At 42.8% G+C, this 72,089-nt stretch overlaps 4 protein-coding genes across 4 annotated transcripts in view; 3 read left to right on the top strand and 1 right to left on the bottom strand.

Annotated features, from left to right (window-relative positions):
• serc1 (Serine incorporator 1) overlaps window positions 1–5,807 on the bottom strand; it is a 6,359-nt gene extending 552 nt beyond the window's left edge. Inside the window, 10 exon segments of the mRNA NM_001141629.1 lie at window positions 1–401; window positions 884–1,108; window positions 1,247–1,391; window positions 1,494–1,584; window positions 1,736–1,905; window positions 2,057–2,194; window positions 3,734–3,813; window positions 3,970–4,163; window positions 4,278–4,439; window positions 5,677–5,807. The exon segment at window positions 1–401 is cut by the window's left edge and continues 552 nt beyond it. Of these exon segments, the coding sequence (NP_001135101.1) occupies window positions 260–401; window positions 884–1,108; window positions 1,247–1,391; window positions 1,494–1,584; window positions 1,736–1,905; window positions 2,057–2,194; window positions 3,734–3,813; window positions 3,970–4,163; window positions 4,278–4,439; window positions 5,677–5,715 (1,386 nt within the window). The 5' untranslated portion in view covers window positions 5,716–5,807 and the 3' untranslated portion in view covers window positions 1–259.
• Window positions 5,808–18,252: 12,445 nt separating this feature from the next.
• LOC106571534 (cAMP-dependent protein kinase inhibitor beta) lies at window positions 18,253–43,825 on the top strand. The gene is made up of 3 exons (XM_014144695.3): window positions 18,253–18,428; window positions 41,234–41,393; window positions 42,988–43,825. Exons 2-3 carry the CDS (start codon window positions 41,261–41,263, stop codon window positions 43,074–43,076), a joined length of 222 nt encoding a protein of 73 aa, XP_014000170.1. The 5' UTR covers window positions 18,253–18,428; window positions 41,234–41,260; the 3' UTR covers window positions 43,077–43,825.
• A 1,289-nt stretch (window positions 43,826–45,114) lies between these two features.
• On the top strand, window positions 45,115–47,086 carry fabp7 (fatty acid-binding protein, brain). Its single transcript, NM_001141899.2, is given in 4 exon segments — window positions 45,115–45,278; window positions 45,428–45,600; window positions 46,239–46,340; window positions 46,813–47,086. Coding segments are annotated over 4 exon segments (399 nt in total). The 5' UTR covers window positions 45,115–45,205; the 3' UTR covers window positions 46,864–47,086.
• An 11,449-nt stretch (window positions 47,087–58,535) lies between these two features.
• Window positions 58,536–65,489, top strand: LOC106571371 (cyclic GMP-AMP phosphodiesterase SMPDL3A). Its single transcript, XM_014144386.3, has 8 exons — window positions 58,536–58,783; window positions 59,112–59,325; window positions 60,559–60,703; window positions 60,988–61,084; window positions 61,292–61,455; window positions 61,678–61,858; window positions 63,291–63,415; window positions 64,249–65,489. The coding sequence occupies exons 1-8, from the start codon at window positions 58,681–58,683 to the stop codon at window positions 64,549–64,551; spliced, it is 1,332 nt and encodes a 443-aa protein (XP_013999861.3). The 5' UTR covers window positions 58,536–58,680; the 3' UTR covers window positions 64,552–65,489.
• Window positions 65,490–72,089: the final 6,600 nt, after the last annotated feature.

The following is a 72,089-nucleotide window of genomic DNA, read 5'->3' as shown; positions in this document are numbered from 1 at the left end:
GAGTCCTTTCACTGACCATCTCTCCAAGCCCCAGCTACCTTTACAACCCCAACTCAGCAAAAAACATTCTTTAATTTTGCAATAGGATAAAACATGTTACATAACACACCCATGTATTCAATACTATAGCATGCATGCAGTGTATTAACAAAAAGGGTGGGTGGGGAATGCACATACAGTATTTACAGAGCTTGTTCACCTTACGAGTTGAATATTCAAAATGATCATGAGCAAATGATTGCCCCCCTCATTCTTTAGATCATCCGTCAAAGTCTCGGTTGACTAGGACCAGTGGGGCTGCCAGGGTCCACACATAGAGGGCAATGCAGATCCAGCTGGAGGAGATCTTCACCCAGACAGAGGGCCACTTGCTGGTCATTGTCTCATAGTTGGAGTCAGGGCTGAGAAAATCAAAGACAAGTCAAACTCAGGAGGGATAGATGCGGTAAAAGAGGTCAATCAAACTCAACCAAAACAATTGCCATGGAAATGTGTGGGGGAAAAGGGCCGTGAGGGAAAGATCTCATTTAGGCTACTGTTTGTGTGTATTTCACACTATGTTGAGGTAAAAATCGGAGTATAATGCCTGTATGGATGTCAACTCAAATACATGTTCCTGTAATACTTAATCAATCAATTGCATTAGAGTTAAAAACAACTGACTACCACCACCGATTTGTTTACTAGCTATGCTAACCATCTTAAATGAAAGGGAGTTAGCATTGAGCGGTCACTTCTTCTAAACCTGAAAAGGGACAACTTCTACATGTTATGACCTGTGTATATTTCACAATATTCAATACTAAGGCTACAGACTCATTACTGCAATTGCCTAGTTATCATCCTACCAGACCAAATAATCCAGGAGAGTGAGGATACACACCTGTACCAGTTGGTGAGGGTCATCATGATGTAGAGGGAGGCCAGGAAGAGCATGAAGTGGAAGAAGGAGTAGCTGTAGGTGACTCCGTCCTTCTCGTTGTCCACGGCCCGGTTCTCGCCATCTTCCACGTCAAAGTTCTCAGGGTGGTGGCCATCCTCAATCAGGGAAGACTCGTCACTGGTCAGAGACAGTTTGTTCACCTGGGTGTTGGAGGAGTTGCGGATGCTATAGGAATGAATGGATAACATGTTATTGTCAGGGTCAATAGCAACTGCTACAAAGCTGGTAAATGGTAAAATAGCATTAGCAGTTTCTTCAAAGAGAAAACTGCAGACGTTGTTTGGGTCTGACTTGTTTCCTTACCTTGAGTACAGAACACACATCAGGAACAGGACCAGCCCCACAATACCCTGGGCATCCCACCACTGAACAACAGGGTGGTCCTTACCAGCTGGGGTGGTGTTGTTGAGGCCAATGATACCCAGCAAGCTTGGGTTGCATTTCTTGTCTGTGGATGGCAAAGACAAACACATTTACTCAAGTGCTTGTCTTGATGAAGAGCTAGCCATTTATTGGTGTATTGGAGACATTTGATCATTAAAATTCTCACCTGGCTCATTGGTCATGGCAGACCAGGTGAGATACATGGTGTACAGAGTCACAATGGAAGACTGCAGCAACCCGGACCTTGGCTGGGACTCCTGTTGAGAAAAGGGGTGACACTAAGATGTAAATGTGTCAGAACATATTATAATTACATGTTTATTATACAAGATGAAGGTCCAGAGACTAAGGTTTTTGGGGTACAACATGGAGTGTGAGGTGACATGCTGGTCCAATGCACTTCCTTACCTGAATCTTGGGCAGGACGGACATGACTGAAGCTCCGACACACAGCAGCATGTTGACAGTGATGAAGGCCTTGTTCTCAGTGCAGCCGTCAGTGTGGGTGTAGTAGACGTAGAACATGATCAGAGACACCAGGGACAGGATGTAGTTGATGGTTGTAGCAGACAGCAGAGCTGCACGGGAGAAATTAGACTTACTGGTTATTTCTGGACAATGAGGACAATGGGAGTTAAGTGTAGACACAGAGGGTTGCTTTAACTCAACCTGTCACCAGTGCATTTTCACAAGGTATTCTTAAAGAGAAGCTCCTGTTGATTACCATACCTGCATACCAGCAGCGAGAGTTGCCCTCCTCCATCTTCTCCACCCAGGACTCATTCCAGGAGTGGGCAAAGTCTATCAGCAGGACCAGCTGGATCAGGATGAAGCAAAAAGCTCCAGCCATTCCTATGTAGAACCAAACTAAGGGAGAGAAAGAAGTGTGAACTAGCTGCGTGCTAAGTGAGTATTATTAGCTACACTTACAGTACCAGTCAAAAGTTTGGACACCTACTCATTAAAGGGTTTTTCTTTATTTGTACTTTTTTCTAGTTGATATTTGAGATTCTTTAAAGTAGCCACCCTTTGCCTTGATGGCAGCTTTGCACACTCTTGGCATTCTCTCAACCAGCTTCATGAGGTAGTCACCTGGAATGCATTTCAATTAACAGGCGTGCTTTGTTAAAAGTTAATTTGTGGAATTTCTTACCTTGTTAATACGTTTGAGCCAATTAGTGGTGTTGTGACAAGGAAGGTGTGGTATACAGAAGAAAGCCCTATTTGTTAAAAGACCAAGTCCATATTATGGCAAGGACAGTTCAAATAAGCAAAGAGAAACAACAGTCCATCATTACCTTAAGACATGAAGGTCAGTCAATGTGGAAAATGTCAAGAACTTTTAAAGTTTCTTCAAGTGCAATCGCAAAAACCATAAAGCGCTATGATGAAACTGGCTCTCATGAGGAACGCCACGGGAAAGGAAGACCCAGAGTTACCTCTGCTGCAGAGAATAAGTTCATTAGAGTTACCAGCCTCAGAAATTGCAGCCCAAATAAATGCTTCACAGAGTTCAAGTAACAGACACATCTTAACATCAACTGTTCAAAGGAGACTGCGTGAATCAGGCTACTACTAAAGGACACCAATAAGAAGAAGAGACTTGCTTGGGCCAGGAAACACGAGCAATGGACATTAGACCGGTGGAAATCTGATGAGCCCAAATGTACGATTTTTGGTTCCAACCTCCGTGTCTTTGTGAGACGCAGAGTAGGTGAACGGATGATCTCCGGATGTGTGGTTCCCACCGTGAAGCATGGAGGAGGTGTGAGGGTGCTTTGCTGGTGACACTGTCTGTGATTTATTTAGGATTCAAGGCACACTTAACCAGCATGGCTACCACAGCATTCTGCAGCGATACACCATCCCATCTGGTTTGCGCTTAGTGGGACTATGTTTTGTTTTTCAACAGGACAATGACCCAACACACCTCCAGGCTGTGTAAGGGCTATTTGACCAAGAAGGAGATTGATGAGTGCTGCATTAGATGACATGGCCTCCACAATCACCCAACCTCAACTCAATTGAGATGGTTTGGGATGAGTTAGACTGCAGAGTGAAGGAAAAGCAGCCAACAAGTGCTCAGCATATGTGGGAACTCCAAAACTGTTGGAAAAGCATTCCAGGTGAAGCTGGTTGAGAGAATGCCAAGAGTGTGCCAAGCTGTCATCAAGACAAACGGTGGCTACTTTGAAGAATCTAAAATATATTTTGATTTGTTTAACACTTTACAACATGATTGCATACGTGTTATTTCATAGTTTTGATGTCTTCACTATTATTCTACAATGTAGAAAATTATAAAAATAAAGAAAAATCCTTGAATGAGTAGGTGTGTCCAAACGTTTGACTGGTACTGTATATTTCTATGAGACAGAAAAACATTTGTATGAAAAAGGCCATTACCAGTTGTGAAGGGACCCTCTGGAATGAAGAATGCACCAATGGTAATGGCAGTCGCAGAAGCAAACTTGAAGAACCAAAACCTAAAAGAAAGCATAAGTATTTTAACTGATCGACCTGTTTGAACTTAAATATACTTACGGATACCCTTGTTCCTTATTTCTCTTCCTGCATTGCAGTATATAATGCTTACTGATATTGTCATTACCCATATATGAAGAAGACACAGTGCTATTTACCCATTGTGTATAGTAGCTCTGGGATCCTGGCTACTCTTGACTTTGACCATGAGGAGGGAGAAGAGCAGGAAGAACATTGCCATGCCGAAGCAGATACGGTACACAGCCTTGTAGCCAACCAAGACATCACAGTTGACATGACCCTCCACACCTGGAATTGATGTACCCATTCCCCCATCACAGAATCCTGGAATCTGCAAGAGCCAAGATGCACAAGTAATTAGTCAGGCCAAACAAAAATGTGTAGAATTAGTTGTCTTAATTGTAAATGTTGTATATCAAATATATATAAAATAATAGTTTGGTACCTTCTTGAGCTGCTCTTCCATCCCTGGCATGAGCATAATGCATGCGATGCCCACGCACAGCAGGAGGAAGAAGGCATAGATGAGTCGGGTGACAGTGGAGTTATTCCCACTGGGGCAGCATTTGCACAGCAGGCAGGGGGCAGTGCCACACAGACAGGGGATCTACAAGGCAAGACAAGGGAATGAGGTTAAATGTGATTAAAACCAATTAGCTAAGTCATACAAGTATAGAACTGATGCTGACAGAATAATATATCTGCCCACCGCTGAATGATTTTACAGTTAGAATATAGCCTAAGTACAAAGTCAATAGGGTTTTCATTCATTGATAAATGTTAATACATCTAAGTAGGGTTGACATAACACCAACACACTTGTTTTTCCCAAGTTGCTAACTGCTTTGGAAACCAAATCTCTGCTAAGAATAGAGATCTGGCCACGGCAGGTGTCAAACCTAATCAAGTTGATACCAATGTGGAAGAGAGACCAGGCAGTTAACGGTACACTTTTAGCTTGAAAATAGTTGAGGAATATAATTTAGTTAAACTAAATAGGAAACAATACCAGACATATGCCTAACTGAACTGAGGGCCGTTATGTTCAAGAGTATTTTAATGACCCACATTTCACAATGCACTGGTAGCCTAACTGGAGACGTCATAGTTAACGGTTATCTGACATTTGATTCTGTTTTGATGCCTAGCTACGGTGTTGCAATATTTCCAAGTACCGGGCGGTAGCTAGCTGGTTAAAATGATCATCATGTTATTGATAAACCATCGTCATATGCAGGTTGACAGTTCGACCCCGAACTGGTTTGCTTTGCTTGCTCTCTATACATTTCTACAGCAATGTAGGCCTACTTGAGACCTAGCTAGATAACCGCTAACGTTAACTATGACGTCTCCAGTTAGGCTACCAGTGCATTGTGAAATGTGGGTCATTAAAATACTCTTGAACATATAGGCACTATCAATAACAAAGTGGCTATCTAGCTAGGTCTCAAGTAGGCCTACATTGCTGTAGAAATGTATAGAGAGCAAGCAAAGCAAACCAGTTCGGGGATCGAAATGTCAAAACCTGCATATGACGATTGTTTATCAATAACATGATGATCATTTTAACCATCTAACGTTAGCTAGCTAAAATTGTGGTCATGTTTTAGAAAGATTACCCGGGGCCAATGTATTTGATTAAAAGGCAATGCACCAGGCCAGACTGAACAGGGAACCACCCTGGCTTTGTTGTTGTGCATTGACGCTAACACAGCTACTTTAGGATTACTGTAGCTAGTGAAACTGTCGTCTGAATAAATATTTGATTCGGTCCGTTTAAAAAAAAAAAGTGGATCTGAGTGATGTCGACTTTTATTTTAATTATCATAAAAACGAAGGCTTACCCAACTCGCCATGGAACACAGTCCGAGAACGGCCCCCATGATGTTTTGCCGAAATAAGACTTCTCTGTGCTGTAAAAGATGGATGCTTTTCGTCTGTTTACAATACAATCGCACTTCTTCTTTGGATTTGGTTGGTGGATCGCATCCAATTGAAAGTGCATATACCGCCATCTACTGTACTGGTGTGTGAGGCATTTCACTGCCTACTGTACCTAAATTAAATTATGGACCTACATTAAATTACACAAAATTTGAGAAAATTAAAATTGCCCTGCCAACTATTAACCCTTAAAAAAAACATTAAAAAAACACCCCATTCCACTATTTAACCCTATCTAATCCTATTCCAGCGGTCTGAGAAGATAGAACGCTACCACTCAACACCCATGCAACTGTTCTGAAAAAAATCCTTGCAATCCAAAGTACTTCTGTGCGGCAGCCACCACTACCTCTATTTTCTGTGACTTCCGATCCATTTATACAGTACAATTGACAACCATGGCTATGAATACTAAAAATCACACCTTACTGAAGCACATATTCTTCCCATCGTTCTCTCTTGGGTTCTGTCTATCCACAGGAATCCTCTCAATATCCCTCACCCAGTACCCATCTTCCACTACCACTCCCGACACTGCTCCTGCACACTTCTCACATCTAGGGATCTCCCTACTACACACTACTGCAACATGCCCATAAACTGGCATTTTCGGAAAACAAAAGTTCTCATGGGATAACTTACACTTCCTAACTTGACCTTGTTGACAAAGACTCTACATCAAAGCTCAGCAGGACAGACAATGTCTTCTCCGTTTCCCCATGCTCTCCATCACACCAACCGGTGGGCATCACAGAATCTTCCATTTCAACTGATCCTCCTCAACACTTAATGCCACCCCTGTTATCACTTCTTTCTTAACAATCTCACTGCCACTTCTGTTTCTTTTATGGGAATCCACCATCTATGACTCATTTCCGGTTAGCCTTGCGTATGTGATCAAAGATGTGATCATGCACCAGTGTGAATAAATGCAGCATACTCAGAAAATGGGCATATTTGTTGCTTTGAATCTGTTAGTTGGTTCTAAACACAATGCCTTCATTGTTGTTCAATGAACATTGTTACATATTGAAGGCAACTGAATCCAGGGTGGAATAAATCAAATGAATTGTCTCACATTCCCTTCAATTTCACTCCAGACAAACAGCGGTATCTACCATTCTGCTCTCTCTTTGCTGGCTATCAGTGGCAGGGCCAAGACTACATTTGTGCCTCTTTCTCTTGAGACTTTAACTTGAAACTTCGTGTTTTCCTCCTCTAAATGGTTACAATGCATGATGCTCTATGCCTTTTCATTCTATTCCGATAGATCAGTGATTGTAGTGCAACCCAAGGAAAGTCCCACAGGCCTCACAAGACTCATCCCTATGTCCCCTGGTACCAGTTGAAAAAATGTATGAAAGAATATATGGTGACCGTTTAGTGCCAGAAATAAGCGGTTAAGTACATGTAGCAAACAAAACCTCTTAGTGGTGAATAGACCCTGGGCTGTTGTCAAGTGGACAAGCAGGGAGAATTCTGGAATCATGTTAATTCCTTAATTCCTTAAAATAAAGGGGGTTAGATGGACTTGTTTAATCTCTCCCATGGATTCCATGACCATCACTTTAATATCGAATGCTCGACCCGGGCTAGCAAAACCCTGGATCATTGTTATTCTAACTTCCGCTACGCATATAAAGCCCTTCCCCACCCTCCTTTCGGAAAATCTGACCATGACTCCATTTTGTTGCTCCCAGCCTATAGACAGAAACTAAAACAGGAAGCGCCCGTGCTCAGGTCTGTTCAACGCTGGTCCGACCAATCGGATTCCACGCTTCAAGATAGCTTCGATCACGTGGACTGGGATATGTTCCACATAGCGTCGGACAATAACATTGATCAATACGCTGATTCGGTGAGCGACTTTATTAGCAAGTGCATCGGTGATGTACCCACAGCGTCTATTAAAACATTCCCCAACCAGAAACCGTGGATTGATGGCAGCATTCGCACAAAACTTAAAGAGAGAACCACTGCTTTTAATCATGGCAAGGTGACCGGAAACATGACCGAATACAAACAGTGTAGCTATTCCCTCCACAAGGCAATCAAACAAGCTAAGGGTCAGTATAGAGACGAAGTAGAGTCACAATTCAACGGCTCAGACACGAGAGGTATGTGGCAGGGTCTACAGTCAATCACGGACTACAAAAGGAAAACCAGCCCAGTCGCGGACCACGATGTCTTGCTCCCAGACAAACTGAACAACTTCTTTGCTCGCTTTGAGGTTCAACAGTGCCATTGACACAGCCCGGCCCGCTACCAAAACCTGCTGGCTCTCCTTCACTGCAGCCAACGTGAGTAAAACATTTAAACATGTTAACCCTCGCAAGGCTGCCGGCCCAGACGGCATCCCCAGCCGCCTCTTCAGAGCATGCGCAGACCAGCTGGCTGGTGTGTTTACGGACATATTCAATCAATCCTTATCCCAGTCTGCTGTTCCCACATGCTTCAAGATGTGGGAACAGCCACGCTCAAGGTACTAAATGATATCATGACCACCATTGATAAAAGACAGTACTGTGCAGCCGTCTTCATCGACCTGGCCAAGGCTTTCGACTCTGTCAATCACCGTATTCTAATCGGCAGACTCAATAGCCTTGGTTTTTCTAACGACTGCCTCGCCTGGTTCACCAACTACTTTGCAGACAGAGTTCAGTGTGTCAAATCGGAGGGCATGTTGTCCGGACCTCTGGCAATCTCTATGGGGGTGCCACAGGGTTCAATTCTCGGGCCGACTCTTTTCTCTGTATATATCAATGATGTCGCTCTTGCTGCGGGCGATTCCCAGATCCACCTCTACGCAGACGACACTATTCTGTATACTTCTGGCCCTTCCTTGGACACTAACCTCCAAACAAGCTTCAATGCCATACAACACTCCTTCCATGGCCTCCAACTGCTCTTAAACACTAGTAAAACCAAATGCATGCTTTTCAACCGTTCGCTGCCCGCACCCGCCCGCCCGACTAGCATCACCACCCTGGACAGTTCTGACCTAGAATATGTGGACCACTACAAATACCTAGGTGTCTGGCTAGACTGTAAACTCTCCTTCCAGACTCATATTAAACATCTCCAATCCAAAATCAAATCTAGAATCGGCTTTCTATTTCGCAACAAAGCCTCCTTCACTCACGCCGCCAAACTTACCCTAGTAAAACTGACTATCCTACCGGTCCTCGACTTCGGCGATGTCATCTACAAAATAGCTTCCAGTACTCTACTCAGCAAACTGGATGCAGTCTATCACAGTGCCATCCGTTTTGTTACCAAATCACCTTATACCACCCACCACTGCGACCTGTATGCTCTAGTCGGCTGGCCCTCGCTACATATTCATCACCAGACCCACTGGCTCCAGGTCATCTATAAGACTATGCTTGGTAAAGCTCCACCTTATCTCAGTTCACTGGTCACGATAACAACACTCACCGTAGCTCACGTTCCAGCAGGTATATCTCACTGATCATCCCCAAAGCCAAAACCTCCTTTGGCCGCCTTTCATTCCAGTTCTCTGCTGCCAGTGACTGGAACGAATTGCAAAAATCGCTGAAGTTGGAGAGTTTTATTTCCCTCACCAACTTTAAACATCAGCTATCTGAGCAGCTAACCAATCGCTGCAGCTGTACATAGCCCATCTGTACATTGCCCAGCCTATCTACCTACCTCATCCCCTTACTGTTTTTATTTTATTTACTTTTCTGCTCTTTTTGCACACCAGTATCTCTACATGCACATCTTCATATGCTAATTTATCACTCCAGTGTTAATCTGCTAAATTGTAATTATTTGCTCCTATGGCCTATTTATTGCCTACCTCCTCATGCCTTTTGCGCAAACTGTATATAGACTTTCTTTTTTCTACTGTATCATTGACTTGTTTATTGTGTTATTGGCTTGTTTGTTTACTCCATGTGTAACTCTGTGTTGTTGTCTGTATCACATTGCTTTGCTTTATCTTGGCCAGGTCGCAGTTGTAAATGAGAACTTGTTCTCAACTTGCCTACCTGGTTAAATAAAGGTGAAATAAAATTACAAATTAAAAAGAGGGCCACCATTGTTCCTGTTCCCAAGAAAGCGAAGGTAACTGAGCTAAATGACTATCGCCCCGTAGCACTCACTTCCGTCATTATGAAGTGCTTTGAGAGACTAGTCAAGGACCATATCACCTCCACCCTACCTGACACCCTAGACACACTCCAATTTGCTTACCGCCCCAATAGGTCCACAGACGACGCAATCGCAATCACACTGCACACTGCCCTAACCCATCTGGACAAGAGGAATGCCTATGTAAGAATGCGGTTCATCGACTACAGCTCAGCATTTAACACCATAGTACCCTCCAAACTCGTCATTAAGACCCTGGGTCTAGACCCGCCCTGTGCAACTAGGTCCTGCACTTCCTGACGGGCCGCCCCCAGGTGGTGAGGGTAGGTAACAACATATCAACCCCGCTGATCCTCAACACTGGGGTCCCACAAGGGTGCGTTCTCAGCCCTCTCCTGCACTCCCTGTTCACCCATGACTGCGTGGCCATGCACGCCTCCAATTCAGTTATCAAGTTTGCAGACGACACTACAGTCGTAGGCTTGATTACCAACAATGACGAGACGGCCTACATGGAGGAGGTGAGGGCCCTCGGAGTGTGGTGTCAGGAAAATAACCTCACACTCAATGTCAACAAAACAAAGGAGATGATCGTGGACTTCAGGAAACAGCAGAGGGAGCAGCCCCCTATCCACATCGACGGGACAGTAGTGGAGAAGGTGGAAAGTTTTAAGTTCCTCAGCACATCACGGACAAACTGAAATGGTCCACCCACACAGACAGCGTGGTGAAGAAGGCGCAGCAGTGCCTCTTCAACCTCAGGAGGCTGAAGAAATTCGGCTTGTCACCAAAAACACTCACAAACCTTTACAGATGCACAATCGAGAGCGTCCTGTCGGGCTGTATCACCGCCTGGTATGGCAACTGCTCTGCCCACAACCGTAAGGCTCTCCAGAGGGTAGTGAGGTCTGCACAACGCATCACCGGGGGCAAACTACCTGCCCTCCAGGACACCTACACCACCCGATGTCACAGAAAGGCCAAAAAGATCATCAAGGACAACAACCACCCGAGCCACTGCCTGTTCACCCCGCTATCATCCAGAAGGCGGGGTCAGTACAGGTGCATCAAAGCGGGGACCGAGAGACTGAAAAACAGCTTCTATCTCAAGGCCATCAGACTGTTAAACAGCTGTCACTAACATTGAGTGGCTGCTGCCAGCATACTGACTTATCTCTGGCCACTTTAATAATGGAAAAATGTATGTAATAAATGTATCACTAGCCACTTTAAACTATTGCCACTTTATATAATGTTTACATACCCTACATTACTCATCTCATATGTATATACTGTACTCTATACCATCTACTGCATCTTGCCTATGCCGTTCGGCCATCGCTCATTCATATATTTTTATGTACATATTCTTATTCATTCCTTTACATTTGTGTGTATAAGGTAGTTGTTGTGAAATTGTTAGGTTAGATTACTTGTTAGATATTACTGCATGGTCGGAACTTGAAGCTTAAGCATTTCGCTACACTTGCATTAACATCTGCTAATCATGTGTATGTGACAAATAAAATTTGATTTGATTTGAGAAAAAAATAACTTGTCCTAATTGCGTTTTCCTATCTCATTGAATTGACTTACTTCTTAGCTGTTTTCTAAATGTAATAATTGAGTCACATTGAACATGTAAATGCCCCCTGAGCACAAATGCTGCTGATAGAGAAAAAAGAGAATGTGTGGGAAATAAGTATGATTCATGCATGGCTTTTTCAGTGAGCGAAGGGCTTCTGTTAAAGTTCACAGTCGACAAATCAAACATGATGTTAGAGCAGATATTTGGTAGCTTTATCACCTTTAGGCTATTTTGGATATTAGGAAGTCATCCATGAGTACTTTGAGTTTCAGATGTATGTTAGGTGCCTCCTAAGAAGAGGTAGGTGCAGGAGTCAGGAGCAGGAGAGCAAGGAATTTCCAGTAGCACAATCGTTTATTGAACGTCCCAAAACACGACAACAACAGGTGGGGAAACACACCCAACGAAGTCGCCACACACAGAGAAATAAATGTAACACACGGAGGAGAAACCTCTACTCCTAAATACACTACAAACGGTACAACACGACCGTGAGGGGGGGGGGGGGGGGGGGGGGGGGGGGGGGGACCCTGTGGCGCAAACACGCACCCCCTAACGTAGCAACAACAGCAAATAATCCCCCACAAAGACTAGCAGGCAGCGGAGGTTAATAAACCCACCCAAATTAACTAATAGGACACAGGTGTAAACAAAACAGACAGACGCTAACGAAAAGGAAAAATGGATCGGTAGCAGCTAGTAGGCCGGCGACGACGACCGCCGAGCACCGCCCGAACAGGGAGAGGAGCCACCTTCGGTGGAAGTCGTGACAATTGTAAGTAGCCTCGCACGAGCCTTGGCTTGTGGGTTTCACATGGGCATCAGTTTTCCAGATACCTTGCTCAGGTGATAATTGAGCCTTTCCTTACTGAGCGTGAGGCTACCCTAATTTTGGCTGTGTATTGAGCACAGTCTGAGCTTGCTGTTATTTTAATTGCTTTTGTTCGATTAAGAAGATTAATTTCCTCTCTGATCTAATTCTATTCTTTACCCTGTTTGGTTTGGGTGAAAGCCTTACATAGGCTTACTCTGTACAATAAGAGGCAGTGACTCCTTGTTCAGACAGTACTCATAAAACTAATTGCATTAATGGGAATCGGAAAAGATCAGGGACACAGTAGCCTAATTCTATCAAGGGTCGTCATGTATTGAGGAAGTTCGTTTTACCTCTCCAAGCTACTATAGAAAAGAAACTCTGACTATAGCCTGTCACTGATGATTTAGTAGAATAGGAAAGTCTAGGGGAAATTCATGCATAACACTTTTCTCACCATCACAAGAAAACCTAACAATTTGAGACTCTTGAAATGGATTTGCATCATTACATGGTTCATAACACAAAATTGTGCTGCTATTCAAATGTAAATTTTATTTATCTCATACACATATTTTGCAGATGTTATTGCATCTGCAGTGAAATGCTAATGTTTCTAGCTCCAACATTGCAGTGGCTTTGTCCCAGTTTAGTTAGTCTGTGTTTTCTCCAGCTGAAAAGGGGTGCATATGTTCCCTGTCCTGCCATGCATACATGCATATTTAATATCACAATTATATATTGGAAAATTAATTTTCTCTTTGGCTGTCTGGTCTAGGATTCAGTGTTACATTTCATAATTGAGTACTTTTCCAGAAAATCTCATTGCTCATTTTATTTCTGGGAAGAGAGCAATTGTGGAGGTGACACATCGCCTAGTGTTCAGTGATGCATAGGCATATTCTACAAATAGATGAACCACTACACAAGAAATGAATGTAAGCATTCATTTGGTAGGATACATTTATCCATTAGAAATGTGCAAAGACTGAAATAGGCCTTTGTCTCTCATTGTATGACAGGTACATTCAAACTGAGGGAATGCAAATGCCAATACTAGATTATAATTGTCACAAGCGTCGTTGTAGGTAGTGGACCAAAACGCAGTGGGTATATGAATCATCTTCTTTTTATTTGAAGGAAAAACCAAAATACACTTACACAAAACAAACGACGAAAAACAGTCCCGTAAGGTGCTCAGACTATACAGGGAAACAACCACCCACAAACACAAGAGAAAATAAACCCACTTAAATATGGCCTCCAATTAGAAGCAACAACAACCAGCTGGCTCTAATTGGAGGTCGTTCCCAAAACGGACATAGATATAGAAAAACTAGAAAACCCACATAGAAATAGAAAACATAGAACATAAACCAAAACCCCCAAACACACTAAACAAACACCCCCTGCCACGCCCTCACCACACTACAATAACAAACAACCCCTTTTACTGGTCAGGATGTGACAGTACCCCCCCCCCCCCAAAGGTGCAGACCCCGGATGCACCGAAACACAAAGCCCCACAAAAATAACCCCAAACTAAAGGGAGGGAAGGGAGGGTGGCTACCGTCACCGACGGCTCCCGTGCTACACCCCCCCCCCCCCTCCCCAATCCTCCAACTACGGAGGTGGCTCAGGGTCCGGCTTTAGTCCCCATCCTAACCTGCCCACCCCCCTTGAAGGCTCATGGCTGTAGACCACTGCTAAAGGCTCTGGGCTAAGGTGTGTCGCTGGAGACCTCGGGCTGAGGCGCGTCGCTGGAGACCTCGGGCTGAGGCGCGTTGCTGGAGACCTCGGGCTGAGGCGCGTCCACTGCTAAAGGCTCTGGGCTAAGGTGCGTCGCTGGAGACCTCGGGCTGAGGCGCGTCGCTGGAGACCTCGGGCTGAGGCGCGTCGCTGGAGACCTCGGGCTGAGGCGCGTCGCTGGAGACCTCGGGCTGAGGCGCGTCGCTGGAGACCTCGGGCTGTGGGCCGTCTCTGGAGACCTCGGACTGTGGGCCGTCTCTGCAGGCTCTGGACTGTGGGCCGTCTCTGCAGGCTCCGGACTGTGGGCCGCCTCTGCAGGCTCCGGACTGTGGGCCGCCTCTGCAGGCTCCGGACTGTGGGCCGCCTCTGCAGGCTCCGGACTGTGGGCCGTCTCTGCAGGCTCCGGACTGTGGGCCGTCTCTGCAGGCTCCGGACTGTGGGCCGTCTCTGCAGGCTCCGGACTGTGGGCCGTCTCTGCCGGCTCCGGACTGTGGGCCGTCTCTGCCGGCTCCGGACTGTAGGACGTCGCCGGAAGCTCTGGACGGGGCACCTGTCCTGGCTGGATTGTTACTGTAGCCCGGCACGGGCAGAGTGCTGGCACAGGGCGAACTGGGCTGTGCTAAGGCATGATGGCTGCCGTGCGTAGAGCAGGCGCAGGGTACTTCTCCCTGGCTGGATGCCCACTCTAGCACGGCACTTGCGGGGGGGCTGGTATCGCTCATACCGGACTGTGCGTGCGGATGGGCGAGACCGTGCGCACTTCCGCATAGCACGGTGCTGTCTCCGCCAAACGCTCCCCATAATAAGCACGAGGAGTTGGTTCAGGCCTATTGCCTGAGTTACTCCAACTCCCCGTGTGCCCCCCCCCAAAAAAAAAATTGGGGGGGCTGCCTCCTCACCTCCTGAAATGGAGGATATAGTGCCTCGTACCTCCGACGCTCAGCCTTTGCTGCCTCCAGCTCCTTCTTCGGGGGCCGGTACTCCCCAACCTGGTGCCATGGTCCTGCCCCATCCAGGATCTCCTCCCAGGTCCATGACTCCCTATACTTTTGATGCTGCTCCTTCCTCCGCTGCTTGGTTCTTCGTTGGTGGGTGGTTCTGTCACAAGCGTCGTTGTAGGTAGTGGACCAAAACGTAGCGGGTATATGAATCATCTTTTTATTTGAAGGAAAAACCAAAATACACTTACACAAAACAAATGACGAAAAACAGTCCCGTAAGGTGCTCAGACTATACAGGGAAACAACCCCCCACAAACACAAGAGAAAATAAACCCACTTAAATATGGCCTCCAATTAGAAGCAACAACAACCAGCTTCCTCTAATTGGAGGTTGTTCCCAAAACTAACATAGATATAGAAAAACTAAAAAACCCACATAGAACATAAACCAAAACACCCAAACACACTAAACAAACACCCCCTGCCACACCCTGACCACACTACAATAACAAATAACCCCTTTTACTGGTCAGGACGTGACAATAATTTCCATATTAGGGTCTGTAGTGATGCCTCAAGCACTGCGATGCAGTGCCTTAGACTGCTGCGCCACTCGGGAGGCCAATAAATAAATAAAATACAAAGATACGTTAATGGTATTACTCAATAGTCTGCAAAATTTTAATTGGTCTCTGTGCTGGGCAACAGGCTTATTACATGTCACGTTGTACAGTATAATGATAGGAGACAGGCGCATGAATACGAAATAGAGGGTTTTATTTCTCTACCCAAAATAGCGTACGTCATGAACATGACGGGGACGAAGCCCAAACAAACACGTATACTGTTGAAGTCGGAGGTTTACATACACCTTAACCAAATACATTTAAACTCAGTTTGTCACAATTCCTGACATTTAATCCTAGTAAAAATTCCCTGTCTTAGGTCATTTAGGATCACCACTTTATTTTAAGAAGGAGAAATGTCAGAATAATAGTAGAGAGAATGATTCATTTTTTTCAGGTTTTATTTCTTTCATCACATTCTCAGTGGGTCAGAAGTTTACATACACTCAATTAGTATTTGGTAGCATTGCCTTTAAGTTGTTTAACTTGGGTCATATGTTTCGGGTAGCCTTCCATAAGCTTCCCACAATAAATTGGGTGAATTATGGCCCATTCCTCTTGACAGAGTCAGGTTTGTAGGCCTCCTTGCTCACACACGCTTTTTCAATTCTGCCCACACATTTTCTATGGGATTGAGGTCAGGGCTTTGTAAAGCCACTCCAATTCTTTGACTTTGTTGCAGTGGCGGTTCTAGACCATTTCAACTGAGGGGGCCAAGCTGGGGCCAGTTGTACTGTTAGAGGGGCCAGTTACATTAGACGTTATTGTCATATTGTTTTCTTCACTGCATTGCAGGCATTAGCAGGCAAAATACCATGTTCATAATCATCATCGTTGCCACTGTCTAATAATGGATGTAAAAAAAGAACGATAGGAGGAACTGGTGCACTTCACAAAATAGATGGCATCATGAGGTAGGAAAATTATGTGGATATATTGAACCAACATCAAGACATCAGTCAGGAAGTTAAAGCTTGGTCGCAAATGGGTCTTCCAAATGGACAATGACCCCAAGCATACTTACAAAGTTGTGGCAAAATGGCTTAAGGACAACAAAGGCAAGGTATTGGAGTGGCCATTACAAAGCCCTGACCTCAATCGTATAGAACATTTGTGGGCAGAACTGAAAAAGCGTGTGCGTGCAAGGAGGCCTACAAACCTGACTCAGTTACACCAGCTCTGTCAGGAGGAATGGGCCATAATTCACCCAACTTATTGTGGGAAGCTTATGGAAAGCTACCCGAAACGTTTGATCCAAGTTAAACAATTTAAAGGCAATGCTACCAAATACTAATTGAGTGTATGTAAACTCTTGACCCACTGAGAATGTGATGAAAGAAATATAAGCTTAAATAAATCACTCTGCTATTATTCTGACATTTCACATTCTTAAAATAAGGTGGTAATTCTAGAGAAATTCTAGAGAGTCTTAGAGAAAACCCGCTGCAGATCCTGTTAGTCCTCCGGTAAATCCACTTGAGGGGCGGAGGAATGTAGTGGTGGTGTGGGAGCTGGTGCCAGAACTGGTGCTGGAGACTGGAGGGACTGCACATTCCCCTCCAAACGCAGGATGGTTGCCAGTACGCTGTCCATGGCGCTGCCGAGTCTGGAGAGATAGTCCTTGTGATGCTGGACTGTCCCTATGATGGTCGCCAGCTCTGCCTTTCCCGCTGTCTCCATTAGATGGGTTGATTATTCTGTCACGTTGTATAATGAATGATAGCAGACAGGCGCAGGAATACGAAATACAGCTTTTTTTATTTCTCTACCCAAAATAGTGTACGTCATGAACATGATGGGGACAAAGCTCAAAACAAACATGTATATATATATATATATAAATAACACAGGGCTGTAACCCAAACAAAGAGCGAGATGTAAACCTCAAATAAATACATGGGACGAGACACGTAATAACACTAGTACACACTAACACGGTAACACGCAAGCCGATACAACAGAGCACAGGTACTCACAAGACCAACGGACATGGAACAATAATCAACAAGGACAATGTGGAACAGAGGGCACATATATACACATACTAATCAGGGGAATGGGAACCAGGTGTGCGTAATGAGACAAGACAGTCCGGGGTTGGTGGTAATGATCCAGTTCAGTGACGCCTAGAAGGCCGGTGATGTAGACCTCCGGAGCTGGTGAACAGAGTGAACAGCATTACTGGGGGAATCCGTGACAATACAGAGTACTGGTGACTCCTTACTCCCCCACTTCATTCACTGCAATGCAATACACGGTATATGGGATACTTTTTGGGTTGTAGAGAAAATTATTTTCTACTTTTCTCAGCTAAATTGGGGTGGGAAATACTCAGTAGGTCCTCTACTAACCAAATATGTGTAGTTTTGGAAGGGGACTGTGTCATACATATCCAGCAGCACTTCGTTCTCCACCAGCTCCATAGCCCAATGCAATACACTGTAATAGACTGTACATGGGATACAGCGATAGAACTTTTCTAGCTGTCTCAGCTAAAGTGGTGTGGGAAATACTCAGTAGAGTCTCTACTAACCAAATATGGCTTTTATTTGGAAGGTTTCTTCATTTCCGAAAGAACGTGACGTCATAATTTGTGCTGGCAGAATACTAGTTCTGTGTGATAAAAAAAAAAAAATCCTTCTGTGTGATGTCACCGCGGCGGAGATAGTTATCCTCGCAGTAGAATAAAGAGAGTAGAGGAAATCACGATGAGGACAGACTGTGCGCACCAAGTCCTTTCCATGGGTTGTCGATGGTGAAATATCGTTGGAGCGCTATTAAATAACATTCTCTTAACAACCATTGTTCTACACATTGGGTAAGTAGGTGTCACAATATTTCTTATTTTGGCAGGCTTCTCGTCGTCAGGTTGTTGCCAAATGCCGACAAGTAGCCTACAATCTGCTGTAGCCTAATTTATGGGCAAATTATAGGCTACAGTTTTTAATTCAGCTGGTTATTATTGTCATCGCTTGCTGTTGAAACCTGCAGCCAGAAAATGTTGGTCATGTAAATTCAACACATGACCATGCTGTATGCAATGTCATGCATAAAGGCTACAATGCACAGATGTGTGAGAGCAACCTTTTTGTCAATTGATGGATCCGTTGCACATGTATTCCATTGTTATGGAAAAAAACATGTTGTATGTGATGCAGAAGAATGTCAACGAATATCAGTCATACGTATTCCACTTGGGATTGATTGATTATCAGGATCATTAAAAGGCATATGCTATTAATTGATCATAAAAGCGTTTTATTTGAATGACACATCCTCCTCTCCTGTCATCCCCAATGACGTTTGCCTTTGATGGCTATTGAATACTTGAAAACCCTGCATACCTATCTCAAATACAATGATCTGTCCTCTGTCTACCTGTCCTTCTACCTGGCTGATTTTCTTTAATGCAATAAATAGCTTATTTCAATGACCTGACTACAGTGCAATCACAAGGAACAAACATGATCATATTAATCAATGTTTCCTTATACCTTTTGTTGATATTCTCCTGCTGATTAAATAAAGCATAGTCGTATAAACATGGGTCTTGTCTATTGAATGAGCTGTTTACGATGAACGTGAGTCAGACAGCAGCTTTCTTATCACAAAATTCAACCCTATGGTTTAAAATAGTGTTTGGCCTTCATGCATCATGCAGTAAGATGTTGTTGTTATGGTGACCTCCAAGCACTAGGTTTATTACTGGTTGCAGCATGCATTTCATGCCAGTGCTCTGACTCTATAGCTATAGCTCCTGCTGATTAGAGGGTTAGCACCATGTTATTCCCTCCACAACCACCATCAACACATCTACTGTACCAGTCAACACCTGCCCTGAGAGACCACATGCCTGGAAGAATAATAAGCCAGCCCGGGGAAATGTGTTGATTATGATATGGAGAAAGAAGAGATTGCAGACACATTCTAATCTTAAATCTGTCGACTGCCTTCACTAGTCTTTAGAATCCTGTGTAACGTAATTTCCAGACCCTCTCGAAAAATCTGTCTGACCTTCTCCACCATCAAATCAAATCAAATGTTATTGGTCACATGCAGATGTAATGCGAGTGTAGCGAAATGCTTGTGCTTCTAGTTCCGACTGTGCAGTAATCTCTAACAAGTAATCTAATAATTTCACAACAACTACTTTATGCACACAAGTGTAAAGGAATGAATAAGAATATGTATATATAAATATATGGATGAGCGATGGCCGAACGGCATAGGCAAGATGCAGTAGATGGTATAGAGTACAGTATATACATGTGAGATGAGTAATGTAGGCTATGTAAACATTATATAAAGTGGCATTGTTTAAAGTGACTAGTGATACATTTATTACATCCATTTTTTAGTTATTAAAGTGGCTAGAGATTTGAGTCACTATGTTGGCAGCAGCCACTCAATGTTAGTGATGGCTGTTTAACAGTCTGATGACCTTGAGATAAAAGCTGTTTTTCAGTCTCTCGGTCCCAGCTTTGAAGTGACTATGCATATATGATAAACAGAGAGTAGCAGCAGCGTAAAAGAGGGGTTGGGGGGGCACACAATGCGAATGGTAGCCATTTGATTACCTGTTCAGGAGTCTTAAGGCTTGGTGGTAAAAACTGTTGAGAAGCCTTTTTGTCCTAGACTTGGCACTCCGGTACCGCTTGCCATGTGGTACTAGAGAGAACAGTCTATGACTAGGGTGGCTGGGGTCTTTAGGGCCTTCCTCTGACACCACCTGGTGTAGAGGTCCTGGAGAGGTCCTGGATGGCAGGCAGCTTAGCCCCACTGAGCACACAATCCTGGGGAGCTCCAGGGTTTCAATCTGATTCAATCTGATTCAATCTTAGCCCTGTATTGATGCTTTGCCTGTTTGATGGTTCGTCGGAGGGCATAGCAGGATTTCTTGTAAGCTTCCGGGTTAGAGTCCCGCACCTTGAAAGCGGCAGCTCTACCGCTTTTAAGGTGCGGGATATGTCCGTAAACACACCAGCCAGCTGGTCTGCGCATGCTCTGAGGACGCAGCTAGGGATGCCGTCTGGGCCGGCAGCCTTCCGAGGGTTAACACGTTTAAATTTTTTACTCACGTTGGCTGCGGTGAAGGAGAGCCCGCAGGTTTTGGTAGCGGGCCGTGTCAGTGGCACTGTATTGTCCTCAAAGCGAGCAAAGAAGTTGTCTGGGAGCAAGATGTCGGTGTCTGCGACGGGTCTGGTTTTCTTTTTGTAATCCGTGATTGACTGTAGACCCTGCCACATACGACTCGTGTCTGAGCCGTTGAATTGCAACTCTACTTTGTCTCTATACTGATGCTTAGCTTGTTTGATTGCCTTGCAGAGGGAATAGCTACACTGTTTGTATTCGGTCATGTTTCCGGTCGCCTTGCCATGATTAAAAGCAGTGGTTTGTGCTTTCAGTTTTGCGCGAATGCTGCCATCAATCCACGGTTTCTGGTTGGGGAATGTTTTAATAGTCACCGTGGGTACAACATCACCGATACACTTGCTAATAAACTCGCTCACTGAATCAGCATATTACATCAATGTTGTTGTCTGAGGCTATCCAGAACATATCCCAGTCCACGTGATCGAAGCAATCTTGAAGCGAGGAATCCGATTGGTCGGACCAGCGTTGAACAGACCTGAGCACTGGCGTTTCCTGTTTTAGTTTCTGTCTATAGGCTGGGAGTAACAAAATGGAGTCGTGGTTAGATTTTCCGAAAGGGGGGCGAGGGAGGGCTTTGTATGCGTCGCGGAAGTTAGAGTAGCAATGATTCAGAATTTTGCGCATTCAATATGCTGATAAAATTTAGGGAGCCTTGTTTTCAGATTAGCCTTGTTAAAATCCCCAGCTACAATAAATGCAGCCTCAGGATATGTGGTTCTTTCAGGGCAGTCGAGGTGTCTGCTTGGGGGGGATATACACGGCTGTGATTATAATCGAAGAGAATTCTCTTGGTAGATATTGCGGTCGGCATTTGATTGTAAGGAATTCTAGGTCAGGTGAACAAAAGGACTTGAGTTCCTGTATGTTGTTATGATCACACCACGACTCATTAATCATAAGGCATACAACCCCGCCATTATTCTTACTCTAGTCTTTAGAATCCTGTGTAACATAATTTCCAGACCCTCTCGTACAATCTGTCTGACCTTCTCCACCATACTGTAGTGTAAGTGTCATTTAAACATTCAAACAGTGCCACTCAGCTTGGACCAGGCTGTTGTTGTCTACTGACTGCTGTATTTTCTAGAGGATACTAAAAGTAGAAATGAAATGTTGTTAACGCATATCCAGAGTGACAGATGAAGTTGCAGTGGACATAGCATTACAACCCCTCTGCTTCCTCTGGGCAGCAGTGATTCAAATAGACTCAGAAGGGTGCCCCTTCACGTCACAACACTATGTCGTTATCATTATTCTCTGGAAAGGTAAAGAGGAAGGTGAAGAACACTGTTACCCTTTTAACGTTAGAGGTGGGGTTTGTCTGTCCCTAGCTGGCTGCTGCCTATAGGCTTATATTCCTGCTAACTGGAGCTTGTTCGGTGTTAGATATACAGTTATTACTATTCATTATTCATGTGAACTAGTGTCATACATCATCTGCCAGCCTGTCACTCAGGATCTAAATGTCACAGTAAGGTAATTCCAATATGGTCAGTCGTGACTGTACTTTAAAAACATCTATTCAGTTAATGAGCTTAGGAGGATCCAGGTGCGTCCCATTTGTATTATCCTCTTAATTGGCTGTGTTGATGACAGAGAATTAGCAATGGTGTCTGCCTATTAGTATGTGTAATCGCACACATGGGAATGAAAAGTGCAGTTTGGTATCACTTATTTTCCTGTTATCACATTGTGCTGTGTCTACACATTAATTGTTTTTCTCAGGCACGTCTGTTAAAACAAATGCGAAGAGAAACTGTGCCTGTTATTGTATCAAACAAATAAAGTGTAAGGTGTAACTTAATCAGTTTCATCAAGAGTGTTTGATCAAAGACACCCCTACCTGAAAGCCCCAGAGACCAACATAGTCTTTTAAAGATGGTGTCTGAAGGGATTAGTCAGGTAAACACTGACAATAGGTGATATTTTAATTTGGACATCCTTAACTACCTGCGAGCTGCGACTCAGGAAATACTTTTTGTAACAGTTGTAGCTCACTCTGTTTGAAGTCTTCTTTTTTCATCAAGTGTCATCAAGGCGCCTGTGATTGTCTTTGACAGTTTCTGTGCTGGTATTTCACTGGCAATGCCCCAGGAGGGATCCTTTTTCCCATCATTCCTCTCTTCTGCCTGGCTCTCTCTCAGCTCAGTCAGCACCACAGTAATTGGCTCTTGTGAAACCTGCTCAGTTTTAGCACATAGCCAAGCATGCTCTCGCTCCTCTCACTGTTGAGTCAATAAAATTATCACAAATCGGTCCCTCTGTAGAAGACTAACAGGTCCTTGTGGGGGTGGGAGGGTATGTATCAAAATCTATCACATTGGCATTCTGGACCACTCTGCCAGAGACAGAACAGCTTGCAGAGACTGCTGCACACATGTTTCCTCTCTGTGACATATTGAAAATAAGACTAAACTATGTATTGGATGTATTGCTAATGCTTTATTCATACTATTGGGTCGCATTATGCCCTTTTTAGCCCCTTAAACCTCCGGCATTTTGGTAATGAAAGGAGCCATGGGTTAGGTGGTTAAACAGCAAAACAATAAAATCCCATATTGTTGTGTTTATTTTGTGTACTCTAGTGGAGTGTTAAGGTTATCCCCTGGATTAGGTTTTTGGAGTAATTTGATCTTTTTGGGATTAAAGCTCCATTACACTGTTGTTGCCACGCTGGATTAGGAACCAAATGTGCTGATTGGCCCATCGACCCACTGTGAACCGCAGTATTCCTCAGAGGTTCCTACCCTGTGGGTATGTCCATGTTCATCCGCCTGTATCTAAGTCCCTTTGGGTCACCAGCTGCCAGTTTGTCACTGACAAAAGAACAGTGGAGTACTATAATGTTGCAGTGCCAGTATTGCATGACACACATGCAGGAACCCCATGAGTGCACTTAGCTCTCACTGGTAGTGCCCACAATAATGCTACTCTAGTCTACACAGTACAGTGGTGCATCCCAAAATGAGTCATTTTAAGACCACAACACGGGTTGCGTTCCCTGTTCCTTGGACCACAGGTGGCAATCCATATCAGACATTGATTGTCTTTAAAACACAGATAAACTACATTGTAAATCTGATTATTACCATACATATTATTCACTTAGCACACACAATGCCAGGTGAAGAGCCCCACAGACGCACAGCTCTGTGGCCTAATCCTTATCTTTATCCAGCCTTGTGTAAAGTCTAAGTTTTGGGCCAATAAAATGACCAGGATCGTGTTATCTTAAATCACTGGATTTTAACTGAGTTATCACAGAGGCTAAAAATAAACCACTAGCAATCAAGGCTGCACTCGTCGCTCTGCTTTATATCCTGTGTTACACTCTGAAAAGGAATCTGCGGTTGAACAAGACACTGTATGAGGAATAACAAATATGAGACAGACCACCTAGCTGTCATTGTTTGGCCACAACCGACCGCACAACGGCCTGGTAAACTCTTCAACAAGGAGGTTGTTTTTTTCTAGACTGCCCTATGTGATTTGATGAAATGGCACTCTCATTTCCTGCTAAACAAACTGCCTGTCTGCTAATGTAGTCTGTGACACATATGGGCCGATATAAAGACAAGTGTTGCATTCACAAAGTGTTTGTTATCAACCTCTGGCAGGAATTCTGTCTGATGTGAAGAAACAAATTATTTATTAAAGCCCATGATCATTAAAAGGGATGATTGTTTCTCCTTCCATGTGTAATACACCTTGTTAATCTGGATTGTTTTAAACATCATTTCTGTGGAAATTGGAAAGAGAAGTATTGACTGACTGATTATGAATGAGGGTCTGTAGGCCTACTACAAATTTACTATTTCACATGAAGCCAAATAGATACACTACATGGCCAAAAGTATGAGGACATCTGCTCGTCGAACATCTAATTCCAAAATCATGGGCATTAATATGGAGTTGGTCCCCCCTTTGCTGCTATAACAGCCTCCACTCTTCTGGGAAAGCTTTCCACTAGATGTTGAAACAGTGCTGTGTGGACCATTCAGCCACAAGAGCATTAGTGAGGTCTGGGACTGATGTTGGATGATTAGGCCTGGCTTGCAGTCGACGTTCCAATTCATCCCAAAGAGGTGTTTAATGGGGTAGAGGTCATGGCTCTGTGCAGGCCAGTCAATGTCTTCCACTCCGATCTCGACAAATCATTTCTGTATGGACCTCGCTTTGTGCATGGGGGCATTGTCATGCTGAAACAGGAAAGGGCCTTCCCAAAACTGTTGCCACAAAGTTGGAAGCACAGAATCATCTAGAATTCCATTGTATGCTGTAGCATTAAGATTTCCCTTCACTGGAACTAAGAGGTATAGCACGAACCATGAAAATCAGCCCCAGACCATTTTTCCTTCTCCACCAAACTTTACAGTTGGCACTATGCATTGGGGCAGGTAGCGTTCTCCTGGCATCTGTCAAACTCAGATTTGTCCATCGTACTGTCAGATGGTGAAGCGAGATACATCACTCCAGAGAACGTGTTTCGACTGCTCCAAAGTCCAATGGCGGCGAGCTTTCCACCACTCCAGCCGACGTTTGGCATTGTGCATGGTGATCTTAGGCTTGTGTGCGCTGCTCGGCCATGAAAACCCATTCCATGATGCTCCCGACGAACAGTTATTGTGTTGACGTTGCTTCCAGTGGCAGTTTGGAACTCAGTGGTGAGTGGTGCAACAGGACAGACGATTTTTAAGCGCTACGCACTTCAGCACCCAACAGCCCTGTTTTGTGAGCTTGTGTGGCCTACCACTTCGTGGCTGAGCTGTTGTTGCTCCTAGACTTTTCCACTTCACAATAACAGCACTTACAGTTGACCGGGGCAGCTCTAGCAGGGAAGAAATTTGACGAACTGACTTGTTGGAAAGGTGGCATTCTATGACGGTGCCATTTTGAAAGTCACTAAGCTCCTCAGTAAGGCCATTCTACTGTCAATGTTTGTCTATGGAGATTGTATGGCTGTATGCTCAATTTTATACACCTGTCAGCAACAGGTGTGGCTGAAATAGGCAAATCCACTAACTTGAATGGGTGTCCACATACTTTTGGTCATGAAGTGTAGGTGAGTCACTATGACTCTTGAAAGTGAATGCCTGTGCATGTGTGTAAATATACACAGTACAATATGACGATTTCCTTAAAATATGCTTATATCATTAATTATTCCATTGTATTCACTCTTGCATGAGCAAAAAGAGCTATTTTCCATTCATAGGGTCACTGTCAGTCAGAGCACTTAATGGTGAGGCCAACATAGACCTGCCAGAGAGGGGAGTTACAGTGTTGGGGCGCGTGCATGCCTCTTCTGGCAGGTGTGTGTAATGAATTGGCTTTCAGGTGCATTTCCTCTCTCTGAGTCTTGCTCTCCCAAACATTAAGCTCCTCATAAATCTTCTCAAGGTGATTTTTCAACAAAGCGTGGAGGGAGACGGCCTTCTCAAAGTTACAGGCTGCTTCCTGAGGGAGAGGGACATAACTTTTAAGCTACCCTTGGCAACACGATGGGTCACAGCTTCAACCAGCATCTAAGATATGCATTAATTGTAATTATAAACTGGGTGGTTCGAGCCCTGAATGCTGATTGGCTGAAAGCCGTGGTATATCAGACCGTATACCATGGGTATGACAAAACATACATTTTTTTCAGCTCTAATTACGTTGATAACCAGTTTATAGTAGCAATACGGGGTTTGTGATATATGGCCAATATACCATGGCTAAGGGCTGTGTCCTACACTCCACGTTGCATCGTGCATAAGAACAGCCCTTAGCCGTGATATATTGGCCATATACCACACCCTCCAGGGCCTTATTGCTTAAATATAGCCCTGTTCAGTTTCAACCCAGCAAACCAAAATTGGTTCTGTGAACATTCCCAGAACATACATTATGTTGCCCCAAAAGTTTTAATAATACAAACAAATGATGGTTGTACTGATGATCATACAATGTTTGTATAAAACATTCGCCTGATGTTGCAAGAACGTTTCCAGAACACATTTTGTTATTACGTTGAAACCTAAACAACCTTAGGGGAATGTTCTGTGGTGGTTGTTACAGATGTTGTGCACAACATTTTAGTGAATGTTAGGAGAATATTCCAAGGATATTTCATTTAAAACATTTTCTGGGGAAAAAAAACATTTTGTTATCAAAACATTATTTGAATTAATGTTTTTGAGATGTCATAATCCTAATGTCAGATAACACCATAACTAAATATTAATGGGGATGTTAGCTAATGTCCTGGGGATGTTTCCGGTTTGCTGGGAACATACTGTTTGGTGTGAGAGGAATGTTAATTGCTGATTTTTGGTTTGGGTATTTATACATTTTGTGGGACTATTTTAGGCATCCAGGAGATTTTATAGATATAATGACTTAGGACTTGTGAAAAAATGCATTTTGTTCTGCAAATGCTCAACGTCAAAAAGATATCAGTGTGTTGTATGTTTTCTATAAATTGCCAACTTAGCCATGTGCAGCTGTTTTCAAAAGCTCTTTTGTTGTGGAGTCTTATTTCAAAAGCAAATACTGGCTTTCTTCACTTCAAAGCACATAAGAAGATATCCAATTGACTATCCAGTTCAAAGGATTTTAGTGAAGCCTGGAGGGATTTGCTTTGACCAGCGCTTTCAGTGTGGATAACCATTTTATGTGTGCTATCAGGAAGAGAACTGAATATGAAGGTGAATAAGACAATGTGTTGGTCTGCATGGAAAACATCCGTATCTGTTTATTGCATTATTACGTTGTATTTTCTCTTCTATGGATGTTTTATGTGATGTTCTGATTACATTATTTTAGTGGTTATGAATTATGATTTATATCATTATAGCTGATTGTATTTGCTAGCTGTCTGAATTACTGGTGATTATAATCAGTGCTGATTGAGATATACTGTACGTCTGGCTTGGTCTGCATTAGTGAGTCTCATGTCTTCAAAACTAAAGGAAAGCAAGATGCCATCTCCGATTTAGTCATCTACATTGTCTGAATAGGCGATAGCCTTCAACATGGTAATCGGTTTTAATAGCTTACATTATGTACTATGAATCATGGTGTGAGTCAACACAATAGACATGTGTTGTAGGCATGTTATGACTGAAAGGTTTTATATCATTACTGAAAAGATGTTGTGGTTCACTTAGATGGTGCATGACTTTTATTCCTTATCTGCTCTGTGAAATCCCTGGCAGAAATCCAGAGATGGGATTTGGGGAAGAGGGACAGTGTCTCCCAAAACACTGCTGGATTCCACAGATTCACTTTGGCATCTCCTGCCATTGAAACAACAACACTTCAACAGCACAGCCCATGCAGTCTTCTTGTGCACCATGATCATATGTGCATCCCAAATGGCACCCTGGAGCCCTCCAAATTAGACGTCGGCCGATTATGATTTTTGAACGCCGATGCCGATTATTGGAGGACCAAAAAAAAGCCGGCATCGATTAATCGGACGATTTTTATATATATTTGTAGTAATGAAAATACAACAATACTGAATGAACAATGAACCCTTTTCTTTTACTTAATATAATACATAAATAAAATCTATTTAGTCTCAAATAAATAATGAAACATGTTCAGTTTGGTTTAAATAATGCAAAAACAGTGTTGGAGAATAAAATAAAAGTGCAATATGTGCCATGTAAAAAAGCTAACGTTTAAGTTCCTTGCTCAGAACATGAGAACATATGAAAGCTGGTTGTTCAATATTCCCAGTTAAGAAGTTTTAGGTTGTAGTTATTATAGGAATTATGACGCGTCAACTATTTCTCTCTATACCATTTGTATTTCATATACCTTTGACTATTGGATGTTCTTATAGGCACTTTAGTATTGCCAGCCTAATCTCGGGAATTGATAGGCTTGAAGTCATAAACAGCGCTGTGCTTCAAGCATTGCTAAGAGCTGCTTGCAAATGTAGTAAAGTTCTGTTTGAATGAATGCTTACGAGCCTGCTGCTGCCTACCACCGCTCAGTCAGACTGCTCTATCAAATATCAAATCATAGACTTAATTATGATAAACACACAGAAATACGAGCCTTTGGTCATTAATATGGTCAAATCCGGAAACTATCATTTCGAAAACAAAATGTTTTTTCTTTCAGTGAAATACGGAACCATTCCATATTTTGTCGAACGGGTGGCAACCCTAAGTTTAAATATTGCTGTTACATTGCACAACCTTCAATGTTATGTTATAATTCTGTCAAATTCTGTCAAATTAATTACGATCTTTGTTAGGAAGAAACACAGTTCGCAACGAGCCAGGCGGCCCAAACTGTTGCATATACCCTGTCTCTGCTTGCACTAAACGCAAGAGAAGTGACACAATTTCCCTAGTTAATATTGCCTGCTAACATGCATTTATTTTAACTAGAAATGCAGGTTTAAAAAAATATACTTCTGTGTATTGATTTTAAGAAAGGCATTGATGTTTATGGTTAGGTACATTTGTGCAACGAATGTGCTTTTTTCGCGAATGCGCTTTTGTTACATCATCACCCGTTTGGCAAAGTTGAAGTAGGCTGGGATTCGATGATAAATTAACAGGCACCACATTGATTATATGCAACGCAGGACAAGCTAGTTAACTTTTTAGTGACGGGGCAGTATTTGGAAATTCAGATGAATGACGTGGCCAAATTAAACTGCCTGCTACTCGGGTCCAGAAGGTAGGATATGCATATGATTAGCAGATTTGGATAGAAACACTCTGAAGTTTCTAAAACTGTTTGAATGATGTCTGTGCGTATAACATAACTCATATGGCAGGCAAAAACCTGAGAAAAATCCAACCAGGAAGTGTGGAAATCTGAGGTTTGTAGTTTTTCAAGTGATTCCCTATCTAGTATACAGTGACTTAGGGTTCATTTTGCACTTCCTAAGGCTTCCACTAGATGTCAACAGTCTTTACAACATTGTTTCATGCTTCTACTGTGAATAGGGAGAGACTAAGAGCTCCTGGAAGTAGATGAGTGAGAAAATGACATGAGCTCAGTGGCACGCACTCCCGTGAGAGTTAGCTGTGTTCCTTTTCTTTTTTGAAGACAAAGTAATCGTCCGGTTGGAATATTATGGAAGATTTATGATAAAAACATCCTAAAGATTGATTCTATACATCGTTTGACATTCTATACATCGTCTGTAATATAACTTTTTTGACTTTTCGTCTGAACTTAACTGCGCGAGCACAGTGCATTTGGAGTACTCTACCGAATGCGCGAACAAAAAGGAGGTATTTGGACATATATATGGACTTTATCGAAACAAATTAACATTTATTGGGGAACTGGGATTCCTGGGAGTGCATTCCGACGAAGATCATCAAGGTAAGTGAATATTTATAATGTTATTTCTGAGTTTTGTTGACTCCACAAAATGGCGGGTTTGGTTTCTTCTCTGAGCGCTGTACTCAGATTATTGCAAAGTGTGCTTTCGCTGTAAAGTTTTTTTGAAATCTGACACAGTGGTAGCATTAAGAAGTGTATCTATAATTCTTTGAATAACAGTTTAATATTTTATCAACGTTTATGATGAGTATTTCTGTAAATTGATGTGCTCATTCACCGGAAGTTTTGGGAGGCAAAACATTTCTGAACATTACACGCCAATGTAAAATGGGGTTTTTGGATATAAATATGAACTTTATCGAGCAAAACATACATGTATTGTGTAACATGAACTCCTATGAGTGCCAACTGATGAAGATCATCAAAGGTTAGTGATTCATTTTAGCTGTATTTCTGGTTTTTGTGACGCCTCTCCTTGCTTGGAAAATGGCTGTGTGGTTTTTCTTGTCTCGGCGCTGTCCTAACATAATCTAATGCTATGCTTTCGCCGTAAAGCCTTTTTGAAATCGGATAATGTGGTTGGATTAACGAGAAGTTAATCTTTAAAATGATGTAAAATAGTTGTATGTTTGAGAAATTTTAATTATGAGATTGTTGTTGTTTTGAATCTGGCGCCCTGCTATTTCACTGGCTGTTGAATAGTGTGTCCCGCGGGTGGGACGCTAGCATCCCACATTTCCCAGAGAGGTTAACCTAGTAATATCATCAACCATGTGTAGTTAACTAGTGGTTATGTGAAGATTGATTGTTTTTTATAAGATAAGTTTAATGCTAGCTAGCAACTTACCTTGGCTCATTGCAGCCACAAGGTCCTTTTGATGCTGCACTCGCCTAACAGGTGGTCAGCCTGCCACGCAGTTTCCTCGTGGATTGCAATGTAATCGGCCATAATCGCCGTCCAAAAAGGCCGGCCATGCCGATTAATCGGTCGATCTCTACTCCAAATGGCACCCTAGAGCCCTCCAAATGGCACCCTAGAGCCCTCCAAATGGCACCCTAGAGCCCTCCAAATGGCACCATAGAACCCTCCTAATGGTACCCTAGAGCCCTCCAAATGGCACCAAAGAGCCCTCCAAATGGCACCCTAGAGCCCTCCAAATGGCACCCTAGAGCTCTTCAAATGGCACCATAGAGCCCTCCAAATGGCACCCTAGAGCTCTCCAAATGGCACCCTAGAGCTTTCCAAATGGCACCCTAGAGCCCTCCAAATAGCACCCTAGAGCCCTCCAAATGGCACCCTATAGCTCTCCAAATGGCACCCTAGAGCTCTCCAAATGGCACCATAGAGCCCTCCAAATTGCACCCTAGAGCCCTATGGCCCCCTATCCAGAGGATGTCTTATGTTTCTTTGATGAGGCAGGCTGCCAGCAGGACAGGCATCCTTTATGGATGGCCTTTCTCCCTCCTTCTCTAAAGGGAGAACGACCGTGGTTCTTCCTTTCCAGTGGTCAGAAGAAGATAAATCACCATGCAGCCCACTTGTGTGGTGTATGCTTTGTCCCATTACCTCTCTGCTCTGTCTCATTTCCATCTCTCCTCACTCCTCTTCGCTATAAATAGGGAAAGATTAAAACCTCTCATCCGGCTAACCTGCACAACATCTTCAACTCGCTTGCCAAGTATGTTTATGTTTTTCTCTTTCTTCACTGCATATAATATGTATTCTCTGAGCACTGGGGGTATTTATACAGACAGTTTATGAGTTCATATCAGTGGCTTTTAGAACTAATCTGTCTCAGCAGATGTGACACCATCTACACTAATGTAGGAGATTTATGAGAAATGGCGACAGGAATTTGCAGATGGTACTATGAACTGAAGAGATGATCAATCAGGCTTAGGAATCTCTCCATTGGAAGTACGCTGGAGGAGCCTTACTCAGTGACTTTTGAGTGCACTGAAGTCACTTGTTCGTTTGGTGCTCTGACATTTGAACAACCCTGGGAGGTGTATCCTCTAAAGCCCATTCAGCAGGAGGTCGCCTGTCCAAATATAGCCCTGTATTGAAGAGGAGACCTCTCTTCTCTTCCTGGCTGCTATGGGAGACATGTACTTAATTAGCCTCCCTATGTTTGAAAATATGGAGGTCACTTTGTAGGCTTTGTTTCAAATGACGTCTTTCCAAAGCAAAAGGACAAATAGCAGGAAAATGAGGTGGAAAAAACAAAGGAAATATTGTGGCCTCCCCCACTGGGATTTATTTCTGAATAGAAGAGGTCCAATGAGCAGTGTAACATGATCAGATGGGCATCTGCTGTCAGAAGCCTTTATAGTAACACATGTAACGCTGAAATAACATTGTCTCTGCAAATATTGTACTGCTGTGATTAATTTAATTGCATGTTTTTGCCATATAATGTGTTTTTTTATCAGTTACATAAACAAGCATTATGCTCCTGCAACATTCAAAGAGATTTTCTCCATAAATGGCTGTTTATTAGCGTGTTTGTTTGTGTTTTATTTATGTTCTGCAGTGCCATTGTCAGAGGTTATCACAGTATTTTTAGGTTATGTTTGGCAGGCGTCCTCGGTGCCTTGGTGGGGTCTCTCTGTGGTGGCCATTTTATCTGACCGCTCACTCGGTCACATGCTGCCCTTTTGGACAGAGGGGTGCTGGGAAAAGCCTTTGAGCCTGCTGAGAGGGACACACCGAGGACGTGCTAGCCTTCCATACTGTCACTCACAGCGGCGTCAACAGCTACCACTGGGTTGGATAAAGATCTCATAGGGACAAGATAAAATACTATTGGATGGCCATCTCTCAGATATAAATAAGGCACTGTCTCTTGGAAGGCCATTTCTCTTTTTTGTAGTAGAGTATCTGGGATCTGGAAAAATCATTGTTTTCAAGAATACCTCAGTGGATAATTAGATAATGGTGCCTGATCAATTATATAATTTTATGCTTTGCACTGCTATATGACAGGGTAACAGTGGGAGTAACAGTGTTGGTGGAGAGGCAGGCAGTTCCCTATGCTCTGTGAGCAGGACTCTTGTGTTTGTGTGTGGCTACAGTTATGAGAGGCCCTGACCCACCAGGCCTTCCTGAATAATGAACAGTCAACTGTTCATTCACAATGCTGCCATGTGACTTCATTCCTTGAAGTTTCCCACTGAACACGGCTCATTATCGGACATTGGGAGCTCTCTCTTCTCTCAGTGGAGTGAAAGGAAGAGGGGGACCCAGGGACAGGGTCCTGATTGGGCCGTGGTGGAGTCGTCTCAAGCCTCTTCCTCACTCCATGAAGCTCATCCACTTATCTCTGTCACTTTAAGCCTCCTGGGAATCGGACATACGTATACTGTCGATTAATAACTTCTTACAACAATGGCCTTCATGACAGCTGGTTGAATGTAATTTATGGTGGACTATGCGCTAACAAATTGTATTTGTCACCTAGAGAGAAAATACTACAGAAGGTTCTAGAAATAGTTGGTTGAAATAACACAGAAGTTTTCTACGTTCCTTTATGAGTACATGCACATGTTGACACTGCACCCCGTGTCTCATCTGAGCTGTTGTAAAAGCTCCACTTTCCCTCACTTTTCAATCCTATTACCACCATGGAGAGCTTATAAAAAGGTGCTATCTAGAACCTAAATGGGTAATTCAGCTGTCCCCACAGAAGAACCCTTTGAAGAACCCTTTTTTGGTTCCAGGTAGAACTCTTTTGGTTCCAGGTAGACCCCTTTCCACAGAGGGTTCTACATGGAACCCAAATAAGTTCTACCTGGAACTTAAAAGGTTTCTACTGGGGACAGCCGAAGAACCCTTTTTTAACCCTTTTTTCAAAGAGTGTGTGGATTAAAAGGTAGTGGGGCTATTGAAAGCTTGTTAAATTCTCCATAGAATAGGAGGCTATGAGGAGGATAAATTAACCTTGTGGCTGGCAGGGTGTGCAATGCTGGTGATGAGTGGTGGTGGATGTTTAAAGCTTCAAGGTCAGCCTAGCCCAGAGTAATCAGCGATTTCACATGGCATGGTTCTCTTTCAAGCCATTGTCACTGAGTAAATTGGCTGGTGCGGCTTTGCGTGTTGTTTGCTGTGCTGACACAGGAGGAGGAGCTTCCATGGCCGTTACCCTTATCACACTCGGCCAAGCTGCTCTAGGACATCACTCCACATTGGTCCCACCAGTACTGACTGTATACTGTTTCAGCCTTTAGTTCAAGTGACACTAAAATGTTAAAGCTTTGATGACAAAGGTTGTGAGAGCAGACTACATGACACAGGGGCACAACTTTGGTTTTATAAGTGTGTGTGTGTGGGGAGGGGGGCATAATCTATACAGTACCAGTCAAAAGTTTGGACATAACTACTCATTCCAGGGTTTTTCTTTATTTTTACTTTTTTCTACAATGTAGAATAATAGTGAAGACATCAAAACTATGAAATAACACGTATGGAATCATGTAGTAACCAAAAAAAGTGTTAAACAAATCAAAATATATTTTAGATTCTTCAAAGTAGCCACCCTTTGTCTTGATGACAGCTTGGCACACTCTTGGTATACTCTCAACCAGCTTCATGAGGTAGTCACCTGGAATGCATTTCAATTAACAGGTGTGCCTTGTTAAAAGTTAATATGTGTAATTAATTTCCTTAACCTCTATGGGCTAGGTGGGACGCTTGCGTCCCTCCTACTCAACAGCCAGTGTAATCCCGTGGCGCGATATTCAAAAACCTCAAAAATGCAAAAACTTCAATTTTTCAAACATATGACTATTTTACACCATTTTAAAGACAAGACTCTCGTTAATCTAACCACACTGTCCGATTTCAAAAAGGCTTTACAACGAAAGCAAAACATTAGATTATGTCAGCAGAGTACCCAGCCAGAAATAATCAGACACCCATTTTTCAAGCTAGCATATAATGTCACATTAACCCAAACCACAGCTAAATGCAGCACTAACCTTTGATGATCTTCATCAGATGACAACCCTAGGACATTATGTTATACAATACATGCATGTTTTGTTCAATCAAGTTCATATTTATATCAAAAACCAGCTTTTTACATTAGCATGTGACTAGCATGTGACTAGCATTCCCACCGAACACTGCCGGTGAATTTACTAAATTACTCACGATAAACGTTCACAAAAAGCATAACAATTATTTTAAGAATTATAGATACAGAACTCCTCTATGCACTCGATATGTCCGATTTTAAAATAGCTTTTCGGTGAAAGCACATTTTGCAATATTCTCAGTAGATAGCCCGGCATCACAGGGCTAGCTATTTAGACACCCAGCAAGTTTAGCACTCACCAAAGTCAGATTTACTATAAGAAAAATGTTATTACCTTTGGTGTTCTTCGTCAGCATGCACTCCCAGGACTTCTACTTCAATAACAAATGTTGGTTTGGTCCCAAATAATCCATAGTTATATCCAAACAGCAGCGTTTTGTTCGTGCGTTCAAGACACTATCCGAAAGGGTAAATAAGGGTGACGAGCATGGCGCATTTCGTGACAAAAAAATTCTAAATATTCCATTACCGTACTTCGAACCATGTCAATTGCTGTTTAAAATCAATTTTTATGCCATTTTTCTAGTAAAAAAGCGATAATATTCCGACCGGGAATCTGCGTTTAGGTAAACAGACGAAAGAAAATAAAGCATGGGGTCGACTCGGGCACGCGCCTAAGCCCATAGTACTCTGATCGGCCACTTGCCAAACGCGATAATGTGTTTCAGCCAGAGGCTTCCTCGATATCATTCAGCTTTTTCCCGGGCTCTGAGAGCCTATGGGAGCCGTAGGAAGTGTCACGTTATAGCAAAGATCCTCAGTCTTCAATAAAAAGAGCCAAGATGAACAACAACTTGTCAGACAGGCCACTTCCTGCATGGAATCTTCTCAGGTTTTGGCCTGCCATATGAGTTCTGTTATACTCACAGACACCATTCAAACAGTTTTAGAAACTTTAGGGTGTTTTCTATCCAAAGCCAATAATTATATGCATATTCAAGTTACTGGGCAGGAGTAGTAACCAGATAAAATGGGGTACGTTTTTTATCCAGCCGTGTCAATACTGCCCCCTAGCCCTAACAGGTTAATGCGTTTGAGCAAATCAGTTGTGTTGTGACAAGGTAGGAAAGGAATACCCAGAGTTACCTCTGCTGCAGAGGATAAGTTAATTAGAGTTAATTGCACCTCAGATTGCAGCTCGAATAAATGTTTCTCAGAGTTGAAGTAACAGACACATCTCAACATCAACTGTTCAGAGGAGAATCAGGCCTTCATGGTTGAATTTATGCAAGGAAACCAATACTAAAGGACACCAATAAGAAGAAGAGACTTGCTTGGGCCAAGAAACATGTGCAATGGACATTAGACTGGTGGAAGTCTGTCCTTTGGTCTGATGAGTTCAGATTTGAGATTTTTGGTTCCAACCGCCGTGTCTTTGTGAGACGCAGAGTAGGTGAACGGATGATCTCCGCATGTGTGGTTCCCACCGTGAAGTATGGAGGATGAGGTGTGATGGTGTGGTGGTGCTTTGCTGGTGACACTGTCTGTGATTTATTTTGAATTCAAGGCACACTTAACCAGCAGGGCTACCACAACATTCTGCAGCGTTACGCTATCCCATCTGGGGACCAAGAAGGAGAGTGATGGAGTGCTGCATCAGATGACCTAGCCTCCACAATCATCCGACCCCAACCCAATTGAGATGGTTTGGGATGAGTTGGACCGCAGAGTGAAGGAAAAGCAGCCAACAAGTGCTCAGCATATGTGGGAACTCCTTCAAGGCTGTTGGAAAAGCATTCCTCATGAAGCTGGTCGAGAGAATGCCAAGAGTGTGCAGTGCTGTCATCAGGGTAGAGGGTGGCTACTTTGAAGAATCTAAAATCTAAAATATATTTTGATTTGTTTTAACACTTTTTGGTTACTACATGATTTCATATGTGTTATTTCATAGTTTTGATGTCTTCACTATTATTCAACATTGTAGAAAATAGTCCAAATAAAGAAAAACCCTTGAATGAGTAGGTGTGTCCAAACCTTTGACTGGTACTGTATATTTAGCCTTGATGTCCCTGAAATGGAAGACAGCTCTCTCTCTGTTTTTGACTAAAATAGAGATATTTTAGAGATATTCCACATATATGTTTGCAGTTTGTAGCCTAACTGTTACCTTTTTTTAAGGTTTTTGTCAAGATTGTCCATCTTTATCAAAATGTAGTTCTGGACACCTTCGATGGAGAGATGTGAGTCATCTGGGCTGGGCTCAGTCAGTATATTTGTCCCTTCAATCCCACCCCCCACTAATCGCAGAAGAGATCATTGAGCATTCCTAGAAATAGACATGAACATTTCTCTCCATTAACAACTTCTTGAGGTCCTAGGTGGAAAGTTGTTCAGTATTAGGAGGTAAAATGATGTGCTGCTCCAATGTTATTTAGGGTTAGGACAGATCAAGACTGGATTAGCAGTCTTTGTTTTAGAGGGGTTGTTATTACCGTAGGTAATGTCTGTGTTGAGGTGTTGACTTCAAGATATTTGACTTCCTTCTTTGCATACTTTCGAGGGGAATATGTTTGCTGATTAACTAGGATATTTTAGTCTTTAGTGGTCTAAACTGTGATCCTTTCTGATTGTGATAACATAAGCCTTTACACACCTACACCTTTCAACCCACATATGCACATGATGCTTTACAACGCCCTCCTTGCTGCACTGTGTGAGCAAGCTCAACCATACGGAGATAAGCTTGTGTTTCTAACAGCAATGTGCGGGCGATGTTCTCAGTCAAACACACACAAGCTGATGCCTCCCTCTTGCCTTCTGGCACTGGACTCTCTCTCATAGGCTGCTTGGCACAGGGGCCTGCTGGCCTGCTGGCAATGCACAGAGCTCCTTTTATTCCAGTGGACATCGATGAGTGGAAGACTGCAAGGAGGAGAATGCCAACACCAGTTCCTGCTGCTTCCACTCTGCGAGGGCACTGTGGGTTCCACTGCTACCCAGAGCCTTTTGTTGTATGGACCCGAGTCCAAATACAGCAGTCTATCTGTAGTCACACACAGTTGTGGATGCATGTGTTTAGCAGTGGGCCTTTAAACGCACTTCTCAGAGCATTCTCAGCACACACAAGGCCTTGAGGGCCACACTGCTTAACCAGCACAACACGTCTTCTAAAGCTGGCCACAGATAAAGGAGAGGGAGCCATGAGGATTAGAGGGCCCATTTAAGAAGTGTTGTTCACCTAGTGAATGTTTACATAACACTAAGTCAAGACAATTGCATTTTTGGTCTAAATGGCCCTGCTTGGCTCTGGCCCCTATTCTGACTAATGTCTCCCCCTGATTCCATCTTTCACCGGTGCCCCAGGTGTTATGCTGGAGCCCTGTTAAAAATAGCGACAAAGCTAATGCAAGAATTGCCTGTCTTGACTAAGGGGGTTTTGATTCAATTCTAAATGTTGTGACAACCAGCGAGTGCTTATCATCTACGGGACTGATACTCCCATTGGAGGTGATGCACCGTCTGTTGAATGATGACTAGATCGTTTTTTTAGGCACTGTCTCTTTCTCTCTCTGTGTGTGTGTGTGTGTGTGTGTGCAAATGTGTGTGTGCAAATGTGTGTGTGTGTGTGTGTGTGTGTGTGTGTGTGTGTGTGTGTGTGTGTGTGTGTGTGTGTGTGTGTGTGTGTGTGTGTGTGTGTGTGTGTGTGTGTGTGTGTGAGTGTAAGGATGTGAGTGTGTGTGTGCGCAAATGTGTGTGTGTGTGCATGCACATGTGTGTGTGTGTGTGTGTGTGTGTGTGTGTGTGTGTGTGTGTGTGTGTGTGTGTGTGTGTGAGTGTAAGGATGTGAGTGTGTGTGTGCGCAAATGTGTGTGTGTGTGCACGTGCACATGTGTGTGTTGTGTTCTTGGAGGTAGGATATGTTTTCTTTGGAAATGTATAGGGTGTCTAAATGTGTATGGTATTGTAGCGAATGCAAGGGGCAGCCCTGACTGGGACTTGTACCCAGGTCAAGCAACTGGCAATATTATTTCTGGTATTAAAACCTATTTGTAATCCAATGAAAGATAGTGAATAGGCCAGGATAGACTGTAATCCAATGAAAGATAGTGAATAGGCCAGGAGGGATTGTAATCCAGTGAAAGACAGTGAATAGGCCAGGAGAGACTGTAATCCAATGAAAGATAGTGAATAGGCCAGGGGAGACTGTAATCCAGTGAAAGATAGTGAATAAACCAGGAGGGACTGTAATCCAATGAAGACAGTGAATAGGCCATGAGGGACTGTAATCCAATGAAGACAGTGAATAGGCCAGGAGGGACTGTAATCCAATGAAAGACAGTGAATAGGCCAGGAGGGACTGTAATCCAATGAAAGACAGTGAATAGGCCAGGAGAGACTGTAATCCAATGAAAGACGGTGAATAGGCCAGGAGAGACTGTAATCCAATGAAAGATAGTGAATAGGCCAGGAGAGACTGTAATCCAATGAAAGATAGTGAATAGGCCAGGAGAGACTGTAATCCAATGAAAGACAGTGAATAGGCAAGGAGAAACTGTAATTCAATCTCTGAATATGTATTATTTTGCATAAATTAAGCAACAAGAGGGAATGTTTAACATGCACAGTAGATTTGTAATTTAGTCATACAGTACTATACTGCTGTGAAATGAGCCCCCTGCTGGTCAAATTGTACACTGCATTGCATATTATTTTGAGACTTACTGGTTGTCTGTCCATTACTACATGGGGTCTCATAATGTAAAAGGCAAAGTTGTATATTTAAAGAAGAAATAGAGCTGCAGTAATGACATGCAGGAAAGGTTGCATAACACATGGCTAAGTATTGATCACATGTGTACCAATGCCCCTGTAGTAATAAAGTAGTACAAATCAATAGCCATTAGGCCAAGATAACAAAGGTCCTGGATATTTAGACTAGAGCTAAGGCACCAAATGTCCTTAGAGCAGGGTATTGAGGCAAGCAGTGCTCTTTGTGAAAGCACTATGGTCTGTTTTATTGCTCATATTATGGTTCAGTATGTAGAGATTTACTATACCGTACTGTACCAGGGTTGAGGAGAAATTCACTACCTCTTCTAGTCTTTTTAAGAAACGTTTGTGTGTTGAAAATGCCTAACCACTTGCATAATCTATTTGCATACACTTCAAACAGACATACTGTACCAGTCAAAGGTTTGGACACCTACTCATCCCATGTTTTTTTTTTGTTTGTTTTTTTACTATTTTCTACATTGTAGAATAATAGTGAAGACGTCAAAACTATGAAATAACACATATGGAATCGTGTAGTAAATAAAAAAGTGTTAAACAATTCAAAATATATTTTATATTTGAGATTCTTCAAAGTAGCCACCCTTTTCCCTTTTCCTTTCCCTTTGCCTTGATGACAGCTTTGCACACTCTTGGCATTCTCTCAACCAGCTTCATGAGGTAGTCACCTGGAATGCATTTCAATTAACAGGTGTGCCTGGTTAAAAGTTATTTTGTGAAATGTATTTCCTTCTTAATGCGTTTGAGCCAATCAGTTGTGTTGTGACAAGGTAGGGGTGGTATGCAGAAGATAGCCCTATCTGGTAAAAGACCAAGTCCATATTATGGCAAGAACAGCTCAAATAAGCAAAGAGAAACGACAGTCCATCATTACTTTAAGACATGATTAAATGTTGACTCCCCGTACCTGCTTCTTATCTCCGGCATCGGTCCTTACAACATGTATGTGTTGCAGCATGCACAATACATTCATTACCTTAGTAATGTGAACAGATATATTCTGTTTTATTGTAATGTGTGACGGAAAGCTTGTGTAATGACTTTTATAAATTGGGTGGGTCGAGCACTGAATGCTAATTGTCTGAAAGCCGTGGTATATCAGACCATATACCACGTGTATGACAATGCATTTATTTTTAATGCTCTAATTACTTTGGTAACCAGTCTACAATAGCAATAAGGCACCTCAAGGGTTTGCGTTGTGCCTAAGAACAGCCCTTAGCCGTGGTATTTTGACCATATACCACACCTCCTCGGGCCTTTTTGCTTAAACATAACAGTGTTATCAACCAGGTACAATATGTTTAGACATAAATGACACTTTGTTGTTGTGTTCCAGACTAGGCTATGAGGACAAGGCCCAGCGATGACTGATGTGGAGCCTGTTGTCACTGATTTTGCAGCCACAGGGAGGACTGGCCGGAGGAACGCTGTACCTGATATCGCTGGGGCAGAGCCTGCTGACCTGCCAGACAAACTAGCAGAGCTCTCTGTTGTAGGTGGGTAGTGAAATTTACTATCAATTACATGCAGTACTTGATTGCAAAGTTTCTGCGATATTTACAATAATTTACATATGCCTAATGTACATGATTGCATGCTTTCTCTCTGTTATGGATTAAGATGAATTGTACTTTGAATTGTAATTCAAAGTATTTTCATTTAAACATTTCATTTAGAATTTGATTCAGTTTATTTCAGAAACAGTATTTTGTGAATATTAAAGATGGTACTCTGTCCATTCTTTTTGAAAATCATAGAAGTACATGCAATTTTCCATAACAATACTTATCTCTATCTAGCCATTATAGAAAAAGTGTGGTGGAGCAACACTTAATAAAGCACTGTCATTAAAGAAACTCTTTACTCAGATAGTTGAGTGCTTTTGTGAGGCCCTGCCAGCCCAGTACCCATTACCATTATCAAGAGTCTTGTCTGGACAGCCAGCTTTCCATTAATCAAGCAGGGTTTAATGGGAAGGGCATCTGGACGTTAACAGAATGTAAAATGAACCACAGCTTTAACTGTTTAAATGGAAACAAATGAAAGGAACAGCCATCTTCCTCTATTAGTAATAACACAAAGGCTGTGAGGGAAAGCCCAAGAAGTTTGGACTCCAGGAATAGTAGCTGCTGTCTTGGTTATATACTAAAGCCAATACACATATTGCTTCATAGGTAGGAGGGGAAGTTATTGTTAGTTGGAGGCCTCTGTTTATGTATAACTTTTTTACTCAGCATTGCTCCCTTTCACTTCGTGGCTGCAGTGCATTGTTACACCCTTCAACTATAATGACTTGTCAGTTGAGCATTAATGTATGAGTCAATAACAAGATTATGCACACACACGGTTGCACACATGCACAAACACACACACATACATAGACAGAGAGACAGACAGACAAACACATACAAACACAAATGCACACACACACACAGAAACACAAACACACACAGAAACACAAACACAAACACACACAAGGGGTCAAATGGTCAGCTTTTGTGAAATTCATCTCCTTCTGTTACTCACATTGGCCATTTCATGACTTGATTTAAGCAGATTTAACCAACCAGCAGCATATACTGTAGATCCTAATGTTGTAGAGGGCATGAACCAGATATTTCACATTTGCGTGCAATTTGCAGTATAAATCCCCTATAAAATACAGAAAGGAATTGTCTGTCAAGAAGCAGTCTGTGTTGGCTCATTTTCCCTGGAGACGGTCATCTCAATGATGGTGAAGGCTCTCTGTAGAGTAATTCACTTTGACAGTGTTCAAAACTGTATTGAAATGCTGAATATTTTTTATTTTTCTATTTTTTATGAACAAAGCAGTTGAGTTGTGAGGATCTGTGTTCAGTTTAGTCTCTGTTGATATTCAAGGTGTCAGCCAGCTATGTGCTGAGGTTGACAATCTCATATTCTCTTCATCTTGTGAATGCAAGATACTGTATCTTCCATGTCTTACAAACAAATACGCTACAGTTTGGATTGTGAATGGAATGCAAACATTTTCAACTACATGGACATTGAGGCATTTTCAAAGATATGTTCCTGACTGAAATGATGAATGTTGCTCGGTGTGTTTCTCAGATGATGGAGGAGAAGGCGGAGAGTGCACGTCCTCTGGAAGCCCACCGAAGTGCCCTACAGAGGGTGAGGAGAAGGCGGAGGGGACGTAATAGGGCCGTGGTCTCTGGCTAACTGACTACAAGAGAAGATGGAGAACAAGAGAGAGACTGGCTCTACTATGGCCCGCTTCACCTCAAACAAACCCAATTGACTAGACAACTGTAATCGTCATGCACTGTGCTATGCAATGTCAGGACACCTACGATGGAAACTTAAATAGTTGGGTGAAAAAGGGAGAGCGCTATAAAAAGGAAAAGGCTGTTTCTTTATAAGGGGGTATTCGTTCAAGATTACCCAAAATTCATTACATGTACAGAGAATGAAACTGCACTTATGTCCTGTTCATATTAACATATGAAGTGAACTGGTGAAGTGTCATGACTGAAAAATGTCATTTCTTATTTGAGCAAGAGGGACTTGTACATACGTTACATACGGAACTATTCCAATGAAAGCATTTTTTCTCAGAATGTCAAAATGTAGTTGCAGGAATGTTTATTTTTGCACAACAAAATAATAAACATTCCATTTGGTGATGGAAGTCAAATTTGTATCTTACAATTGTCGTTTATTAGAGCACTACAGTGCAACCTCTACTTTGTGTTTTTTTTTACTGTTAAAATATGCATAGTTAACAACTGAGTTTTTAGAAATAAAAAAATATATATGTATTTTTGGGCAGTAAATACAGTTTTACATTATAGTTGCCACCCATTAAAGATGCATTTCAATGTCCACTGCAGCTAATATACATAATGCTTTATGTACGGCATTGTGGTGAATATTTTTCAGATGCTATAATAAAAAATAAAATAAAAATTGTGTGTTGTCTTTGTACAAGGTAGGCATCTCATTGCACAGTGAAATTGATACAAACCTACCTTGTTTAATCATTGGCAGTAAAATTGTGATTATATTGTCTCTCCTACTCTTCCTTAGTCATCTGCAATAATACAGTACATCAGCAGAGCTTTTCTTAGCCATGGAACCAGAATATTGTTGTGTGTTGTTTGCCACAAATGAAAGGCTACAATACCTTGAAAAATTAAACCATGTTGTTCGTTTTTGTAGATGTAATTTATATCTCTCCTTATATTGTACCATAGTGTCTGGTGGGGACTGATTTGGCCAGAGGAGGGCACCAAACATGTCTTTCACACCAACATGAATGGATCTTTTACAAAATCCACTGGCAAATATACATTATATTTTTTGAACACCCTTTTTTTATTGTCATGAAATATAAAGCAACTTACTGAGTATAGATATTAAACAATACATCAGGGAGACATATTTCTTCAAATAGGGATTATTCATGCTACTGTAATAATACGTCTACATTCTATTAAACTACACAGAAAAAGCTCTGTATCAAATTTCAAAGCTCTTGGAAACAAAGCACTGAACATTATGCTGAAAATCTTTAGTTAAAAAAGATGATTGTCTCCTAATAGTATTCATACATGCATACCATATGTTTTAAGCATATATTTAATCAGAATAGTCAAAACCTAATCATGCTAAGAAATAATTACTGTATCCATAGCCTACCCAATAATATGCAATACATAAATGTTTGATTGTTACTTTCCTTCAGATTTAGGATACTGAAAATGAAGAACTATCTTTGCCTAAAACAAATACATTGATACTTGAATGCATAATAACTCTCCTCAATGCAGAAAGCCCATGAGACTGTTAGAATGGAATAATCCACTTAATGACAAAGATTTGTCAAACAAACTCTGATTCCAGTTGGGTGGTTTTTCAGCCCTAGATCTGACACATTCCATTTACCGTCTGTCTTGCAGAGCAAGGACAGTGGTTAGTGTAGCTAGCATGTTTACTCTAAGTCACAACAAGACTGATCTGCAACTGCAATCAATGCACAAGCAGTTGATAAATAATGTGTATTTTGCAATAGATGTGTCAAATCATGGCATGACATATGCTATGTAAAGTGAAAATCAAAGTATAGCTTTACAAGCTCTCAACACCAATCAGAAGACAGAAAGTATCTCCTGAGCCAATGGGAAGTAAGTCTCCACCCCCTATGAGCATATTAATAAGCCCCAGACAAATAATGAAGGTTTATGTGAAAAAGCTCATATTGACTCCGGCACCATCCGTATCAACTTTACCTCAGTTCTCTTATTGCACGGTCCTCTAACTCTTCATCATGGTTGATGCCTTCTGCGCCACCTGGAAACTGGTCGACAGTGACAACTTTGATGAGTACATGAAAGCACTTGGTAAGTTTTCATGACTTTACAGTTATAAACTAATAATAAGAAAAGTTATTTATTACCTGTATTCAATGACATAATGTACAGTAGTTCGCGTCAGGTGATTCATTTTGCATGATCCCACCTCTCATTGCCTTTTTTCATTACTTTCACAGGTGTTGGCTTTGCAACAAGGCAGGTCGGAAATGTGACCAAACCAACCGTTATCATCGCAAAAGAGGGGGACAAAGTGGTCGTTAAAACCCAGAGTACTTTCAAGAACACTGAAATATCCTTCAAACTGGGAGAGGAGTTTGATGAAGCCACTGCAGATGACAGAAACTGTAAAGTAAGTGCTACAATATGGGATTTTCTTACCTTTATATGTAACATATATTTTTTTTACCTTTATTTAACTAGGCAAGTCAGTTAAGAACAAATTCTTATGGCCTAGGAACAGTGGGTTAACTGCTTTGTTCAGGGGCAGAACGACAGATTTGTACCTTGTCAGCTCGGGGATTCAAACTTGCAACCTTTCGGTTACTAGCCCAACCCTCTAACCACTAGGCTACCCTGCCACCCCAATATATGCACTGGACACTGCACTTGAATATAGGCTTTGTCAGCTAGAAAAGCTCTTATATTTTTCACTGGGTTGGTTTGAGGAACCTGTTAAAGAGCCCAGTCTAACGTTTTAATTTATTGTTTCCAGCATTTCATAATGCATTGACTAACAAGTTTACTTGACAAATTTCATTCAATTTGTTTATATTTAGCTGCATTATGAACTTCATACATTTTGGTCCACAATAACTTTATTACAAATTTAAGCTATTTGTAAGAGTAATATGATCTGGATTATGAAACATTGGAACTTTGGAAGTATTGCATTTATATCTTCATAGAAGTTACCAATAATAAATTGTAACTATATTTAACTTGTTGTTGAGAGCAATATTCTGACCTATTTGTCCCATCTGGTTGCAGTCCACTGTGAGCTTGGATGGAGATAAGCTTGCTCACGTTCAGAAGTGGGATGGCAAGGAGACCAAGTTTGTGAGAGAAATCAAGGATGGAAAATTGGTCATGGTAAGAGCCTTCCTAAATGTATTCTGAAATTAGAACTCCTGGGTAATATGGATGTTGAAACAAGGTGATGGGGAAGCAAGGCTACACTAGTACTAGTACTAGTAGTGGCGTAGAGGGTATTTCTATGCTGAAAGACTTTATGCTGAAGCTGGTACTGCTGAGCATAGTAGCATAGTTCTTAGTGTAGAGATATGTGCAAATAAGTGTTTAAAAATTGCATGGTCCTCATCAGTTTAACATTATGACTCTAGTTTTACATTTCCCACAAATTGTAGGAGTGACCTCTAATAGTCCATATTATGCAACTTTCAGTTCCAGTCTGACCTGATGTGATATAGGAACTGGACTCTTATTTTAAGAGTCCATCAAGCAATATCTTAGTTATCATGATTATGAATGTTATTTGTACTGTATTTCATGTTTGATTTCCTCAATGCACAGAGATGTATTTGTTATTTGATCTCATTCGCAGACTCTTACATTTGAAGACATTGTGGCAGTGCGTACCTATGAGAAGGCATGAGCTGGGAGACATCACTAGTTAAAACATTTGAGTCCATTTTACTGGACTACAGCCAAGAAGTGTTTTGTTTTTACTGCATGCTGACCTTTGCACTTCATCCTTCCAAATGTTTTACAACATGGGCTGGAAGTCTTTTTGTAAGACATTTTTATATATGTTTATTTGATGATAGCTCATCATTTGTAAACCTGTGTGAAACATACTCAAATAAAAGAACATGCACTCAAAATTCTATATGTTTTTACTCTATTATGTAAATGACTGTTTGATGCCCATTGTTGTGCAATTTCCTCAACATCAACATATTCACTCACTCAAGAATTGGGCATGCCTAACAGGTGTCAGCCACAATGTATTCATGTCATGACTATTCGATACAATATATCAGCAGAACTCAAGCTCACATGCCTTGGAAGACCATGTTATAAAAGTGTGGCGAAGGGGCATTTGTCTGTGCGGCTGTGTCTGCGTGAACTAAAAATTATTTTGTAGAGGTGCGCAGGTGAAATCAAGCTCGTAATCATAAAAAACACAAATTATTTACTTCTGTTTCGTTCAGACATTCCTATAGAGAAAATGAATGTGAAAGGATGGGGTTTTGCGATAAACATAGAAAATAAGGTCTGAGGTTAACAGGTTTGATTTGGAGATCGTACACGTTTTGTTCTGTGAGATAATATCAATCAGTTAACATGACCGTTATGAATTAGGAATCCTTTATGTGCTTTTTTTTATTACATAAATGCCTCACAATTCACAAAAAGGGACGTCAGCTGATGAAGATGAACTCATAGCACAAAACTTATAAGATCCCCTGGCTAAGACTGTGTTTACCGCAGAGCTTATTTTCTGCGTTTATACAAAAATCCTACAAAACTCCATTAGTTTCCCCATAAGCTTTGGCCAACGAGCCATGGAGTAAGTGCCCGCAAAAATACTGTAATACCGTTGCTCTCTATGGGCCCAATTCAGACAGAAAATGTATGCCTTTCCTACGTATGCTTTCTTGTGCACTTCTTATGCAGGTGCTTAACTGGCTTTGCAGGTGTTGTTCCATTGCATGCGCTGAATAAATGTAATTCAACCAACCCTCCCACTTGCTGGCCAACAGATTTTCTCATGGAGTTTTAATTTAATAGCATTTTCAGTACATTTATGTAAGATCATCCCTTTAAATTTGGTGTACATTTAATTCGATTTTTTTTTGACAGACTCACATGTTAAGAATATTAGGGATCAAATGAAAGAAAGCCGCAAATACACTCATACATCTCATTTTCAGCACCAATTGGTAGATAAGAAAATACTCTGATATTGTATAGTATTTAGGATTAGGAAAGTATTTGGTAAAAATACAAATAAAACAGGTTTGTAGAGCCTTTATGAACAATATATATAAAGTACCAGTCAAAAGTTTGAACACACCTACTCATTCAAGGGTTTTTCTTTATTTGGACTATTTTCTACATCGTAGAATAACAGTGAAGACATCAAAACTATGAAATAACACAAATGGAATCACGTAGTAACCAAAAAAGTGTTTAAAAAATCCTGACAACTTTAAACACTCTTAGCATTCTCTCACACAGCTTAACCTGGGATGCTTTTCCAACAGTCTTGAAGGAGTTCCCACATATGCTGAGCACTTGTTGGCTGCTTTTCCTTCACTCTGTGGTCCAACTCATCCCAAACCATCTTAATTGGGTTGAGGTTGGGTGATTGTGGATGTCACGTCCTGACCAATATAAGTTGTTATTTTCTATGGTAGATTGGTCAGGGCGTGACAGGGGGTGTTTTTGTGTTTGTTCTATGTTTTCTATTTCTAAGTTTGAGTTTCTAGTTTATCTATTTCTATGTTGAGGTTTATTGGGTTGACCTTCAATTGGAGGCAGCTGGTCCTAGTTGCCTCTAATTGGAGGTCATATTTAGTAGGGGTGTTTTTTCCTGTTGTTTGTGGGTAGTTGTTTTCTGTTTTGTTCCTTGTACCTGACAGAACTGTTGACGGTCGTTTTTGTTGTTTTATTATTTGTGTTTCATTAAAGTAAAATATGAGCACTTCACACGCCGCGCCTTGGTCCCCTTTGTACGACCCGCATTACAGTGGAGGCCAGGTCATCTGACGCAGCACTCCATCACTCTCCTTCTTAGTCAAATAGCCCTTACACAGCCTGGAGGTGTGTTTTGGGTCATTGTCCTGTTGAAAAACAAATGATAGTCCCACTAAGTGCTAATCAGATGGGATGGCGTAACGCTGCAGAATGTTGTGGTAGCCATGCTGGTTAATTGTGCCTTGAATTCTAAATAAATTATAGAGAGTGTCACCAGCAAATGACCCCCACACCATCACACCTCCTCCTCCATACTTCACGGTGGGAACCACACATGCGGAGATCATCCGTTCACCTACTCTGCGTCTCACAAAGACACGGCAGTTGGAACCAAAAATCTCAAATTTGAACTCATCACACCAAAGGACAGATTTCCACCGGTGTAATGTCCATTGCTCATGTTTCTTGGCCCAAGCAAATCTCTTCTTCTTATTGGTGTCGTTTAGTAGTGTTTTTTTTGCAGCAATTCGACCACGAAGTCCTGATTCTCCTCTGAACAGTTGATGTTGAGATGTGTCTGTTACTTGAACTCTGTGAAGCATTTATTTGGGCTGCAATTTGAGGCTGGTAACTGGCCAGCGAAGAGCTCAGCTCTCAAGCCCATTGAGCACATCTGGGACCTGTTGGATCGGAGGGTGAAGGCTAGGGCCATTCCCCCCAGAAATGTCTGAGAACTTGCAGGTGCCTTGGTGGAAGAGTGGGGTAACATCTCACAGCAAGAATAGGCAAATCTGGTGCAGTCCATGAGGAGGAGATGCACTGCAGTACTTAATGCAGCTGGTGGCCACACCAGATATTGACTGTTACTTTTTTTCCCCCCCTTTGTTCAGGGACACATTATTCCATTGCTGTTAGTCACATGTCTGTGGAATATGCTCAGTTTATGTCTTAGTTGTTGAATCTTGTTATGTTCATACAAATATTTACACATGTTAAGTTTGCTGAAAATAAACGCAGTTGACTGAGTTTATAAGCCATAAGAATGCTGAACAGTTACTTAAATGGTTACCAGGACAATTTACGTTGACCCCCTTCATTATTTATTTATTTATCTTAATTGTTTTGCACTAACACCTTGCACTGGCTCTATGTACACTCACTAGACTCTACCCACACACCTAAAAATACTACACTGACACACACACACACACACACACACACACACACACACACACACACACACACACACACACACACACACACACACACACACACACACACACACACACACACACACACACACACACACACACTACATACTCTCACACACACACTACATACTCTCACACACACACAAAAGACACACACATGCATATTGATGCCACACACTCACACATACACACTTTCACACTTCACATATGCTGCTAGTTGTCATGAACCGTGCACTAGGTTTAAAGTGCTATGTATGGTCTGTGTTCCATAATGATTCAATAAGACAACATGTCCCAAATTATTGCACAACTTATAATACGTTAGCCTAATATGATACACTATTGCTAGCGTTCTACAGCTGCTCGGCATTTTAACATAAGGCGCTACAGAGGGTGGTGTGTACAGCCCAGTACATCACTGGGCCAAGCTTGCTGCCATCCAGGACATATCTACTAGGCGATGTCAGAGGAAGGCACAAAACATTGTCAAAGACTTCAGTCACCCAAGTCATAGACTGTTCTCTCTGCTACCGCACAGCAAGCGGTACCAGAACGCCAAGTCTAGATTCAAAAGGCTCCTTAACAGCTTCTATCCCCAAGCCATAAAACTGCTGAACAATGAATCAAATAGCCACCCGGACTATTTGCATTGACCCCCCCATTTGTTTTTACACTGCTGCTACTCACTGTTTATAATCTATGCATAGTCACTTTACCCCTGCCTACATGTACAAACTACCTCGACTAACCTGTACCCCCGCACATTGACTTGGTACCGGTACCTGCAAATAGCCTCATTGTTGCTATTTTATTTTATTTAAAAAAATGTTTTACTTTAGTTTATTTATTAAAGATTTTCTTAACTCTATTTTCTTAAAACTGCATTGAAAGTAAGCATTTCACAGTAAGTTATTGTCATGCCCTGATGTGTTTCACCTGTTCTTGTTATCGTCTCCAACCCCTCCAGGTGTCACTTGTTTTCCCCAGTGTATTTATCCCTGTGTTTCCTGTCTCTCGGTGCCAGTTTGTCTTGTATGTTTTCAAGTCAACCAGCGTGTTTTTCCCGTGCTCCTGATTTCTATTCTCTTTTTCTAGTCTTCCCGGTTTTGACCCTTACCTGTTTTTTTCTGGACTCCTTTCCCGCCTGCCTGACCCTTCTGCCTGCCCTGACATTGAGCCTGTCTGCCACGCTTTACCTCTTGGACTCAGTACTGGTTTTGACCTTTTGCCTGTCCACAACCATTTTCTTGCCTACTCTTTTTGTATTGTAAATAAACAACAAAGACTCTAACCATCTGCCTCCTGTGTCTGCATCTGTGTCTCGCCTTGTGTCCTTATAGTACGAACTGGCTATGACAGACCAGCAGACTTGGACCAGCTCCGCCACGCTGTCTCCCTGCAGGGAGCCACTATTGGGAGACATGAGAAGCTGTTACATGACCTTCTGGAAGGGCTCCGTTCCTTGACGGAACGTCATGACCAAGGGTTTAAGGAGATTATGGAGCAAATCAGGGAGTTACCCCGGCTCCCCGAGAACCCCGCTTACCTCCTCCGGAGCGATATTCTGGGAATCCTGGTATCTGCCGGGGTTTTCTTTCTCAGTGCTCTCTTATTTTTGAGCTACAGCCATCTTTGTTTCCTTCAGACTGATCTATGTTATTACGCTAATGTCGGGAAGGGGGCTCTCCTGGGCTACGGCAGTTTGGGAGCAACAATCCGACATTGGTTGTCATCTGGAGAATTTCATGGCAGAAGTGAGGAAGGTATTCGATTCTCCGGTATCCGGGAGAGAGGCGGCCAGTAAACTTCTTGAATTACGTCAAGACTCCCATAGTGTGGCAGACTACGCGGTGGATTTTCACACGTTGGCCGCCGAGAGTGCCTGGAAACCGGAGTCTCTTTCGATACTTTTCTTCATGGATTATCTGAGGTGGTAAAAGATGAGCTAGCTGCTCGGGAACTACCGGTGGACCTCAACTCCCTCATCGCCCTCACCATTAGAATTGATGGATGCCTAAGGAAATGCAGGAGTGAGAGGAGGTCTGGTCTCGGGCACACTCATTCATCCGCAGTGGCTCGCTCACCTTCAAGGGAACCCGGAAGTCTCCGAGGATGGCTTTTCCGAGAGGATCCAAAGCCACCCGAACTCCCTCGAGAATCATCGACGACGGGTGAGTCGGATACACCAGAACCTATGCAACTGGGAAGAGCTAGATTATCGCCTAGCTAACGTTCACATAGGCTAAGCTCCAACAGTTGTCTGTATTGCGGTGCTGCAGGGCATTTCATTTCTACCTGTCCAGTGAGGAGACCTAGATCATTAGCAGGTACAAGTACTCTGGTGAGTCAGACTGGGAATTCCCTAATTCCTATTACCTGTACCCCTTTTGCTGTTATTCTGCTGTGGGGAGACCAGTCAAAGTCTTTTTGGGTGCTCATTGACTCTGTGGCTGATGAGAGTTTAATGGCGGTACCCTGGTATCTGAACAAGGTATTCCCACTCAACCCCTTTCCGTTCCCATGGACACCAGAGCACTGGCCGGCCGGTCCATTGGCAGAGTCACGCACAGCACTGTTCCCATGACTCTGCGGATATCTGGTAATCACAGTGAGTCAATACAGCTGCTTCTCATTGAGTCTCCTCACATCCCTGTGGTTTTGGGATTTTCTTGGCTCCAGAAGCACAATCCCAATATTGACTGGACCACTGGTTCAATCCTGGGTTGGAGCCCGTTCTGTCACTCACACTGCCTAAAGGTGGCGCAGTCTTCCCCTAAACGACTGCCTGCTGGATTAAGTTCAGCCTCGGATCTCTCTGCTGTTCCCACAGAGTATCGTGACCTTCGGGAGGTTTTCAGTAAGGCTCATGCTACCTCCCTTCCTCCACATCGTCCTTACGATTGCGTGATTGATCTCCTCCTAGACACCACACCACCTCGAGGTCGGATTTATTCCCTGTCTGGCCCTGAGACCAAGGCCATGGAGGAGTACATTGAAAACGTTCTGGCGGCTGGAAGTATTCGCCCTTTGGCCTCTCCTGCCGGCGCAGGGTTCTTCTTTCTGGGAAAGAAGGACAAGACCCTGCGTCCATGTATTGATTAGCGGGGTCTCAATGACATCATGGTCAAGAACCGGTACCCGCTACCACTCCTCTCCTCGGCTTTCGAACCTCTCCAGGGGGCAACCATCTTTCTAAACTGGACCTCCGGAATGTCTACGACCTTGTTCGGATACGCGAAGGAGACGAGTGGAAGACTGCTTTCAATCTAGCAAGTGGACACTATGAGTACCTGGTCATGCCGTTTGGACTCACTAATGCTCCTGCTGTGTTCCACAATGTGCTCCGGGACATGTTGAATTAGTTTGTTTTTGTATACCTCGATGACATTCTGGTTTTCTCCCATTCTGCCCAGGAACATGTTCTCCATGTTCGACAAGTTCTTCAGTGCATTCATGAGAACCAGTTGTTTGTTAAAGCGGAGAAGTGAGTGTTCCACTGCTCCACAATCACTTTTCTGGGATACATCATCTCTGAAGGGAATGTTCAGATGGATCCGGAAAAAGTGACAGCGGTGGTAGATTGGCCCCGACCCACATCTAGGGTGCAGCTACAGCGGTTTTTGGGGTTTGCTCATTTTTACCGCCATTTCATTCGGGGCTACAGCAACCTGGTGGCTCCCCTCTCTGCACACACCTCTCCCAAGGTACCGTACACATGGTCCCCAGCCGCAAACAAGGCTTTTGTGGATTTGAAGCAACGATTGACCACTGCCCCCATCCTCATCCATCCGAATCCGACCCCTCAGTTTGTGGTGGAGGTTGACGCTTTCGACGTGGGAGTAAGGGCCATCCTTTCCCAGAGATCCGTCCAGGACCAAAAGCTTAATCCGCGGGGATGCGGATATCCTCCTGCGGGGACAGAAGGCTGGGATTAAAAATAAAAATAAATTAAAGAAAAATATAGGAAAAAACACACATCACGACAAGAGAGACAACACAACACTACATAAAGAGAGACCTAAGACAACAACATCGCATGGCAGCAACACATGACAACACAGCATGGTAGCAACACAACATCACAACAACATGGTAGCAACACAACATGGCAGACGTACAACATGGTGGCAACACAAAACAGGGTACTGTCAAGTCTGCTCCTGCTCCTCCCCTCCGGCATACTACATCGCCAGAGTACTAACCACCGGTCCTGGGATTCATCATTACGCACACCTGGCACTCATCATTACGCGCACCTATTAATCTTTATGATTCACATCTGGACTCCATTACTTTCATAATTTCCTCCCCTTTATATGTCACTCTCCCATGTTCACTCACCAGTTGGTATTGCTCTTGTGGATCGGCGGTCTGCCTTGTTAGTGTCGTGTTCTTTGTTTTGTTTTTTTATTAAAACGTTTTACCTGCTTCCGACTCACTCAACTGTCCAGTTTGAGTATTTGTTGCAGCTCGTTCCAGTCGCTAGCTGCAGCGAACAGGGATGTGTGTGCTTTGGGGACCTTTAACAGAATGTGACTGGCAGAATGGGTTTTGAATGTGGAGGATGAGGGCTGCAGTAGATATCTCAGATAGGGGAGAGTGAGGCCTAAGAGGGTTTTAAAAATAAGCATTAACCAGTGGGTCTTGCGATGGGTATACAGAGATGACCAGTTTACAGAAGAGTATAGAGTGCAATGGTGTGTCCTATAAGGAGCATTGGTGGCAAATCTGATGGCCGACTGGTAAAGGACATCTAGCCGCTCGAGCACTCTTACCTGCCGATCTATAAATTACAGCTCCGTAATCTAGCATGGGTAGAATGGTCATCTAAATCAGGGTTAGTTTGGTAGCTGGGGTGAAAGAGGAGCGATTACGATAGAGGAAATAAAGTCTAGATTTAAATTTAACCTACAGCTTTGATATGTGCTGAGCCAAGGACAGTGTACCATCTAGCCATACTCCCAAGTAATTGTATGAGGTGACCTCATACAAGACCTCTAAACCCTCAGAGGAAGTAATCACACCAGTGGGGAAAGTGGCATTATTCTTACCAAACGACATGACCTTTGTTTTGGAGGTGTTCTTTGGGATGGGGGCGGTATTTTGACGTCTGGATGAAAAGCGTGCCCAAAGTAAACTGCCTGCTACTCAGGCCCAGGAGGTAGATTTGGATAGCAAACACTCTAAAGTTTCTAAAACTGTTAAAATAATGTCTGTGAGTATAACAGAACTGAAATGGCAGGCGAAACCCCGAGGACAAACCATTAACCTCTTACATCTAGACGTTCCACTAGCGGAACACCTGCTCCAATATCCAATGATGGGCGTGGCGCGAAATACAAACTCCTCGAAAATCCGAAAACTTCAATTTTTCAAACATATGACTATTTTACACCATTTTAAAGACAAGACTCTCCTTTATCTAACCACACTGTCCGATTTCAAAAAGGCTTTACAACGAAAGCAAAATGATCTTCATCAGATGACACTCCTAGGACATTATGTTATACAATACATACATGTTTTGTTCAATCAAGTTCACATTTATATCAACAACCAGCTTTTTACATTAGCATGTGACGTTCAGAACTAGCATTCCCACCGAACACTTCCGGTGAATTTACTAAATTACTCACGATAAACGTTCACAAAAAACATAACAATTATTTTAAGAATTATAGATACCGAACTCCTTTATGCAATCGCGGTGTCCGATTTTAAAATAGCTTTTCGGTGAAAGCACATTTTGCAATATTCTGAGTAGATAGCCCGGCCATCATGGCTAGCTATTTTGACACCCACCAAGTTTGGCACTCACCAAACTCAGATTTAATATAAGAAAAATGTGATTACCTTTGCTGTTCTTCGTCAGAATGCACTCCCAGTGCTTCTACTTCATCACCCAATGTTGTTTTGGTTCCAAATAATCCATAGTTATATCCAAATAGCGGCGTTTTGTTGTGCGTCCAAGACACTATCCGAAGGGTAACGAAGGGTGACGCGCCCGGCGCGTATCGTGACAAAAAATGTCAAAATATTCCATTAACGTACTTCGAAGCATGTCAAACGCTGTTTAAAATCAATTTTTTTATGCGATTTTTCTCGTAAAAAAGCGATAATATTCCGACCGGGAGTCATGGTTTTCGTTCAAAGACTGAAAATGTAAACATGGAGTCGTCTCGTGCACGCGCACCCCCGTCTCGTTGTTCTCAGATCGACCACTTACCAAATGCGCTACTGTTTTTCAGCCAGAGACAGCAGAGTCATCATTCAACGTTCTGCCGCCTTCTGAGAGCCTATGGGAGCATTAGAAAGTGTCACGTTACAGCAGAGATCCTTTGTTTTGGATAGCGATGGCAAAGAAGGCCAAGAAATGGTCAGACAGGGTACTTCCTGTACAGAATCTTCTCAGGTTTTGGCCTGCCATTTGAGTTCTGTTATACTCATAGACACCATTCAAACAGTTTTAGAAACTTTGGAGTGTTGTCTATCCAAAGCTAATAATTATATGCATATTCTAGTTTCTGGGCAGGAGTAATAACCAGATTAAATCGGGTACGTTTTTTATCCGGCCGTGAAAATACTGCCCCCTATCCATAACAAGTAAAAAAAAAAAGAATTCAGCATACCACTGATTTCAATGGCTGGCACTTTTATAATAGGGAGAAATCGTCCCCGATTGCAGTTCCCAGGGCTTCCACTAGATGTCAACAGTCTTTAGAAAGAGTTTCAGGCTGGTTTTTGGAAAATGAGGGAGAAGTTGTAGTTTTTCTAAGTGGCTCCCATTTTGGCTGTAGTGTTTCCATGCGCATGGCCGAGAGAGCGTGTTCTTTTTGTTTCTCTCCGCTAAAGACAATAACGATTCTCCGTCTTAAATTTTATCATTTATTTGCGTATTAGGGTACCTAAGGTTTGATTATAAATGTTGATTGACTTGTTTTGATAAGTTTATTGGTAACTTTTGGGGTTCATTTTGTATGCATTTTGAAGAAGGGAAACCGAGTGGATTATTGACCTAAGCGCGCCAGCTAAACTGAGTTTTTATGGATTTAAAGGAGTTTATCGAACAAAAGGACCATTTGTAATATAACTAGGACCTTTTGGAGTGCCAACAGAACAAGATCTTCAAAGGTAAGGCATATATTATATCGCTATTTCTGACTTTCGTGTCGCAACTCCCTGGTCGAAAATGATTTGTTATGCATGTGTGTGCTGGGCGCTGTCCTCAGATAATTGCATGGTTTGCTTTCGCCATAAAGCCTTTTTGAAATCTGACACGGCGGCTGGATTAACAAGTTAAGCTTTATTTTGATGTATTGCACTTGTGATTTCATGAAAGTTCAATATTTATAGTAATTTCATTTGAATTTCGCGCTCTGCAATTTCACCGGATGTTGGCCAGATGGGCGCTAGCATCCCAATGATCCGCAAGAGGTTTTAAGGGGCAGACATAGCTTGTTGGACACTAAGAAAGCTTTGTTGTAGAGCGTTTAACACAAAATCCGGGGAGGAGACAGCGGAGTATAAGACTGTATCATCCGCATATAAATGGAGGAGAGAGCTTCCTACTGCCTGAGCTATGCTGTTGATGTAGACTGAGAAGAGTGTGGGGCCTAGGATCGAGCTTTGTTGTACACCCTTGGTGACAGGCAGTGGCTGAGACAGCAGATGTTCTGACTTTATACACTTCACTCTTTGAGAGAAGTAGTTAGCAAACCAGGCCAGACCCCTCCCCAGCCAAGCATACACCTGTTGTATTCGGAGCATGTGACAAATTAAATTTGATTTGATTTTGATCGTCAGAAACAACCACACGAACGTGACAGAGGAAAGAAAGGCATACCAACGATGTAATGTAATGATGCAAAATATAAGGAAACTAACACTAAGGGGATAGACTGTTGATATTCTTCAGTTTGCTGCCATTTTTTCTGGTTTCACATTTGTCTTCAGTGATCATAAGGTAAAATGTATCTGAAACAATTGTTATTTATATTTACAATACCCTTATCCAAAGGTTTACTCATTTACCTAGCTCTATCAATATTTCTTCTCAATTTGTAAATGACAGTGCATGGATAATGGTGTTATTTCATTGGAAAAAAAGAAAGATGTTGTTCCACTTGTAACCAACAGGTTGCTAGACCTTATTGAACGTTTCATCTCGCATAAAGAGTGGAATTATGATAGAACTAAATCAAGTCAGAATAGACACATCTCCACCACACCTTAATTTCTTTGATCTCCACCCTCAACGAATAGCAGGTGAATGGCATGCTATTCTCATGTTAAAATTCAAGGTCAGAATAGGAGTAGAGAGAAGTGCATAAAAAGGGTATTACTTTCCATTTACGCGCGTTTAACTCGGGTCAGAATTCCCCCCATGCGCTCGCTTGACTTGCGTTGGAATTTATCACGTGACCGTACTGTTCGTTTCAGACCTGGACAAAGCAGTCACATGAGCGCCGTACTTCCTGTTTCTATCAGTTGAGAAAACGTCAATGACATAATCAAAAAACTGCAATTTCCCTCACTGTTATTTTGTTTAATGTGACAATATGGGCGTCGTGTCCAATCTTGTAGTTGGGCTGCTGTTCAACGTGCTGCTGATTTACGCGGCGCCTCTTTCAACTGTAAATAGCATTCACCTGCCAAGCATAGGTAAGTTGTTCATAGCGTTGATTGCACCCATGAATTATGTTGAGTTGTCAAAATCATTTTGCTTAGAAAAGGAAAGCGCATGCTGGTGTTTGCGTTGTATTATATGCCACTGTATTCTGTGTTTAACGTTTAAACCAGGTTTTACTTCAGAAAAGTTTTATAACCCAACCAACTAAAATTACATATTTATTATTCTGGGGAAAAAAAGAAATTGAGTTACCTAGAGTTAATAGTCCTGGTCATTTGATGTAACTAGCATGATTTACATCATCCCCTACATGTTATAAAGTAGATTGTTATAACATGCCCAATAATATTTCAATTTCAGGGAGATTTTGGCACATCTCTGACCTGCATTTGGACCCCTCATACCATGTGACTGATGACCACACCAAAGTGTGTTTCTCCTCTAAGGGTGTCCCAGCCTCAAACCCTGGTCTGTTTGGAGATTTCATGTGTGACTCTCCCTACCAGCTCATCCTGTCAGCCTTTCAGCACATGAAACAAGTGGCCCCACAGCCAGAGTTTATGATCTGGACAGGGTTTGTAGCTTTATATGTTATGAAGAGCAATATGTAGTGTGCCTGCGGATTTGTATCCCTGTTTCACATACAACAACATTGGAGAAGTACAGTTTGAGAGGGTTAAAAAAACAAACAATAGTAAATTACTTCCTCTTTCCTTTCATTGGATAACTAAAAATGATCGTGTCACAGATGGAATTGTTGTAAAATAAGCAAAAAATCTGTGATCTGTTGGAGTTAAGTGAAGCATAATCAATGTCTGTATAGCAGGGCTGCCCAATTCTGGTCCTGGTGGGCCTCTCCTTCTAATCAGGGACACCATGGGAGTGCAATTAACTGCCAGGTAGAAACAAAAACCAGAAGTGTTTTGGCCCTCCAGGACTGGTATTGGGCTGCCATTGTATAGTCATTCAGCTGGAACATTGGTGTAGCACACACTGCCGCAGTATACGTAAGGTGGGCCCACGATAGAATATGAACACGTCATAAACCATGATTTTTTTTGGGGGGGGGGGGGGGACTACAGGAAATTAGCTTTAAAACTGAAGAAAAAAAATCTCAGCCTCATGTCAAAATGTGTAGAATAGCAGGAAATGAGCTCTAAAACAGCACAATTTTCTCTCAGCCTCATGGAAAATGTGTAAAATATGCTTGGACCTTGCATTACGCCACTGGTCTTGAATCAGCTCTAAGCTGTGTGCGTCGCTATCCAAAATAAAGTAAGTAATTTGCACATTCAGCCAAATAAACCATAAATAATCCATACAAGACTTTCTGCTGATATGAAAATAAAGTGCTATAAAGTCATTATGCCAAAGTGCAACCAGTGGGGGGACGGACAACTCAGCATTAGGTAGGTGTGCATACAGTATGAATAGAGTGAAGAGTGATGCATACTGAAGACTATTAAACATTAACTAAATGCTAAGCTAATGCCTGAAAATATGAATCATACATCACATGAAGGGTTATTTACTGCATGTGTATGGTGCTTTGTCATTTCAACTCATAAATCTCCAGTTAATCAGTTAAGCGTGACATTTTATTGGCATGTATAATGTGTGTTAAGCAGAAATATCCTTTGGTGAAAGGCCACTGCACCTATATTAAAATGTGTCTTAAAAAAGACAACCCCTGGATTACAGGGATTTAGGGGTAATACATGAGCAGATCTTTGTTTTATTTTATTAATGCTGTCCTGGGCTCTAATAAATTATTAGAACGGGCTTATCCCCCCCCCCCCCCCCCCAGAGACAGCCCTCCACATGTCCCTGCAGGGGAGCTGTCCACAGATGTGGTAATCCAAGTCATCAGCAACATGACTCAAACCATCAGGGAGTTCTTTCCAGACATGCTAGTGTACCCCGCCCTTGGGAATCATGACTACTGGCCACAGGTATTTTATCTACAGTTTTCCACTTATGCGGAGGTGATGGGGTGGAGAAGACCTGTGATGTATAGTCATCTGGCCCAATGCTGATTGTGGTAGACTCTGGGTCAAACCAGAGATTGAGTCTGTACATCTGAAAGATTCATGTTTTCTTGAAATAAAGGAATTTTTAGCATAAATGAAAGATGAGCAGCAGCAGTTTGTCATTTTCTCTCATAAGAATGTTTGTTTAATTTTTGTCAGTCTATATGCCTACTCTATTTCCATGATACAGTGGTCATTCTTTTCAGGATCAACTTCCGACATCCACTAATGATATTTACCAGGCTGCAGCCAAACTGTGGGAGCCTTGGTTAAAGCCAGAAGCCCTTGTAACTCTCAGAGAAGGTAAGCTGCTTGTGTTTAGAACATGGGAACTAGTGTTATGTCTGCTGATCAGGCCTCTTAGTGCCTGGTATTACTATGCATTTGCTTATTGCATTGTTTTTAATCTACATAAACATTTCCATATTGATAACCCTTGCAGAACTCACAATACCTTGATACAACACACAATAATCTTACTTGACCCTGAATTTGATGTCTTTTGTGAAGGTGGATTTTACTCTCAGATGGTGCAGCCCAAGCTGCGACTGATAAGCCTGAACACTATCCTATATTATAGCCCTAATAAAGTGACAGTGAATATGAGTGACCCGGCTGGACAGTTCCGGTGGCTGCAGGACACCCTGGAAGCATCTGCTCAGAGCATGGAGAAGGTAAATAGGTCATCGCTACATTACTCTGTAGAAGGAATATCTCTCTGTCTATCCAGGTGAGGATGGCTTCTGAATAGTCCTGCATGGATCCTAAGCACCCTTATATGGAAGACAGGATAATATACAGCAAATAACATGGAAGACTGATTTATATCTTTTTAAAAGCAATATTTTTCTCTTCTGGTGCCTTAACGTGCTGTTCCTCCTGTCGTCCCTCTGTAGGTCATTGTAATTGCTCATGTTCCAGTGGGTTACTTGCCCTTTGCCAGGAACACCACCGCCGTCAGAGAAGCCTACAATGAGAGACTTGTGAAGATCTTTCGCGACTATAGTGACATCATCTCAGGGCATTTCTATGGCCACACTCACAGAGACAGCATAATGGTCTTGCAGGACCAACAAGGTGAGTCACTGGCTAGTGTCAAAGCTCTGTGTTACTGTCATCAAGGGATAACTGACTGGGTCAGGATGAGGTTTGAACATTATTTTTTATCTGAGATCAAATTATTACATCTCCATCCTACATATCAGTTGCCTGACGACTCATACTGAATTTAATTCCACTGCTCTATCATAACAACAATTGTAAGTCGCTCTGGATAAGAGCGTCTGCTAAATGACTTAAATGTAATGTAAATGTAATAACATGCATTCAGTCTGAGACTACCATCGTAGAAGTCCTTTCTGCTCACATCAAATTGAGGGGCATTGTACAAAACAAGTTATCAGTGATTGGATCGTCTCTAACCAATCAAAATAAACACTGTTGAAAGTTAAAATAGTGGAATTCACAAGGTGCAATTTCAAAACTTGGTTGTGCATCAGCAGTTTCCCCCTTGTTATGTCACTCACTGACAGTCACTCAATTAGCCCATATCAGTTAAACATTTTTAGATTTGTTAAATTAGTCTAGCCAGCTATCTTATTTTGTAGTATTCATTGCCAAATTGCCTCCAGGGGGGCCCCCATTGATTTTGATAGTCACACTCACTCAGATATCATATTAACATGGCATAAATCATGGCAAAGTTTGTAGAATTGGAGGAAATTAGCTTTTAAAACTTCTCCCCACCCCATGGCAAAATGTGTAGAATTTCAGGAAATTGGCTGTAAAACTGCAACAACAAAAAAGTTACACATGGATTTGTATACCTTTTTGTTAATAAAATATTTTTTCTGCTAACAGATCCCTCTGTACGTTTTAAATGCTAGGTTTTAATCCTGGTTCTGAGTTAATGTGTTGCGGCTAATATGTTTGTAGATTGACTGAAGTGAATGAAGCTACAGCCTCTAATGGGTTAATAGCTGGGGTCATTTTTACTTGGTTTTTGCTGTTCTCCATAGCATTTCCGACCTCAGTATAACTCGTACCCTGGCTACAGCCCTGGGCCCAACCCATCGGTTTCTGGGACCAATCAGATCGGCTTGAATGTGTTCGCATTTGAGAAGTCATCAAGGAGAACAAATTTAGAGTCATTCTAGAGAAGAAATGTTAATGGGTGTGGCGTTTGGCCGGAGCGATGTGGATTGGTAGCCAGGCAAACACGTCAGGGTGTGAACGAGGCATCATACACTGAGTAATATTTTGTACCTTTCCAGCTATAATGACGCATTTAGATCATGTTCAACACCGCCTCAAGTTACTCAGACAATCCAAATCCACCTTTCATCTCCTATCAGTGTTACAATGACTGCCAGTGTTGGCTAGAATCCCCACGACCATGAAAATGCATGTTTGTCTAACTAGGTTAACTCAATGGAAGAGGAACTGAGGAAGGAATGCTTTTAGCCATTTAGTTATTTACCTAAATCATTCTCGTTTGTTTGCTTTGAAGGGGAACCGGTTAATTCCCTGTTTGTCACACCGGCTGTTACTCCAATCAAGAGTGCAGAAGAGCCGTACTCCAACAACCCAGCCTTCCGCATGTACCACTATGACCCACAGGACTACAGGCTGCTGGTAAGTGCAACCACCATTATCCAGTGGTTTTGGACAGGCCCCTTTCATTTGAACATGTTTGGAAATATTAACTCTCTCAAGGGGATGTAGGTAGCCAGAACCATTTCATCATTCCCATGCAGAGGCTGAATTCAGTTCTGCATTTTCACTTTCCCTCTTATCATTAAGGTCTGCACTGATCTTTCCTTGTCTTGGTTTATCAAAGTACAGAAATCCCCATGTGATTCTCGCTTATACAGCATAGAGCTCAGAGTAGCTTACAGATGATTTCAGCATCCCCCTTAGACGGGAGCTGGAACATGTTAGCTCCACAGTCAACATTAAATTATTTGATTTTTTTTATTTTACCTTTATTTAACTAGGCAAGTCAGTTAAGAACAAATTCTTATTTTCAATGAGGGCCTAGGAACAGTGGGTTAACTGCCTTGTTTAGGGGCAGAATTACATTTTTTCTTTTTACCTTGTCAGCTCGGGGATTTGATCTTGCAACCTTTTGGTTACAAGTCCAACGCTCTAACCACTAGGCTACCTACCGCCCCAAAATCTCTAGTAGCTCTACTTTCTGGGGTAATCTGTTAAGAAAAGGCCAGGCGGATAAATGAGAGAGTCAGAAACATCTTGAATACACTTATTAAAATGGGGACCATTCAGGTCAACGTCATTTAGGTAAGTTAGCTCTCAACAGCTTAACCAGCCCCTAGACCCACAGCAATGATGTTCCTTCATGATTAATGGTGCTGTCACACATCACTACTTCTAATCAAGGTACTCTCTCAGAGTGGGGTTTTTACATGGCTTTTCATGGTTTTGAAATAGTCTTTCTCTCTCTGAAGGATATTTGGCAGTACTACTTGAATCTCACCGAAGCCAACCAAGAAAAAAGATCTGACTGGAAACTTGAATACGTAATGACTGAAGCGTTTGGATTAAAGGACATTCAACCAGACAGCCTGTTTAAACTTGTCTTGAGTTTTAAAATGCAGCAAAGCAAAGCATTTCAGAAGTATTTTAGCCATTTTATGGTGAGTTATGATGATACCATTGTGTGTGATGGGGCCTGCAAGCTGACTCAGGTCTGTGCGGTGCAGTCCTTGGACCATGCCTCCTATTCCAAATGTATTGAAAAGGGACATTAAAACAATTATCTTTTTTTGTGTGAGTTAATCTAAAAATTCAGGGATTTTATACATGTAGAGATATTTCTTATGTTTTCACATGACCATGAAATGTAAATGTATTTTTTCTAATGCTTTCAATTTAATAATTACAAATCAAATCAAAGTTTATTTGTCACGTGTGCCGAATACAACAGGTGTAGACCTTACAGTGAAATGCTTACTTACAGGCTAGTGCAAAAAAAGGTGTTAGGTGAACAATAGGTAAGTAAAGAAATAAAACAACAGTAAAAAGACAGGCTATATACAGTAGCGAGGCTATAAAGGTAGCGAGGCTACATACAGACACCGGTTACTCAGGCTGATTTGAGGTAGTATGTACATGTAGATATGGTTAAAGTGACTAGGCATATATGATGAACAGAGAGTAGCAGTAGCGTAAAAGAGGCGTTGGCAGGTGGTGGGTGGTGGGTAGCGGGACACAATGCAGATAGCCTGGTTAGCCAATGTGCGGGAGCACTGGTTGGTCGGCCCAATTGAGGTACTATGTACATGAATGAATGTATGTATAGTTAAAGTGACTATGTATATATGATAAACAGAGAGTAGCAGCAGTGTAAAAAGAGGGGTTGGGGAGGGGGGGGCACACAATGCAAATAGTCCGGGTAGCCATTTGATTACCTGTTCAGGAGTCTTATGGCTTGGGGGTAAAAACTGTTGAGAAGCATTTTTGTCCTAGACTTGGCACTCCGGTACCGCTTGCCATGCGGTAGTAGAGAGAACAGTCTATGACTGGGGTGGCTGGGGTCTTTGACAATTTTGAAGCAACTCTGAGGTCGAAATATGTTTAAGATACCTTGAAATGTTGATGATTATATAATTGCAAAAGGCCAGATATTTTGACCAACTTTCTCTCTGTGAAATGTTGTAATCAAAGGGAAATAAATAACTAACTCCTATGCACATTGTCTGTTTATTGCTTTGAAAATATCTGGCAGTTATTGAATAAACTCTAAACTGAATTGCCTTGCTTGCAGTACAAAGCAAATTAGCTCTAAGTGAAACTTGCATTCATGAGAAATGTTTTTTTAATTTCAATGAACAGCTTGTTTATTTTTTTACAAATAAAAGATGGCACAACAATTTACTCTGCATTTGTAAGTTGTTCTGATATTATTTCTCTGAGACACCTATCTGTTTCTCATGTTACTGAGATCAAGCTCTCTGGATCAAAGGGGCCCTAGTTTTCCCAGCTGTAATGCTGCAGTTCTCTTCAAGTGCTCCCCAGCCCGTTATATAGCTGTACTGTGAGAGAGGTTAACGCATGACCTTGCTGGAGAAAAGGAGAAGCTCGGAAATGCCTCGCTAGACCAAACCACTCTGTAGGGGAGATGGGGGTGGAGCGGATGGGAATCAGACAGCCCCAACCCCATTTGACCCCCGCTCCCCCCTCTTCTCCATCTCTTCCCCCTTGTCTCCTCTCCATCTCTCCCCCCTCTCCTTCTCTTCCCCCTCTCTCCTCTCCCCTCTACCCCCCCCTCTTCTCCTCTCCTCTTCTCTCCCACTTCCCGTTCTCCTCTCCCGCTCTCCTCTTTCTTCTACCCCCCCTCCTCTTCCCTTCTCTACCTCTATTCCCCCCTCTCTCCTATTATCCGCTCTCTCTCTCTCCACACACGATCTACTCCAGGATGACTATCTGCCCTTGCCTTTTGGAATTGGGGACAAAATCTTTCCACTCATATGCCCTCAACTGAGTTTAGTCATTAGCATTCAGGGGCAGAGAGTCTGGAGGAGCCACAATACCCGGTGGAAGGGACTGTTGAAATGAAGTTAGCGGTTGACATGGTGATGAAGACAACTCCGGGGTAACTGTAGCAGAACTCTGGCAGGCCTCATTAATGACTGAGATCCACTAATGAGCGTGAATCCCTGGCCTGCCAATCAGACAGGCTGGTTCCTCTCAAAGAACCAGCCACTGATGGAGTGAAAGAGAGAGAGATGGGTCAATATTTTCCCTGTCGCTGTGACTCCATTTCAGAGTAGAATGGGTCTCCTGCTCTTCGGTCGTCACTACCCCGCTAGCCACCCAGGGTTGTCCTGAGTTCAGGCCAGGTTTTAAACAAGAGTATAAATCTAGTAGGAGACAGTGACTGAGGGCCCCTCCTACGGTGGGCAGTAGTAGTGAATGCCTGGATTGGTCTCCTCCACACTGAAAGAGAGGCAATAATACCAGTTCTTATACACCCCCTGAAAAAGGATTTGGGTAGGGTGAAACGTAGGAGAGAGCGGGATATGGCTGAGCCCACGAAAGACACTTCAACCGTCAACAGCATTCTAGGCATGTTATGAGAAGGGAGGCACGCTTTCTCAGAAAGCCTCCAAGCCTCTACATTTCAAACTAAGAATCCACTCAGACAATAGTGACAGAAGGCTGAGTTCTTAAGCCTCGGTGGACTTAATGCCATTATATGCCTCTGACCTTCATATCGCCTTAGATGCAAGGAACTCAACAGCCTGCCTTGCTTATACACTCCTCCAAAAAATAAAGGGAACACTAAAATAACACATCCAAGATCTGAATGAATGAAATAATCTTATTAAATACTTTTTTCTTTACATAGTTGAATGTGCTGACAACAAAGTCACACAAAAATAATCAATGAGAATCCAATTTATCAACCCATGGAGGTCTGGATTTGGAGTCACACTCAAAGTTAAAGTGGAAAACCACACTACAGGCTGATCCAACTTTGATGTAATGTCCTTAAAACAAGTCAAAATGAGGCTCAGTAGTGTGTGTGGCCTCCACGTGGCTGTATGACCTCCCTACAACGCCTGGGCATGCTCCTGATGAGGTGGCGGATGGTCTCCTGAGGGATCTCCTCCCAGACCTGGACTAAAGCATCCGCCAACTCCTGGACAGTCTGTGGTGCAACGTGGCGTTGGTGGATGGAGCGAGACATGATGTCCCAGATGTGCTCAATTGGATTCAGGTCTGGGGAACGGGCGGGCCAGTCCATAGCATCAATGCCTTCCTCTTGCAGGAACTGCTGACACACTCCAGCCACATGAGGTCTAGCATTGTCTTGCATTAGGAGGAACCCAGGGCCAACCGCACCAGCATATGGTCTCACACGGGGTCTGAGAATCTCATCTCGGTACCTAATGGCAGTCAGGCTACCTCTGGCGAGCACATGGAGGGCTGTGCGGCCCCCCAAAGAAATGCCACCCCTCCCCATGACTGACGCACCGCCAAACCGGTCATGCTGGAGGATGTTGCAGGCAGCAGAACGTTCTCCACGGCGTCTCCAGACTCTGTCACATGTGCTCAGTGTGAACCTGCTTTCATCTGTGAAGGGCGCCAGTGGCGAATTTGCCAATCTTGGTGTTCTCTGGCAAATGCCAAACGTCCTGCACGGTGTTGGGCTGTAAGCACAACCCCCACCTGTGGACGTCGGGCCCTCATACCACCCTCATGGAGTCTGTTTCTGACCGTTTGAGCAGACACATGCACATTTGTGGCCTGCTGGAGGTCATTTTGCAGGGCTCTGGCAGTGCTTCTCCTGCTCCTCCTTGCACAAAGGCGGAGGTAGCGGTCCTGCTGCTGGGTTGTTGCCCTCCTACGGCCTCCTCCACATCTCCTGATGTACTGGCCTGTCTCCTGGTAGCGCCTCCATGCTCTGGACACTACGCTGACAGACACAGCAAACCTTCTTGCCACAGCTCGCATTGATGTGCCATCCTGGATGAGCTGCACTACCTGAGCCACTTGTGTGGGTTGTAGACTCCATCTCATGCTACCACTAGAGTGAAAGCACCGCCAGCATTCAAAAGTGACCAAAACATCAGCCAGGAAGCATAGGAACTGAGAAGTGGTCTGTGGTCACCACCTGCAGAACCACTCCTTTATTGGGGGTGTCTTGCTAATTGCCTATAATTTCCACCTGTTGTCTATTCCATTTGCACAACAGCATGTGAAATTTATTGTCAATCAGTGTTGCTTCCTAAGTGGACAGTTTGATTTCACAGAAGTGTGATTGACTTGGAGTTACATTGTGTTGTTTAAGTGTTACCTTTATTTTTTGAGCAGTGTATAATGGAGAGTATTGCTTTACATATTTTCAGTAATGTAAATAGTCTATGCTATAAAATGTACAAATCCAGAATAGAACACAAGTTCTATACGTTCATGTTCTCTTCATCCCGGGGAAGGACTGCCCGTTCCATGATCTCGCCATCACGGTTGACAACTCCCTTGTGTCCTCCTCCCAGAGTGCTAAGAACCTTGGCGTGATCCTGGACAACACCCTGTCGTTCTCCACTAACATCAAGGCGGTGACCCGATCCTGTAGGTTCATGCTCTACAACATTCGCAGAGTACGACCCTGCCTCACACAGGAAGCGGCGCAGGTCCTAATCCAGGCACTTGTCATCTCCCGTCTGGATTACTGCAACTCGCTGTTGGCTGGGCTCCCTGCCTGTGCCATTAAACCCCTACAACTCATCCAGAACGCCGCAGCCCGTCTGGTGTTCAACCTTCCCAAGTTCTCTCACGTCACCCCGCTCCTCCGCTCTCTCCACTGGCTTCCAGTTGAAGCTCGCATCCGCTACAAGACCATGGTGATTGCCTACGGAGCTGTGAAGGGAATGGCACCTCCATACCTTCAGGCTCTGATCAGGCCCTACACCCAAACAAGGGCACTGCGTTCATCCACCACTGGCCTGCTGGCCCCCCTACCTCTGAGGAAGCACAGTTCCCGCTCAGCCCAGTCAAAACTGTTCGCTGCTCTGGCACCCCAATGGTGGAACAAGCTCCCTCACGACGCCAGGACAGCGGAGTCAATCACCACCTTCCGGAGACACCTGAAACCCCACCTCTTTAAGGAATACCTAGGATAGGATAAAGTAATCCTTCTAACCCCCCCCCCCCCCCCCCCCCCCCTTAAAATATTTAGATGCACTATTGTAAAGTGGTTGTTCCACTGGATATCATAAGGTGAATGCACCATTTTGTAAGTCGCTCTGGATAAGAGCGTCTGCTAAATGACTTAAATGTAAATGTAATGTTTCTCTATCTGAATTGGATTCTATTTTGTACCTGTAGCCAATTAAGAAAGTAATAAGGCATGGTTAATGCTGTCAGGTATGCTTAGATTTGTAGAGTGCTCTTTGCTTCCTGAAACCCTTAAGAGCTGAGGTCAATGTGAGGGACCCCAGCAGGTCAAGTCTACGCTAATTACCAGGCCTCATTATGGTCAAAACATTGCAAAACATTTAATCTGTGGATTACTGTCAAGATTGTGTACCTGGGCAGGCCCTTGGGGAACTGGCATCTTTGGGATATGACTGTTCATTTCAGGAGATGGAGGCAGAGCACAGAACCCACTCAACACAGATTACACTGTGCCACTTGATCAGGGTGACTGTTGTTACTTTAGAGGCTTTTATTCAACACGGAGAGCAATGACACAATGTTAGGTAATGGTGTCGAACCCAGCCTTATATCACTTAGAGCATCTGTTCAGTTATTGAGGAGTCCCTATGGATTATTAAAAACTATTTAACCTCATAACATCCTCATGTCTCTTATAATAATAATACATGAGATTTTAAGTGCCTTTAAAAAAAACAACAACAGCAAAGAGTATAGAATAAGACCATTATATAAAAGCTGCTTAGCTAGTGCTGAGTAAGGGGGGAGCTAAAATTAGGGGAAAGCCAGACTGAAACGGTGGGTTTTGAGATTGTTTACATTAGATTACCTCACCCTCCCCACAGTCTTTCCATCTATGGCCATGGCGACTGAAGTGTTATGTGTTAGAGCCAGCTGTGCATTGTTTTGTTGTCCCGTTTATCTTGGCTGTGTCTCCAAGACGCTCCGGGGTTGCGGAGGAGGAGGCGTAGTAGCCAGTAATGAACTTGTTCAGGCATTAAAACTGCCACTGGATGTCTAGTAAGAATTGCAGCTCGTGGTTGTAGTGTGCATGGTTATTATGTGGAGGTGGCGTGTGAACGGGTCTCATACCCCAGGTCAATATTTCACACCCTCAGTCTAATGAAGAGACAAGCCATAAGCCATCTTGGTGAAGACTAGTGCTTATCAGTGACCTGTCCTCACTTACCCTCCTCTCTATCACTTGATTTCAATGTAAGAGATTCTGAAATCGGGGCCTGATCTCATTTTAAAAGGACTTATTTTGCATGCAGCGACTAAAACCTAAAAGGGTGCCATTTAAAGTACAAAATAGCCTAAAAACCAGTGGGTCTATTCCAGCAACAAGTACTTTGTGCTTGTAGACAATAAATTATGTTTCAAATCAATGTTGCAAGTTGTAACATTGTTGGATGACTCAGCTATGACTTTACCACAAAATACCAGCCACATCCAGTCAAGCCTGTAGTGTCCCATTACCGATAGTATAGTTGCAGGGCTAGTTAACGACCAGTACAAACCCCTTGAATCATGATAAGTATTTTTATTTAATCTTTATTTAGCTAGGCAAGTCAGTTAAGAACAAATTCTTATTTACAATGACGGCCTACACCGGCCAAACCCGGACGACGCTGGGCCAATTGTGTGCCACCCTATAGGACTCCCAGTCACGGCCGGTTGTGATACGGCCTGGATTCGAACCAGGGTGTCTGTAGTGACGCTTCTAGCACTGAGACGCAGTGCCTTAGACCACTGCACCACTCGGGAGCCCAAGTATTGTATTACCTACTGAGAGTGAGAGATGGTCTGGATAGACGGTCAGACCTTTTCATAGTTACACCTCTATTGGGGCTCATCTTCAGGAGCTCTGTCAACAATGCATAGCCTTGGTGTTGAATCTGTGTCAGCAAGGACAAGAGTGGTCTGGTCTGTGACTGCTAAGTAACCTCTCTCTCCCCAGCCTGGCAATCCTCCTGTGGGAAATTCCTGTGGTTTGTAAATACTGCTTACTGTTCTGCTTATTGGCCAGTTCACTGTCTCGTTCCCACCTTTGTGTTTTATTCACCGGAAAGTAATTGAGACTAGTATTGTTGGCCTACAACAAGGCTCAACCCTATTTAAGTGTTGCTTTGTTCCATTCAGGTTTTTATTTTATTCATCAAGTATGGACTTTGATTAATCACTTTTTACCTTAACTCACAGAAAGGTGAAGCATGGTCGTCTAATAATTTTTTACAATACAGGAGGTTGAAAAATGTTGTAAATTCACAGGAATGGCAAGTGTTTTATTGTTTTTAAGTGGTGAAATGTAAGATAACCATTGCCAATTCTATAAGCATTTAGTAAATCAAAAGTAAATCTAAAGTCTAATATAACTCTCTGTATAGCCAAATTCCCCTGTGGACCAACACAATGTTCTATTCATAGAGTTAACCTCATGTGATGCTAGCTCTACTCCTTCTCCTACAGAATATAAAGAGACTTAGTGAAACAGATTTTCAAAGCCAAACTTGGCACAGACCAGCCATTGAGAGGGAGGCATGGTGATTGTGCAATCCAGCCTGTTTCCCCAACGATGGGGTTAAGAGGGGGGGGTCTGGAAGGGGGAAAGGGCCAGGGGTGAGAG

This window comes from Salmo salar, chromosome 15 (assembly GCF_965601325.2).
Source record: "Salmo salar chromosome 15, fSalSal1, whole genome shotgun sequence".
Taxonomy (NCBI): Eukaryota; Metazoa; Chordata; class Actinopteri; order Salmoniformes; family Salmonidae; genus Salmo; species Salmo salar.
The sequence above is the reverse complement of the archived record's forward strand: the minus strand, read 5'-3'. Positions and strand labels throughout refer to the sequence as shown.

What these genes read in the sequence shown, in the direction of transcription:
- LOC106571534 (XM_014144695.3), top strand. Translation starts at nt 41,261, where the DNA reads ATGACTGATGTGGAGCCTGTTGTCACTGATTTTGCAGCCACAGGGAGG. An exon ending in AGCAGAGCTCTCTGTTGTAG is followed by an intron (nt 41,394 to 42,987) that starts GTGGGTAGTGAA and finishes TGTGTTTCTCAG; the next exon opens with ATGATGGAGGAGAAGGCGGA.
- LOC106571371 (XM_014144386.3), top strand. Translation starts at nt 58,681, where the DNA reads ATGGGCGTCGTGTCCAATCTTGTAGTTGGGCTGCTGTTCAACGTGCTG. An exon ending in CCTTGTAACTCTCAGAGAAG is followed by an intron (nt 61,085 to 61,291) that starts GTAAGCTGCTTG and finishes TCTTTTGTGAAG; the next exon opens with GTGGATTTTACTCTCAGATG. An exon ending in GGTCTTGCAGGACCAACAAG is followed by an intron (nt 61,859 to 63,290) that starts GTGAGTCACTGG and finishes TTTGCTTTGAAG; the next exon opens with GGGAACCGGTTAATTCCCTG.